Source organism: Dipodomys spectabilis, unplaced genomic scaffold (assembly GCF_019054845.1).
Source record: "Dipodomys spectabilis isolate Male_0828 unplaced genomic scaffold, ASM1905484v1 ptg000070l, whole genome shotgun sequence".
Classification (NCBI taxonomy): domain Eukaryota; kingdom Metazoa; phylum Chordata; class Mammalia; order Rodentia; family Heteromyidae; genus Dipodomys; species Dipodomys spectabilis.
The window spans coordinates 673,192-745,280 of record NW_024870747.1 but is presented as its reverse complement, the minus strand read 5'-3'; positions in this window follow the sequence as shown (position 1 = coordinate 745,280).

The following is a 72,089-nucleotide window of genomic DNA, read 5'->3' as shown; positions in this document are numbered from 1 at the left end:
CCAGTGATTTTATGCACCAGAGTGACTGCTTAGACTTTTACTATTTTCAAAGATGTTCTAACATTTGATACAGGATACGAACATTTTCAGATGCACCTGTGGGATCTCTGATTCATTCCTGCATGGATCCGATCCCTTTAATAATGATTATTGACTCTCTTACTATCTCTGATCCCTACCAATGTAATATTCTCAAACTTATTTGAAGGAAGTTCATTTGAGGACTTTCTAATATTAAAAATTATCACTTGATTCTAGTATTACTCAGGACATATATTTATTGTTTTCTAACTTTTCTACACATTCTGAGTTGTTTCATTTGTGTATTTGTGTGTGCACAGATAAGTGCCTCTGGGTGTATGTGTATGTTTGTATGTATACATGCAAAAGCCTCAAGCTCTTATTCAGCAATTTGCTCATGACTGGTATTCTATCACTTGAGCCATTCTTCCAATCCAGATTTTGACTGCTTAATTTTATATACTGTTGCAAAGAGTGTTCTGCCCAGGCTGGATGCAAATTGAACTTCCCAGACTCCTTTACATTCTTAAGTTTTATTTCTCCAGAAGTATCAACTTTTAAACTACAAACATTTTTGTGAGGGTAATGTCTAAGCTGTAGCCCAGATTTTTAACTCAGGAATTCTTTTTATTTGTTTTGGTGTGGGATCCGGTCATGGCGCTGAACTCTGGGCCTAGGCTCTGTCCCTCAGCTCTTCAGCTCAAGTCTAGCACTCTACCACTTGTGTCACAGCGCCAATTTCAGCATTTTTCTTTTTTGCTTAAGTGGTGCTGAGGAATCGAACCAAGGGCCTCATGCATGCGAGGCAAGCGCTCTACCACTGAGCCACCTCCCCAGCTAAAGAATTCTTATAAAGATATATGAACACACACATTACATATCTTGAGTGTACACTGTTAGGAATGTCATCGTAAACTGGGTCATGGTGAGATATGAGGATTGAGGTTCAAAGCCAGCCCAGGTAGGAAAGTCCCAGAGATCTTTTCTCGTATTAACTAAAAGAAAACTGGAAATGGCACTGTGGATCAAGTGGTAGAGCATTAGCATGAACTGAATAGCAGAGAGACAGCTCGCCGGCCCAGAGTTCAAGTGCCAAGACCACTGCCAACAAATATATATATGTGTGTGTGTGTGTGTGTGTGTGTGTGTGTGTGTGTGTGTGTGTGTGTGTCTGTGTGTGTGTGTGTCTGTGTGTGTCTGTGTGTTAGTGTGTCTGTGTGTGTAAAGAAAAAAAAAGAAATGTGATCTTAGCCACCAGTTCATTGCTAGCAAAATCCCTGCTCTCACAAGATGGACATTTTTCCAGTTAAATCCATGCTCTTATATCTGACTTGCATTGGAAACAGAATTATTCTTCCATTCTACTTTCTACAAAGTTGCATGATTAGCAAGCATGATTTAGAATGGGAGTGGCCTCATACTTCATGTTCCACGAAGGAGTCTTGCTTTCTGTATATCACTCCCATAAATCTACATACTGGACTTGGCTTTATTGTTTCAATGTTGCCTTATTTGTAGTCTTCTATATTGTATTGAACCTTCATACTTAAACACAGGACTTCTCTTTCTCCTATTATTGCTATTGTTTCCCTTACTGTTAGCTCATGTACACTTGGGAAATAATAAACAGCACGTACACTCACAAAAAGAATATTCTGAAAACCTTCTTCCCATTTAAAATTCGCCTTAATTTACAGAGAACTTACAAAGTTTGAACTCAATGTACTCATGTATAATGTATTTATCAACAATATAAATTTCATATTTTCTCTTTACTAAGTTGTCTTGAAACACGTGTTACCTCAGGTCCATAGATGTTCTAGTGTTATTGCAGTGAAGCCAGAAAACATTCATTACACCTCAAGCAGCACCATCGATTGTTACTGGAAGTAACTGTTACTGGATGTGGAAACTGACCCCAGGAGAGGAATGGAACATAGAGGAAAAACAAAGTTCAAGTTACCTTGTGCTTTCCTTTTTACTGTACAAGAAAAGCATCCCAAGGCTTGAAAGAAACTCTATCCCTGGCTTTTTCGAGTGTGTTCTTTACTCATATAAATTTTTTCTGTAAACTTCTAGTTCATAGTGTTACAAAAAGAAATAATATAGAATTTGAAGGCAAGCATAGAACAAAAGGAAATAATGTTGTTTTAAAAGTGTTCTCCTCCAAAGGAACAAAGACATGGAGGTTTTAAAGTGTTTTATGGATGGATATTTCACCCCTGAGATGATTCTCTTGATGCAGGAATCAGTTATCAATTCCTTTGGTCTGGTCCTGAGTTCTCCAGAGCAATAAGTATTCCAAAAAAGCAGTATCCAGTCAATATGATCAGCAAAAGAAGCCTCTTCTCTGACCAGTACACCTTTAAGGAGGGTCCCAAAGAAATATCTGAGATTTTTGTTTGCTTGTTTATTTAGTTTGTGCTGGTTCTGTGTCTTGAACCCAGAGGCTGGATCCTGTCCCTGAACAGTTGTCTTTCCTGCCCACCTGCCCCCAAAGCTAGTACTCTACTGCTTGAGCCAAAACTCCACTTCTGGTTTCTTGGTGTTCAATTTGCGATAAGAGTTTGACAGACTCTCGTGCCTGGTTTGGCTTTGAATTAAGATAGTAAGAAAGCTAAGTGACATCATTTGTATAGACTTCTCTTTTAAAACAAAAAATGTTAGATGAAATTTATTGTAAAGCCAATATTTGACAATTTATAAAGAAAGAGGATATGTCTAGAAAAGAAGCCATAACTTAAATAACTCAGCAAAAGTAGGTGCACTGAATCAATTTGAAATTATTTTTTCTGCTTGAGAAGATTATTGATCTTGTCCTTCCTTTTGGGGAAATTTAAGGTAATATTTTCACTTTTTGTTGGTTGTGGGGCTTGAACTCTGATCCTGGACGCACTCCCACAGCTCTTCAGCTCAATTTGAACACTCTACCGCTTAAGCTTCAGCACCACTTCCGGGTTTCTGGTGGTTAATTGAAGATAAGGGTCTCATGGACATTCCTGGCCAGGCTGGCTTTGAACCACAATCGTCTGGTCTCCTGAATAGCTAGGATTCCAGGCGTGATCCACCAGCACCCAGCTCATATTTGCGTTTGTGTGCACTGAATGACACTATGTAGACAAATAATGGAAATTTGAATCAAATGATGGCATTGCAGCTTTCCAGAAAATTTGAGGTAACAATACATATGTCCTCCTTTTCCACGTTAATGATTCATGAGGTATGGGACCCTTAATTAGCGTTCTCTGCCATCTGTGTAGGTGTATTTAGTATCAGGAAATGTTCAAAGAAAAATATAGAAAGACAGATTTTTTAGAAAGCAAAGAAGTTAAGGAAGAAAAAACAGCACAGAAGGAGATACATTTATTACACAGAGATTAAGAAGTAGCCTAAGAGATTTAGAATGCTAAAGGTAATGAGGAATAAGACTAATTGATAACTATTTGTTCAATAACCAACAATGGTTCTCTAAAAAAGTTTCTGGTATACCTTGATTACTATCATTTATTACTTAACTCTGGAGTTATTCCTTCTCTTCTGTCACAACTGTTAATTTCCCTCTGCCGTTTTGGTGCCATGAATAACCAAAGAGATTTCCAAATCTCACTTAGACTACCCTTCTCATTGTGATTAGCAGAGACCATTCAAAAACCTGGAATCTTTGAATTTCCAGAATTAATCTTCAACTGACATCTAAGCACATTCAAGACATTAATTGCTGTGACCTAATGAACAAAACTTTTTCAACACAATATCCTAATATAAGTAAAAGTACATGAATTAGGGACTATTGTCAGGTGTCAGTATTGCAGGAGCAATTATATATTCCAAGTATGGGTTCTTTATTTTGCATTTACTAACTAAATGTTTTTTGGTTTTGGGGTTTTTTTTGCTTTTTTGCTCAAGGCTGTCACTGTACCACTTGAGGCACAACACCATTTCCAATGTTTTTCTGTTTATGTGGTACTGAGGAATTGATTTCAGGGTTTCATGCATGCTAGGCAATCACCATATCATGAAGCCATATTCCCAGACCCCTAAATGACTTTCTTAAGTTGACTCTACATTTTCATTCAGTAACTATGTACCATAATATTGGCCAGGTGCTAGAAAATAATGTAGAAAAGAATACAATATAATAAATCCAGTTAGGCTAGATGGAAAATGAATAACCCTCACAGCCTTGCAAGGACATAGAGGGCTTATCTCATGGAGATGTATCAACACGCTGAATGAGACAGCTCCTGACCCACAGCCCACCTCCAGAATGAGTGGGCCATCTTGGGTTCCAACCACCTGGGGACGTTGGCCCACCTCCTACAGCACCCATTGTACCAGCTTCTGAGAGCAACAGTGAGAGAGAGAGAGAGAGAGAGAGAGAGAGAGAGAGAGAGAGAGAGAGAGAGAGAGAGAGAGAGAGAGAGAGAAAACCAGAATTACACTTAAATCGGGTGCCAGTGGCATAAAACTCTAATCCTAACTACACTGGAGGCTGAGATATGAGGATCATGGTTCATAGACAGCCCAGCCAGGAACAACTGAGAGAATCTTAACTCCAAAGTACCACCAGAAAACTGGAAGTCGCACTGTGGGCTCAAGTGATAAAGCGCTAGCCTTGAGCTGAGGAGCTCGGCAACAGTGAGCAATCCTAGAGTTCAAGAACCACGACTAAAAGAAGTGGACTTCCCACCACAAGAAGTGGACTGAATAGCACCCATTTTCCTAAGCATGGTAGAGAAGTCAGACTGAGCTTCCTGTGAAATTGAGGTCATAAGTAGGTCACCTGGCTTCTCTGTGCCTCGGTTTCCCTAGCTGCAAAAGTGAACAAAGTGAAGGATCCCCTTCCTCATCGGGATAGGGTAATAATGAAAGAGAGCCATGTTTCGGTTCATAATCCCACACCTGTTGTATGATTAATAACAGGCCCCACCTGAGCCCTTTCTGGTATCTTCCTGTCATATGCTCACGGAATTGCCAAAACCTTATCTGAAGGCCGCTCCCTCTCTTCCTAGCCATTTTCCAGAGATCGCTCTCTATAAATCCCTTGTTTCATCACAACTGTTCTGTGAGGAGAATGAGGTCCAATGGTTGAGGCCCTATCAAGAGCTTCACTTGTGGTCAAGAATCAGCTGCTATGGACTGAGATTGGGATAATCCATCTAAACCGATGACTTAGCATGACACCACATGTCTACCATCCCAACTACAGAGGACCAGGCTTGGTAGAGCATACCTTTGATAGGAAGACCACGATCCAGCCCAGCCTGAGCATATATTTAGTTTCTATCTCAGAAATCCTCAAGACAGAAAGGTGGCTCATACAAGCTGGGGTGAGGAAACAAGCAGGGGGGTCATGGTGCCCCCAGAGGGGTGTTTGACACAGGGTAGGTTGTTGTTGGGGCGGAAACTCACCTGTGCTGCTGGGAGAAGCTGTTGGCAGCTGCTCCAATTGGGGCAGCAGCGATGGCGGCAACATTGTGGACACATGGGCCCAGAGCAGAAGACTAGGTGCAGGGACCAGGTTGGGGATTTAGGCCAGCTGGCAGCACGACATTGCTTGAGGTTTGAAACCTGGCATTGCATGAAGGGAGGGGAGGGGCTGGGTGGGGGTGAGAGCATCAATTTTCTATTATACTCCAAAGTCACCTCGAGTCTCTTCCTCACCACTCAGCTACCTCTACCTTCCTCAACTGCTGGTAGTGGTGTAAACTAACAGGGGAAATCCCAGTGCTACCTGGCAGCATGGAATGTGGGCGTGGCCAGCATTCTTGTATCCCATTGGTCAGAAAGAAGCATGAAAGAATGGGGGTGTGGCCAGAATCCTGTGAAACAAGCAGCATAGGCAGAGTCAAGATGACAACAGTTCTCCCAGCCCTTTTCCCAGGGAATTCTGTCCAATTCAGTTGGATACAAGAGGGTGACCTGCTTTAACTGGATGGCTCCACGGATTGTTGTGTAGTTCTGTTTGTTGCCAGTCCCAGACTTTGAATTCAGGATCTGGGCACAGTTCATGAGCTGCTTTTGCTCAAGGCAGGTCCTCTACACTAGAGCCACAAGGCTTCTGAAGTTGGCACTAAAGTTGGACAAGGGTCTCAAGGATTTTCCTGCTTAGGGTGGCTTTGACCATGATCCTCCTATCACAGCCTTGTAAGTATCAAGGAGGACTGCTGAGAGCCACTGGTGCCTGCCTAATCATTGTTCTTGTTGACGTTCTTGGACAGACTGGTGACTTCCCTATCCTCGGGTTGAAGTGGTGGGAGCTGGAGCCTACAATTTGAATCCTGGTCGTGCCACCTTCAAATGGTAGGAGATCCTAAGAAACTCATTCCTATACATATGGTTACCAATGTAATATGATGTAAGTCATGATTGAATGAACAGTTCTTGAATGATTCTAGGATAAAATTAAACACAATTATATTACACGACACTGATTGATTTTAGTTAATATTTTATTAAGCACTTAAGCAATCACATTCATCAAATGGAGGCTTAATGAAATAACTAAGAATTGGGCCTCAAATACTATAAAGGTGACGATTTTTTCTACCAGGACAGGGATTGGAACTCATAGTCTCGTTAACTCTGTTGCACTGTGTGGCAAGAGGAAGCTTGCCTCCTTAAAGTCAAAAAATTCAAGTCTGTTCCTTAGGCCTGAAATCGATCACCAGCACTAGAAAACACCCTATTCATGTACAATTTACATATATGTTTTATATTTTTATACATATGTTGACTCCATATTGCGTTCAGTGTAGTTATTTTATTTTTTGTTTTATTCATGTATTGACCATTTATTGTATTGACTATTATAGCACATAGAACATTGACTACATAGCACATAGGTCTACATATGTATTCCACTTCATACCTGACACACAGAAGATTCACAGGAAAGGAAACCATGTGTCACCATCAGCTTCTTACTCCACGATTCATTGTTTGGGAGAGCTGACATCTGAACTCATGGCCTACAAGGCCAAATTCATGAATGGGTGAGTGCAAACATACCATCCTTGGGGAAATTGAGGTGACAGGTTGTTCCCAGGACCTGAGAATGAGCCCCAGGTGTAAACCAAAGAAGAACAGATTGACATGCAGATGGCAGTATGCTTATATATATATATATAGAGAGAGAGAGAGAGTGCCAGAGATGTCTATACATTATTCAGTTACATAGACTATATTCCTACCAATTCCTGGGTATTTATTTTGCGTCCATGTAATTAACGTTATTGTTTTCATCCTTAAAATATTAATGAAAGCACTCAGTGTCCTGAAATTATTGTGTTCCTGTAAGTAATAATATTCTTTTAATGCTTCATAAATATTAAATAAAATCAATCAGCCTTCTGAAATGATGCTGTTTAATTTTATAGGATCATCATTCACAATCAACTCATTCAACTGTGACATTGAAAAAATTCCAGTGTTATTCCTTTGGATGGGAACCAGTTTCTTAGTACCTCCTGCCATTGTTTGGTGTCAGTACCGGGATTCGAAATGAGGGCCTATGTTGCCACGTGGGCCTATGGCTTCCCTGATAGTCTGCCAGCCTTCAGCAATGCAAGGTGAAGTACCATTTGCAACAGTGTCATTCAGACCCAGAAGGGTCACTGTGCAAAGGAAGAAAACACAAAAGGCCACATTTTTTCTGTGCATGGTTTTCCCGCGACCCGTGGGGGTGTAGGATCCCAGAAGCACCTGTGTGTCTAGTGGCTGCACCCCATCCTAGGGTGATCGAAGCTGAGGCAGAGTTGTCACGACCTGAGTTCAAGCCCCATGCTGAGAAAAAAATTAGCTCCCTGGCATGCAATTCACACAGCTTATTCTTACAGGCTTTGAATTTGAACTCAGGATCCGGGTAAATCTGCAGCAATGTGGTTAAAGGGGAAGTTCACCATTCATGAAGATAAAAAAGTCAGGCATGTTCACTAGTCCTGAATTCAAGACCCAGCCCTGGAAAACATACTATTTCTATATATTGTAATGATAGGGTTTATACTTACCTATAGATGTTCAGTCCATACATGTTTGGTGTGGTTGTCCCTTGTATCTTTTGTTTTATTCATTTATTTACCCATTCTGTTTATTATATTGATGACAACCTATCACAGAACATCTAGATTTGTAGAAATGTTCTCTCTCATGCCTGACCCCTAGGATTCTCAGAGAAAAGGAAAAAAAATTTTCACACTCTCCTTACTCCACGATCCACTTGTTGGTAGTGCTGGGATCTGAACTCAAGGCAGAGCCAAACCAATTGGCCAATCAGTCAAGGTGATCATACGAACCTGTGAGGAACTAAGGAGTGTGGCCAATCCCAGAATCTGACATTGATTCCCTGGGTGGTCTACTATAGTCATAAATTCATAATTTAAACATAGGATATATATTGACATACATGTGTAGTCAGCATCTTGTGTTCAGTGCAATTATTCTCCTTATTTTGTCTCTAATTCATGGAAGTACTGTGTATTTTAATAAGTATGGTGACAGGTATAACAGTGCTGACATGGATGACAATCTGTTCAGAAGGATACAGTGTTGTCTATGCATTCTCCATCATATTTTTGACTCAGGACTTTCACAGAAGAGGATAAAAGGCACAATGACTGGCTTCTGACATCAGGATGAATCTTTTGTCAGTGCTGGGATTTTAGCTCAGGTCTGGGTAACTCTGTTGCACTGTGGGAGAAGGGGAAACTCACCATCTTTGAAGAGTAGAATGTCAGGCCTCGTGCAGGGCCTGATTTGAAGCCCCAGCACTGGACAAAATAACAAGCCCACCTTTTTAAAACAGGATTTCTCTATACTTACAGGTGTGGTATGCATCTTGCATTCAGTGTAGTTATTCATTCTATTTTGTGTCTTATTCATGGATGTATTGTGTATTTTATTGTGTATGGGGTGACAGATATAACTGTGCTGACATGGATGACAACCTATTCCCATGGCTAAGAGTTGCCTATATAGCATTCTCCAGCCTCAATGAGACCCAGGACATTCACAGGATAGGAAAACCTGTGCCACCAGAGGCTTCTTACATCAGAATGAATCTTCTGGTAGTGCAGGAATTTGAACTCAAAGCCTAGCAGGCCCAATTGGTGAATAGGTCATGGTGAGCACACCAGGCTTTGAGCCACTAAGGAACTAGGCCATTGCTGGGACCTGAGATGGAGCCCTGGTGGGGGCCAATATAGTCATAAATTCATAATTAAACAGTGGATATATATTTCCCAACATGGGTAGGAGGCATCTTACGTTTGGTGTAGTTATTCTCTTTGTTTTGTGTTTTATTCATGGATGTATTGTGTATTTCCTTGAGTATAGGATGAGTATAGTATTGGTGAACTGGATGACAACCTATTCCCATGAGTATAGAGTTGCGTATACATTCTCCTTCCTAGCTGAGCCCCAGAATGTGCACAGTACAGGAAAACAGTTGCATTAACTGGTTACTTTCCTCAGGGTGAATTTTTGGCAGTGCTGGGATGCAAACTTTGGGCCTAGGAGGCCCAACTGCCCAATGGGTCCAGGTGATCACATGAGACTGTGAGCCACTAAGGAGCTGGGCCATTCCCAGGAACTGAGATTGAGCCCCAGGGAGGCCAAAATAGTCCTCAATGATCATTGAAACATGAGATGTATGTTCAAATCCGTATGTGGACTGCATCGTGCATTGAGTGTTTATTTTGTATGCTATTCATGGGTGTATTGTGTATTTTCTTGAGTATATGATGACAGGTATAACTGGGTTGACATGGATAACAACTTATTCCCATGGCCACGGGGTGGCCCATACATTGTCCATCCTAACTGAGATCGAGGACTTGCACAGGAAAGAAAACAGGTTCAATGATTGACTTCTGACATCAAGATGAATAAAAGGGCGGGGAATCTGAACTCGGTGCCTAGCAGGACCAAGTGGGGAATGGGTCCACATGAGCACACCAGCCTTTGGAACCTGCGATTGAGCCCCCCCCTAAAGGGAGAGCGGGGAGCACAACAGTCATCCATTCATAAGCTGAAGGTAGTATGCAAATAAGTACACATTTGTATAGAGTAGGAGAGATGGTAACCTGTGGTGGAATCCAATCTGCATGACTACTGATTCTTGGATCTTTCCTGATGCCTCCATTTCATGACTGTGATGATTATTGTCATGCTTCATCAACTTCTTTACAAATAATCGATACCCCATGGGTCTTGCTTATCATTTCCTACTTGCATCATGCACAAACTACTCATTCAAGGATGAGATCGATCACATTCCATGACTCTTCCCAGGTCCAGGAATGAGTACCTCAGGATCTCCCGCCATTCCCTCTGCATAGGGGGACTGAATTCAAGCCTCAGGCCTGGAAAAGATACTCCTTATATAATTTTTGGGGGGTCCACTTGTGGGCCTAAACTCTGGGCCTGGGCGCTGTCCTTCAGCTCATCATCTCAAGGTTAGCGCTCTACCACTTGAGCCACAGCGCCACTGCCAGCTTTTTTTTCTGCTTATGTGGTGCTGAGGAATCAAGCCCAGGGCCACATGCATGCAAGGCAAGAGTTCTACCACTGAGCCACCTTCCCAGCCCTCCTTATATATATTTTAAAGATAGTATTCATACCTCCTTACAGATATTCAGTCCATATTGTGTTTGGTGTGGTTATTTATTTTATTTTTTGTGTCATTCATTTATTTAGAATTTATTTTATTGACTCTGATGACATCTATAACATTTATTACATTGTTTACATCCTGTCACATAACATCTAGATGTTAGATATGTTCTCCATCATGCTTGGCAGGCCAGGATATGAATTTAGTGCCTAGCAGGCCCAATTCATGATTGGGTGAGTTTGAGCATGGCAGTCTCTAGCCAATGAAGATGTCAGGTGGTTCCCAGGCTCTGAGATCGACGCCCAGGTTTGGCCAAAACAGTGATACATGGATAGGCAGACGGAGGTATACAAATAAATATATATATTTGTAAAGAGTTCCATAGCCGTCTATGTATAATAGAATGACACCCACTATTTTCCTACCAATTCTTAGGTATTTATTAAACCGCCATTGAAGGAATATTGTTCTTTTCATGATTAATAAACTATTAATTAAGCTCAATCAGCATTCTAGGATTACTGCATCCAACTTTAGAGTAGACCGATGTATAAACTACTCTTTCAATCAGTAGGCCCTTTGTGAGCTCATAATCTGTTTTCAATCTGATATTTCTGGTATGACAGGTGATATCAGAAATCCCCAGTGACATCAAACTGCCAGATGTCATGACCATTTTGTCACATTGTGACCTCACATTTCTAACAAAACATGCCTTTGGAGACATTACAATCCCTTTTTGAACTCATATATTCATTGCCAGTTAATGACAGTTGAGATCTCCCATGCCACTCTGACATCGTGAACCCATTGTGACATCACAAACTTATTGTGACCTCATCACGAGAATAACATCAACAACTAATTGTTGTATCAAATCATTATTTTGACATGATATTGTGGTATTGCTGTTGTGATATCACTCTCCCATTGTGTTTTTACAAACCTGTTATGGCCTCATCAGATCTTAGAAAATTCATGGACTTTGAGACTTCAAGCTCTTTCTGTGTACTCATGTACATATGACCTCTAAGGCAAGGAGACAATCCATCGAGTCACATTTAATATAATAAACCATTTTTCACTAGAAAGGGGACTGTGATTAACTTATCCAGGACTGGATACCCAGGTTCAAGAGCAGCCTTGACCACCAAACCTCAGACCTCCAATGGGCAGCTCCACCCTTTCTTAATTGTTCTGCAAACCACCAACCACAAAATTATGATCTCCAAAGCTCCGAAGCTCAATGGGCAAGGCTTTTCTCTTTTCCATTCTTCCCTCCTTCTCTACAGACCTGTCATTCCTTCCTCGTATTTCCCTTTTTCCCTTCCACCACTTCCTTCTTCTCTTCAGGCCTCTCCACTCTCCACAGGCCTGCCCTACTCTGCCCCAGTGACCAATTGCCAACCTTCTGCTCTCCCTCAGCTTTCCCCCTTCTCAGGTTTTTCCTTTCCTGCTGTCTCACAACTTTCTTCCATCCAGGTAACTCCCATTTTTATCTCCCCTTACAATGCCCTGAAAATGCAACTTATATATAGGTTGTACCCCTCCTCCCTCCAACGGATCTCAAGACTAACAGTTTTCAGCCATCACTTCCAAAACTGCCCAATGCTCAATCACTTCTTGACAGCTCACCGTGTGAGGCTTGACACCTCCACCTTTGGCAGCATTCCTCACACTCTCCGGTGGGCCAAGCCAAGAATTTACAATGAATATCGGCTCCCACAGGTAATTCTGGCCCCACTGGTTATTATAGTATCCTCATAGTGAATTAGAAGAAATTGAAATTGTCTATGTCACTGTTATATTTCAAACTTGATGAGACATCTTTAACTCTTTGTGACCTCATCACCTCGGAGACATCACAAACTCTTTGTGTTATCACATTGCCATTGTACAAACATGATCACATTGTGAAATCCCAAAACTATTATGACTTCAAAAGCTTCGAAAGAAAGCATGGCCTTTGTGACATGACAGGCCTTTTGCATACTCCTATCCTCATGTTGAGCTAATGACAATTGAGATCAGGCATGCCATTTAACATCACAAAACCTTTGTGACATAATCACCAGTGTAACATCACTTTGTCATTATGATAACATCAGCCCATCATGACATCATAAAACAACAATGACATCAAATCACATGTAATTGTGATGTCACAGATACATTGGAATGCCTATTCTGTGATTTCATTCTATTTCAAATATTGCTGGTGGGTTGATATCAGAAATACATTGTGACCACATAATCATCATAATATCACAATACCTTGATGACACCACATTGCCATTATTATATCACTAATGCACTGTGACATCACAAAACAGTCTTATCCTCATAAATTTTTTGACATGCTGCCAGTGTGATCTCTTTGGCCTCCCAAAGTTCATAAATTGTTTAACTCATAATACTTCAGGCATGACATGTGATATCAAAAATCCACTGTGACATCACACTGCCAGATTTCTTGACACTGAGTCACATGAGGACAACACAAACATGTTAAGACTCATTACACTTGTGCCAACATATGCCTTTGGATATATCATTATCCCTTGTGAACTTATATATTCATTGTCAATTAGATATCTGGCATGAGATTGTGACATCACCATCCCATTGTGAAATCACAAACCTATGTGTCCTCATCACCTGTATGGCATCACCATTTGTAACTTCAAAACAATACTATCTCATGTAATGGTAGCATCACATTGCCAATGGGATATCTCTGTCTCATTGCATTTTCACCAGCTTATTATGTCCTCATAATATTTTACAAAATTCATGGCCTTTCTGACTTCTACCTCCTTACATGAACTTGTATCTTCATTGTGATCTAGTAGAATGAAATTGGACATGTAATGGTGATATTACACATTCATTGTGACATCACTATCCAAGTGTGACCTTATCACCACTTGACATCACAAACCCATTGTGACATCATATTGCCACAGTGATATCATGATCACCGTGTGACATCCCAAAACTGTTATGACCCCTTATCACCTTTGAAAAAGCACATGGTGTTTGTGATATCATGGTCCCTTTGGGTAACCATGTTGTCATTATGAACAAAGACAACTGACATCAGACATGGCAGTGTACCATTACAAACACGTTGTGACATCATCTCCAGAGTGAGATCACATTGTTGTTATAATACCATCAGCCCATTGTTACATCCCAAAATGACAATGACATCTTGGCATTATGACATCACATTTTCATTGTGAGGTCCTAGAGACAATGCGATTGCCTAGTCTGTGTTTTCATTCTATCACAAATGTGGGATATAGGTTGATTTCAGAAACCTATTGTGACCACACCATAATTGTGACATTACATTCCCTTTGTGACCTCATATTGACATTGTGATATTATTAATGCAATGTAATATCACAAACCTGTCTTGTCCTCATAAATTTTGTAACAAGTAACTACCTTGGCCGGGCTGGATGCGGAGAGCTAAATTCAATCTCAACCTTGAACCCTCAGACCTCCAAAGAGCAGTTCAGCCATTTGTTAACTGGTCTGCAAACAACCAACCACCAAAATAATGATGTCCAAAGCTCCACACTTCAAGGGACAAGGCTTTTTCCTTTGTCTTCATTCTCTTTCTCTACAGGTCTCTCCTACCTTTCAGGTCTTTTCATTTTTTCCTTCCAACATTCCATTCTTCTCTTCAGGCTGCTCTGTTCTTGACAGGCCTGCCCTGCCTTGTCCAGGTGGCCAGGTGTCTTCCTTCACCTCATGCTCTCTCTCAATTTCCTCTCCTCCCAGGTCTTTGCCCTCCAGCAGTCTCATCACTTCTTTCCATCCAGGCCTTTAACCTTTTTCTCTCCCCTTCTCTTGCTCTGAAAATGAAGTTTATATATAGGCTGTACCCTTCCCCAACTGAAATAATTTCTTGCCTTCCAGTTTTCAATTATCACTTACCAAATGTCCATGCCCAATCACTTCTTGGCAGCTCACCATGTGGGTGGGGATTGACATCCTATCTCCTTCAGCAGCATGTCCTGCCTCCTCCAGTGGGATGCACCCTCCCTTTCAATTGGTCCAAACTAGGAGGCCATGATGACTATCTGTTCCCGTGGAGTATAGGGGCATTGCTGGTTATTACAGTGTCCTCATGGTCAAATAGTAGCAATTGAAATTGGAAAAATAATTGTGATATTACAAACTCATGACATAACTAACCCATTGTGACCTCATAAACCCATTGTGACTTCACATTGTTGTTTTTGATACCAAGATCACATTGTGACATTTCAAATCTATTATAACCTCTTATAACATTGAAAAATACATAGCTTTGTGATATCAGAGTCCATTTGTTTACCCAAAGCCCCACTGTGAAATATTGACAACTGAGAATCAGACATGACATTTTGACATCCAAAACAGTTTGTGAGATAATCATAATTGTGACATCACATTATCATTTTTATACCATCTACTCATTGTGAAATCACAAAACTAAAATGATATGATAGAATTATAACTTCACATTGTCATAGTGACATCATAGACACATTATGAATGCCTTTTCTGTGATTTCATTCTACTTCAAATGTGGCATGTAGGTGATATCATAAACAAAGCAGGAACTCATAATCATTGTGACATCACAATCCCTTTGTATATCATGTTGCCATTGTGATATTATTAACACGCCGTGATATCACAAACATATCCTCTCATGATAACTTTTGTGCCATGCTGCAATTCTGATACCTTAGGCCTTATTGTCCTCATAATCTGTTGTTGACCTAATTAGATTTCACATATGACATTTGATATCACAAATTCCCAATGACATCATGACCATGGTGGAATCATACTGCCAGATGTCATATCCATTGTGTCAAATTCTGACATCACAAGCCTTTTAGGATTTCAGTATATGTGTGACAACACATACTTTTGGAGAAACCACAGTACCTTTGGGAACTCATATATTCATTGTAAGTTAGGACAATTGAGAATCATCATGTCATTGTGACATGCCCAACACATCACCAATATTTTGTGACTTCACCACCAATGTGGAATCATCAACTAATTGTGACACCAAAACAATATTTTGACATGATGTAATGAGTTGACATTGTCATGGTGATATCACTGTCCCATTGTTCATTCACAAACATAAAATGACCTCCTAACATTTTCAAAAATTCATGTCCATTAGTACTTTCAGTTTATACTGTGAACTTGTATGCACATTGTGAAATAGTAACAATTGAAAATGGACTTGTGTTTGAGATATTACAAAATCATTATGACATCAAAAGCCCATTGTGACCTCATCACAACTGTGTATCATAAAGCTATCATGACCCCTAAGTACATTTGAAAACACACATGGCATATGTGACATCATAGTCCCTTTGTGTACCCAAATCCTCATTGTGAATACATGACAATTGAATTCATATATGCCATTTTAACATCACAAACCCTTTGTGACCCCATCACCAGTGGGACAACACATATTCATTATTACACAATTACCTCCTTGAAACATCACCAATTTACAATGACCTCATAGCATTATGACATTTATTGTCATTGTGATGTCATAGACACATTGTAAATGCCTATTCTCTTATTTCATTTTATTTCAAATGTGGCATGTGGGTTGATGTCAGAAATATATTGTGATCTCATAAATATATGGCATCACAATCACTTTGTGACATCACAGTGCCATAGTGATATCACTAACACACTGTGATATCACAAATTTGCCCTGTCCTCATGTCTTGTGATGTGGAGCAATTGTGATGTCTTAGGCCTTTTATGAAGTCGTAATCTGTTTTCAACCTGATAAGATTGCAGTTATGATATATGATATAAGAAATCCACTGTGACATCATGACCATTGTGACATCACACTGACAGACATAATAAACATTGTGTCACACTGTGACATCACAATCCTCCTAGGACTTCATAACATTTGTGAAAACACATGACTTTGGAGATACCACAGTCTGTTGTGAACTCATATTCTCTGTGATTTGATGACAAATGAGATCCGTTATGCCATTTGGATATCACTAATCAATTGTGACATCATAGACCCCTTACCGTTTGGCATCACCAATTAATTGTGACATCAAAACATTTTGTGATGTCACAATGTGACACGATGATCATGACATCTGTCAGTGTGATGTCACAATGGTCATGATGTCACAGTTTATTTCTGTTATCTCAAGTCATACATGAAATATGAGGTTGAAAACAAATTATGAGGGCAAAAAGGTCTAAGATATCACAATGTCAGCATGTCACAAAAGTTATGAGGACAGGAGAGCTTTGTGATGTCACATTGTGTTAGTGATATCACAATGGTACTGTGATGTCACAAAGTGATTATGATGTCAAAATGGTTTGTAGGCACAAAATTGCGTTGTTGATATCAACTCTCATGCCACATTTGAAATACAATGAAATCACAGAATAGGCATTCACAATGTGTCTATGATGTCACAACAAGAATTGTTGTCATAATGCGATTCTGTCATTGAGTTTGGTGATGTCACAATGAGCTGATGCTCTCATAATGAAAATGTGATGTCACACTGTTGAGGATGTCACAAACACTTTGTGATGTTATAATGGCATGTCTGATCTCAATTGTCATTACTTAACTACGAGGATATGTATACACAAAGGGACTGTGATGTTGAAAAGGGCATGTGATTTTCAAAGGAGCTAAGAGGTCATAATAGATTTGAGATGGCACAATGGAATCATGATGTAACAATGACAATGTGTCACAATGGCTTTGTGATGTTGTGGTGGTGATGATGTCAAAATGGGTTTGTGATGTCACAACGAGTTTGTAATACCACAATCAAATTTCCAATTTCAATTGCTACTAGTTCACAAGGAGGATACTGTAATAATCAGCAGGGCCCGATAATCTACAGGGTCTGATAATCAGCATGGGCCCATCTCCTGGCCAGCTGGAGAGGACAAAGAATGCCACCAAAGAAGGTGAGGCATCTTGTGGGAGGGACTGGTGCATTAATCATCATGTGTTGAGCTGTTAAGAAGTGATTGGGCTGTGGGCAGCTTGGGATGTGATAGTTGAAAACAGGCAGTTGGAGTGGAGAAAGGGTACAGACTTTATATAGGCTGCTTGTTCAGAGCAATAGAAGTTGAGGGAAAAAGGAAAAAGTCCTGGAAGGAAGGAAGTGGTGTGATAGCATAAGGTGAAAGACCAGGGTGGAGAGGAAGTTGAGGGAGGGCAGAAGGTGAAGGATAGCAACTGACGAGCCTTGCAAAGCAGTTCAGGTCTGTGGAGAGTGGAGAGTCCTAAAGAGAAGAAGGAACTGGGAGAAGGGAAAAAGGAAAAGACCTCGAAAGAAGTATAGGTCTGTAGCGAAGGAGAGATAAAGAGAAGAGGAAAAGAGGCTTTCCCTTTGATATTTGGAACTTTGGATATCATAATTTTGGGGGTTGGTGTTTTGGAGAACATTTATTATATAAAATGTGTCTCGATGGATTTTCTTGAACTATAGAGGTCCTTATTTTTGAAGACTCCATCGAGATAATCCATTTGGATTGCATCAGGCCTTGGCCCCAGGGAAAAATCCCCATAGGTGAGAGTTCAGCCTTCAGGGTTGAGAGTCTACCTGGAGTGCTTGTTTCCGGAGGTCCAACATGGACAAAAGTCATTTATGTACCTCTAGAGGTGCATCTTGGAAAGCTTGCCAGCTTGTGTTGGACCCCTCTGGAAGCTATTTGTGGCTTCCTTGGGACACCATCTGGAACCTACTTGAGAGATAATGTAGGGCTTCCATGGGAAGCCGTCTGGAACTTCATCAAGAGTACATCTGCAACTTCCTTGAGAAGCCATCTGAGACCTACGCTGGAGGTAATCTGCGGCCTTCTCCAGGGGCCAACTTGGACTTTCTCCAGAGGTCATCTGGGGCTTCCTCAGGAGGCCACCTGAGACCTCTTCAAAAGTAGTTATTGGGGCTTTCTTAAGAGGCAATCTAGGACTACCTCCTGAGGTCATCTGGAGCTTCTCTGGGAGGTCATCTCAGGTTACCATGATGAGAAATCTATGACCATCATTGGACATCATCTGGGACTTCGTTGAGAAGCTATATAGGACCTTCTCTGGAGGTCATCTGTTGCTTTCCAAAGAGGGTTATCTGAAACTTCCTCTGGAGTTCATATGTGGCCTCCTTAGTGGCCATCTGGGAGGTAATATCAGCCTCATTGAAAAGACATCTGGAAACTCCTTTGGAGATCACTGACATTTCCTTGGGAATCCATTTGGAACTTCCATAAGAGGTCATCTAGGGCCTCCTAGGGAGGACATATGTGACATCCTCCAGAGGTCATCTGTGGCCTCCTCAAGAGGCAATCTGGGACGTTCTCTCTATCATCTGGGACCTCCTGTGGAGGTCAACATTGAGAGGTATGGGACATGTGGGTTAAGTATCTGTGGCTCTTGGTCTTTGTATGTATGCTGATAGTTCTATCTGTGTCCTGTATGCACCTGTTTACTCCTTTTCTCAGGATGGGAGAACAAGGCCTTAGGTTGTCATATCCAAAAAGTATTCTCCCCCAGGTTTACAGAATCCCTCAGAGGAAGATACACTGATGTACTCTCGCTCCTATTCTTTTGTCATCAGCCACTCTAATAAGTCCTCCAATACCAAAAGTGGTTACTTGTACCAGACTGACGTGGTACAATGTGGTATGTTACCCTTATTACCCTTGAGAGAGGAACATGGAGGAGATGGTGGGCAGGACCCCATTCTAATATATGTTCCCTTTACAAGTAGTGACCTGTATAACTGGAAAAAGAAAAATCCATCCTTTTCAGAAAAAAAACAGGGGCTCATTACATTAGAGACAGTAATTTTCACACACAAGCACATCTGGGATGACTGTCAGCAAATTTTACAGGTGCTTTTCACCTGGTAGAAAAGGGAGTGATTACTGTCGGTGATTTGACGGTGGTGCTTGGACCAGACAGTCGCCCCACAATTGAACCAGACTATTTGGAGCAAGTCTTTCCCAGACTTACCCAAGCTGAGACAAACAGCAGTCAAGGTATGGAGGTGCTTAACAAGTATTTCCAGGTTCAGCTAGCAGGGATACCGCAGTGCCTAGAAAGCTAAGTCTTCAATCTAAGGTGAGTGAGATGGTACTGTTCCCCAGTGAGTACCTTAATGCTTTTTCTGGAACATCTCCCAGAAACCTATAGGACCTATAGGCTATAGATCTTTAAGTCCTGGAGAATCAAAGAGCCCTAAATATGGCCTTTGTTACCCAGTCAGCCATGGATATTAGAAGAAAGCTTGAAAAGTTAGAAAGTTTTGAGGTAAAGTGGTTGCCCAGTTGGTGTTTGATAACAGAGACCCTGAAAAAAAAACAAGTCTAAGAAGCGAGTTTGAGTTTTGGTAGGAGCACCAGAATAGGGATCAAGAAACCTTTGGCAAAGACAGTACAATTCATTTGAAAATGGCAGCAGGGAACCTCTAGGACTAGATAAGTGAGCTTAATGCAAGCAAAATGGACATTAGGAAAAGGAATGCCCAAGGAGGAGAAAGATAGAAAATGACAAGTTAAGTAAGCACATTAACCACCTGGAAAATGTAAATGACAGGTTAAGTAATCACATTAACCACATTGAAAATGTGTTCATAGCTCTGGAGAAACATGCAAAGGACCTCTGAATTCCATTAAGAAATTATGGCTATGACAAAGGAGCTGGGGGGCTGGGAAGGTGACTCAGTGGTAGAGTGCTTGCCCTGCATGCATGAAGCCCTGGGTTTGATTCCTCAACACCACATAAGAAAAAACAAAAAAGCCAGAAGTGGCAATTTGGCTCAAGTGGTAGAGCACTAGCCTTGAGCTGAAGAGCTGAGGGACAGTGTCCAGGCCAGAGTTCAGGCCCCACGACCGGACCCAAAAGTAACAAGAAAAAAAAAAGGAAAAGGAGCTGGATCTGATATAAGAATATATTGGGTTGAAATACATGTCAATTATAAGCTTTGAAAAGTGTCACCAGAAATTCAAAGCAACAGAGAAAGAAGGAAAGAGTAGTTAGCAGAGAAGACGGGGAAGTGCTGTGTCATAGAAGATGAAGCCAAGAAAAGAGAACAAGAAAATATCAGGCTCAAGAAAGAGATTGTTTCTCTTCAGAAAGAGTTAAAGGACCACTTGCTTTGATAGAGAATGCCATGGAAAGGGAAAGAACATTAGGAATTAAAACAGAAGAGCTAAACAAACAGTTAAAGATCTGTCACAAAAATACACAGAAGTGGAAAACTAGAAAGAGAAACTATTAGAGTAAAAGCCCCAAAAGACTGCTGAGATCTTCACCATAAATGTAATGCAGAAGCATCGTGTCCCAGTGGAACAGGTGGAGGTGCCTAAAAATACCTCTCAAGAGCACCTTTGTGAACTTAAGGGAGGAGCTGAAGAGCAAGCAAAGGTGTTGTGAGAAGGAGCAGCAGTTGGCCAGTCAAGGGAACTCTCCTGTGACCCTGCCAAATCATTTGCTGGTTAAGGAGCACATTGAGAAGGAGAGTGGGATCATGAAAGCAAGTTTGAGATAAAAGGAGGAGAATAAAATGGAAGAAGTCTCCAAGGTTCAGAGTACTCTTCAGGAGTTAACGGAAGTAGAGACCTAAGATACAGGGAGACATCTGAGCTGATCAGGTAGCTTGGGAGACCAATCTAAAACAAGTTGGTTTTCTAGAGCTACTAGTCATCAATATTAAAGGAAGAAGCAAAAACAGTGGTAATAAGTGTGCAAATGTTGACACTGAACTTGTGAAAAATGCATACAGGCTCACCCTTTCTGTCAGTTTACATGTAGATATTTGCAACCTGGTAAATTGCCGGAGGACACTGTCTAAAACTGTTCTGAAAACCGGTGGGGCCTCAGCCTGACAATACTTTGTAATGTGTGTAGTTAATTTCCAACAGGTAAATGCTGAAATTCTGGAACACATGGAAAGAATTCATATGTGAGGATCTTCAGATGGTGAATTTAGGAAAGTGGATTCCACAGAGGTAAAGCCTGGAAAGTATGGCTATTGGTATCTGTTAGTAATAGTGGACATTTTTTTCAGGCTGAGCAGAGGCATGTAATAATACCATGATTTGGCTTACCCTTAGCTGTGGGGTCCAAAGATGGTGCTGAATTCAAGGCCCAAGTTCTCAATTATTAACTAATGCCCTAGGAATAAATTGGAAGTTACAATCCATTTATAAGCCTCAGAGTTCAAGCATTAGAAAGAATGAATATGACCTTAAAGGAAACTTTAATTAAATTAAATACAGAGACTGGCCATGGCTAGGTAAGCCTCCTCCACTTCACTCTCCTTTGAGCAAGATGTAGCCCTTATGTTAAAGGATTCAAGCCCTTGAAATACTTTAGTGTAGAACACCCCCTTAAGTTCCTAAAATTAGGAAGGCTATATTAGCAAAAATGTCTTAACTACAATCTGCAGGCTTTACAACACATGCTTTTATGCGCCTATCCTTTGGTAACCAAGGGCCAACGGCCGGATAAGAAAAACTCCACTGAAGGGGAGGGACCAAGAAGGTGATGGAACAGCAGGGAAACACCACAGCTCTCTCCATCCAAATACAGAGTTTGGATTTCAATGCTCTGTTTCTCCAAGTGACCCACAAATAAAGGCAATTACTCAGAGAGATAAAGGAAGTGCAAAAAGAAAATGGAAAAACCTACAGAGACAGTAAAGTGAGAAGACACTTCCTCCACCCTTTGTTGGTGATGGGGCTCCACGTTGCGCAGCTTAAGTGATGGGGTTTTGTGCCAAGCTGCTTAAGTGCCCCGGGTCTGGACCCTCTGAGGACCACACACCCACAAGCATCCCAAATCTCCCAGGGGACTCTCAAGAGCTGGGCCAACCCAGAATATACAAACAGAAATCTCAGAAGGCAGAGCTGGAACAAAGACTCCCCTCACCCTCCCTGGAACAGCGCCTTTGCCTGGCTGGTAAAAGTAGCCCAGCCCAGTCAGAAGCAGTAGCAATTGTCAACAGTGGCAAACGACCCTAGTCTCAATGGGTGGCACCTCTGTCCTGCTGGTGTAAATAGCCTAGCCTAACCTGGAACAGCAGCAGCAGCCGGCAGTGGTGGCAAAACACCCAGAATTGGGGCACAATGCCTCTTGGCACTTGCCCAAACCAGCCCGGGGGAGCAGTGGTGGCTGAGGTGGGGACAGCTGCAGTGAACAAGTCCAGATGCATGATAGTGTGCCTCTCCATACTGGCCTGCATAAGTGGCCCAGCCTAACCTGAGACAGCAGCAGTGGTTAACACCTGACTTGTGGTGGGGTGCCTGGCTTGCATAAGTGGCCCAGCTGATCCTGGGGCAGTGGCAGCAGCTGGGGCAGTGGCAGCAGCTGTAGCAGCAGCAGTGGCATCAACAGTGGCAGCAAACAACTCTGGACCCGTAGTGGGTGTGGCGCCTCTCCATACTGGTTTACATAAGCAGCCCATGGTGGCAAAGGTGGTTGAGGCAGGGCGTGGTGCTGAGCAACCCTTGAAAAGACTCCCTGGGCTGGCTTTGAACCTGAATACACAGATCTGAGCCTCCTGAGTAGCTAAATTAAAGGTATTCACACCAGTAGGGTCTTCCTCTTGCAACCCCCCTAACTTTTTCTAAAATAGATAATTTCTTAGTTCATACATGGAATTTAAGCAAATACAAGAGGATCGACATAATACTCTGTATTCTATATGAGCATAGTGGAATCTAACTAATTCTCAATAACAAGGCATAAAGTAGAAAAAAACATGGAAATTAAACAGCACTCTGTTGAACAATACATGGATCACAGAAGAAATTAAAGAAGAAATGAAAAAGTTCCTACAATTCAGTGAAAATGAAGATACATCACTAAGAAACCAATGGGATACAGCGAAAGCAGTCCTGAGGGGCAGATTCATTGCTCTCAGTGCACACATCAAGAAAACATAGAACAACTAAAGGATCTTATGATGCAACTAAAACTGCTAGAAAAACAAGAAAAAATTGAACCTAAAGTTGATAGATAGAGAACCGAAATAAGAGCTGAAATTAAAGAGGCAAGACTATGAAAATTATAAATAAAATTAATTTTTAAAAGCTGTTTAAAAAAGTCACTAAAACTGAGGGACCACTGGCAAGAGTAGCTAACAAAATAAGAGAGGAGACCCAAATCAATAATATCAGAGATACCACAGGAAAGATTACAACAAACATCCAAGACATCAAAACAATCATAAAGAAATAATTCCAGACTCTACTCACAAAGGAAGGGAAACCTAGCAGAGAGGGATGAATTTCTACAGTAATACAAATTGCTATCCCCCCTTTCCTTTTCAGCCATTCTTCTCTACCATGTGTGGTGGGGGCAGCAGTTCGGTAAATAAACTTCTTTTCATGCCTGAATAGTGTGTGCTGTTCTCTTCATGGGCTACTTAATGAAACCTACCTATTTAATATACCTTACAAATGGTGCCATGACTGGGATGAGGTTTTTGAATTGGAAATGCTAGAATTTCCTAACCACCCCTTTTCTGCAAACCAAACGGCCTTGAGATACCACGTGAGACTTTTCACCAATACCATTGCTGGCCTTCACATCCACGTCCACACCACTTCTCTACTCTGGTGAATGAAACTACTTTCCATGGCTCTCTGTTGCTCAATCTCTGCTCAGATGTGGCGCCATTCCAGAGAGCTCCTACGGCCTTTAGCAGAAAGGATGGTCATCTCTGAAGCGGAGAATGACTGGTTTGGGGGGTTTAGCCATTTCTCTCTATAGGGGTCTGGGGCAAGCCAGAACACCACTTGTTCCTGGTCAGCTCTCCTTCACTCACCAAACTGACTCTCTAACACATTTAATGGGGTCCTGTGAGTCATGTCCAAGCCGTGAAACCCTGCTGACATGCCTCCTGTGCTCCCTGGATAGTCAGATGACCTAATATTTTTTGCTGTTCTCAGATTTAGACAATTTATGCCTCTGCAATGGTACATGGTCAGAAGTCTCTTTACTATCAGGCTGCCTTTGCTCTCTGCTATTCATGTCCAACTTTCAATATCTCTACAACTTTTTGGATTGTGCCCTGAAGAGTGCAACATGGGCTGGTTCCCAGGGAACCTTTCTAGGTTCCCTCAAAAAGGCTAGCCAAACTAGGCTTGATTTTTAGTTCAGGCTTTCTTTGCATTTTTTCAGAAATTCTCCATCTTGAGTTCATCATCTTGGCCACATGGTGGGTTAAAGGTTTGGCCCCATCCAACCCGTACACTTCCACGAAGCTTGTTACTCCTCCATCCATCTATTCTAATATGCATTGCTAAAAAGTTGCTCTTTTCACAGACCCTGGTAACTGAGGCCCAACCATCTGATGTGCTTTGTTAGCAAAGATGATTAACTTTGTTGTCAAAAATTTTAAGTTTTGAGTTTTGCCTTTTTTGTGTTGTGTAATCTAGTACTGACTATGTGATTCTAACATATTGGGCATATCTGTGCTAAGATTCCCACATCTAACGAGTTTTGTCATTGCAGAATATTTGGTCAATTCTTGATAAGGACCAGGTAAGCTCTACTTATTATATTTGATCTCTTTGTTGCTTTAATTGGAAATAACAAAGAACTTTCGTGGAAAAGATTGCAGTGCAAGCCAGTCTGGGCTGAAAAATCCCTCAAACTCCATCTCCCAACTAACCTGCAAAGAGCCAGGCTGGAAACATGGCTCGAGCCTCTATCTATATCCAGCAAACACTACAAAGTGGTAGAGTGCTAGCCTTGAGCAAAAGTGCTCAGGGACAGTGCTCAGGCCTTGAATTCAAGCATCCTGAATACAAACTGGGACTAAACAACCCAGCAACGAGCACCTAGACTCAACCAGTCTGGGGAACAAAGGAACATGGAGAGGAATAAGAGGAGATGATATCACATCATCCACTTTTTGCCTGTCTTATCAAAATTAACCAGAGCAGGGAGGTCAATAGAAGTAAGAACATTGCCCATCTAATGTCCATACCTGACTACCTTTCAACTGGACAGGAATTCATATTCTTGCCCTTGTTAATTGACTTCTTCTCTATCTAGTCTCCAGGTGTCAGAAGAAAGTAGGGACATTTCTATCAACATTTTCAGCCCCAAGTCCTTCCTCTTGCCATTTATTTGCTCTCTAGTATTTTTTTTTCAGTTCTTCAATGCGTCATGAGACTTCTCCAGACTTCTCCCAAGAGACTTGCTTCCTCCAGACTTTATCTAAGGACTCAATGCCCAAGTGACAGCTGTTGCCTTCTGCCTTATCCCAGATGGGACCGCATATCAGCCTTTTACCTTACTGTCAATGCCGCTTGCAAACAGGAAGTAGCCAGAGAGAATCTTCACCTTTTTTCATAATTATCAAATGGCTGGAATGTAAGTTCTGAACAGGGACACCTCCCTCCCTCTTGGCTAAGTTTCCACCCAATATCTGTTACATAGGTACCTGGCAGACCTGGAAGCAATCACCTTCTCCTGCTAGGTCACATCCTAGCCCACCTCTGGTCACATGCCTCCCATCTGACCTTCGGAAGGTTCCAGACCCTGAGGTCACATCCGGATCCAGTGTGGCCAAAATTTTCCAGCGACTGGCCACACCTCTTCCTTTCCCTGGCCTAGATATGTCCTGGATCAGAGGTGGGTTGTCGACCTTTTCAGCCATGCTTCTCCACCATGCATGGTGGGGGCAGCCTTTTGGTAAATGAACTTCTTTTCCTGCCTGAAAAAAAAGAGAAATACAAATTGCCCAAACAGAACCAAGAAGAAATAAATCAATTACAAATGTCAATAACCTACAATGAGATAGAAGAAGTAATAATAATTCTTCCAACAGGAAAAGCCCAGGACCTGATGGATTCACTACAGAATTCTATAAGGCCTTTAAAGAGGAACTAATATCCATACTCCTCAAGCTCTTCAGAGAAATAGAAACAGAGGAAGTAATCTCAAACTCATTCTATGAAGCCAATATCACATTCATCCCCAAACCAGGCAAAGACCCAACAAAAAAAGATCTCTTTTATTAAGACAAATGCAAAGCTCCTCAATAAAATTGCAGCCAACAGAATCCAGAAACATATAAAACAAATCATACATTATGACCAAGTAGGCTTCATCCCAGAGATGCAGGGATGGTTTAACATATGTAAGTCAATAAATGTAATCCATCACATCAACAGATCCAAGGTCAAGAACCACATGATTATCTCCATTGATTTGGAAAAGGATTTTGATAAAATTCAGCACTCATTCATGTTAAAAACTCTGGAACAAATAGGAATAGAAGGAACATTTCATAAGACAATAAAAGCCTTACATGGAAAATCAAAAGCCAATATTATGCTTAATAGGGAAAAACTACAACCAATTCCGGAATTAAAAACCGGAACAAGGCAAGGATGCCCACTCTCTCCATTCCTTGTCAATATAGTTCTGGAATTTTTAGCCAAAGCAATAAGGCAAGAAAAATACATTGAAGGGATCCACATGGGAGATGAAGAATATAAACTCTCTCTTTTTGCAGATGGCATTATTTTATAAATTAACAGTCCCTAAAGCTCCATCCCCATATACTTAGAGCTTATAAACCAATTTGGCAAATATCAGGATACAAAATTAACCCACAAAAATCAGTCGGCTTTCTGTAAACCAGCAAAGTACAAATAGAAATGGACATCAAGGAAACAACCTCATTCACAATAACCTCAAAAAAAAAAAGGATTTAGGAAGTAACCTAACCAAAGATGTAAAGGATCAATTTCTTGACAACTATAAAAACCTTAAAAAAGGAATCTTAGAGGATACCAGGAAATGGAAAGGCTTCTCATGTTTCTGGATAGGCAGAATTAATACGCTGAAAATGGCCATACTGCCAAAATTAATAAACACATTCAATGCAATTCCCATTAAAATTCCAATGACTTAGTTTACTGAAATAGAGAAAATATTCCAAAAGTTCATATGAAACAACAAAAGACCTAGCATAGCCAAAACAATTATAGGCAAAAGAAAGGATGCAGGAGGGATCATGATACAGGACTTTAAGCTCTATTATAGAGCCATAATAACAAAGACAGCTTGGTACTGGCACAAAAAGAGACCCAAAAATCAGTGAGACAGGTTAGAGGACCCAGAAATATAGCCGCATATGTACATTTAGTTGATATTTGACAAAGGAGCCAAAGACATAAGGTGGAAGAATCATAACCTCTTCAACTACTGGTGCTGGGAAAACTGGCCACCTGCAAAAAACTAAAAGTGGACCCTAGCCTATCACCATACACTAACATCAACTCAAAATGGATTAAAGACCTTAACATCAAGCCTGAAACTCTGAAACTATTGCAGGACAGAGTATGAGATAGACTTGGACTTATAAGCAAAGGCAGGAACTTCCAGAACAGATTCCCAGGGTCACAACAAATTGGAGAATGACTCGATAAATGGGACTACCTTAAAATAAAGTTTCTGCACAGATAAAAGTAGCAACCAATCCAGAAAGAAAGCCAAATAATTGGGAAAAATATTTACCAGCAATATATCAGACAAGGGTCTAATATCAATTATATATGGTAAACTCAAGAAACTAACCCTTTACAAACCTAACAAACCAATTTTGAAATGGTCAAGGGAGCTAAAGAGAGACTTCTCAGAAGAAGAGGTAAAAACGGCAAAGAAACACATGAGGAAATGTTCAACATCCCTGGCTGTAAAGGAAATGCAAATAAAAACCACTCTGCGATACCACCTTACCCCAGTCAGAATGGCCCACATCCTAAATTCAGCCAATGACAAATGCTGGAAGGGATGCAAAGAAAGAGAAGCATTATTGCATTGCTGGTGGGAATGTATACTAATACAACCACTTGGAAAGAAGTCTGGAGGTACATCAGAAAGCTAAATATCGACCTCTCCTATGAACTGGACATACCACTCCTAGGCATCTACTCAGAACAACAGGAACCAGTATACAAAGACACACACACCTTTATGATTATTGCAGCACTGTTCACAATAGCCAAGATTTGGAAACAACCCAGATGAGCCACTACTAATAAGTGGATCCAAAAATTGTGGTACCAATATACAATGGAATACTATGCAGCCATTAGACAGGAAAAAATGATGGCATTTGTAGGGAAATGAATGGAACTAAACCAAATTATTTGAGTGAGGTAAGCCAAGAACAAAGAGACAAATGGCACAGGGTCTACCTGATATGTGGATTCCAAAGCCAAAATGCAAGAAGGTATGACAAAGTAAACAGGACTCGAGAAACAAAGGACAGCCACTCTTTTTGTTGTATCACCATTAATGACTCCATGTTCTTGACTATGTAGATGGTAGAAATATGCACGCAATGGAGGGAAGCCAGGAGGAGGAATAGAAAAAGTGGGAAATGGAACAACATACAACAAAGGGGTCCATCAGCTGCACCCGACATAGAAAAAAAATAACTAAGTAACCCAAACACACTGACGGGAAGGGAGGAATGAGAGGGAAAGAGGGAATAGCGTACACTAAGCAAAAGGGAAAAAATGTAAACATCACCTGAGGTAGGAAAAATAATTCTGGTTGTCAAAGCTCATAGAATTAACAAACTTTAGACCAGGATAACGATAATTTGCCTTGTCAAGGTTAAAATGTGTTTGTGACTTTAAACAATTATCATAATTCCACAATATTGTGAAATATGTGAAATATATGTAATCACCTATCTCAATTTTGACAAAAAGGTGTGAGAAGGGAAGGGTTATGAGGGATGGGTGTCAATGTTGTCAGACACCTTGTATTCATGTACTGTTTTGTAGAATGTGAACTTCTCTCTACAACTACTTAAAAATAATAACAATACGAAGTATTTCAAAATAAATAAACAGGATGGCAACAGATAAGTTCAAATATAAAATAAGAAATTAAATCCAATTGGAAGACAAATTTCTTTGGGGAGAATAATGTAGTTTATTCTATAGCAAGTCTCCTTCAGCAATAAATCCAAAAGCTAGACCTCAAGTAAGTGAAGTAAACTAAGAAATGGAGATACAAAAAAAAAAACTTCACCCACTCTTTCTTACCTGGACAGCTGGTGTGGCTAAAAATTTATCATGCTCCTGAGTTAGAACCAAAGTGGCAAGGACCATACTTGGTGTTGCTAGGACCAATATACAGAGAAGGCTGCAAGATGAACTGTTCTCTCCACCCAATGAACAGGCTTAAAATGTAAATTCAATAGAAAACAAGTAAATTATAGAAACACACTAGTTAGCAGTAATTAACACTTAGTAAGTCTTATCCTTAAGGGATCATCTGAGGGACAGTAGGAAGGAAAGTATGCCAATTGGCCACCAGGCCAGAGAAGTGTAGGCCTGTGGATAGTGCAGAGGCCTAAAGAGAAAAAGAAAGTGATGCAAGGGAAAAAAAGAAATGAAGGAATGTCTATAAAGAAGGTGGGAGTAAGGGAAAAGGACATAGCCTTACCTATTGAAGTTTGCAGGTTTGGAGATGATAATTTGGGGAGTTGGTGCTTTGCAGACCAATTAACTATGTGTGACTGCCCATTGGAGGTCTGAGATTTGGTGTTTGGGGCTGGCTTGTCACTGAGTGTACAGCCCAGGACAAGGTAAATGAAGGCCCATTTCGAGTGTAAATAAAGTTATTTTCAATGTGCCTCATTGGATTGTCTTGTGTTTTATGCATCATAAGTATACTAGTTCACGTTAGTAGTCTCAAAGGCCATGAAATTTGTAAAATGTTATGAGGTCATAATTGGTTTACAAATCCGAATGCGACAGTGATGGCAATATGATGTCACAATATCAAGTCATAACAATATTATGATGTAATAATTAGTTGGTGATTCCATAATGGTGATGAGGTCACAATGGGTTTATGATGTCACAATTGGGTTGTTGATGTCACAATGGCATGCTGGACTTGAATTTTCATTAACTCCCAATGAGAATATGAATTCAGAATGAGATTGTGAGATCTACAAAGTCATGCATTGGCCCAAATGTGATGAACTCCCAATAGGTATGTGATATCACAATGTAACACAATGCTCATTATATCTGACAGTGATGACACAATTTTCATGATAGAGTGCATTTCTAATATCACACATCATACATGAAATATGAAGTCAAAAACATTATGAGATCACAAAGGCCTATGTATCACAAGGGCATCGTGTCAAAGTTATGAGGAAAGACTGGTTAATGATGTCACACTGGTGATCCTGCCTCCAAGGGTTTGTAGTATTACAATGGTATAACTGATCTTAATTGTTAGACCAGAATGATTATATGGGTAAACAACTGAACTTTGATGTCACAAAGGCCATATGCTTTTTCAAAGGTGCTAAGAGGTCATAACCGATTGAAATATCACAATGTGATTGTGATGTCACAATGGCAATGTGATACTGCAATAGGTTTGTGATATCACTTTGGTAATGAGGTCACCCATGGAATAGTGATGTCACTACTTGTTTGTAATATTACAATCACATGTCTGATTTCAATTGCTACTAGTTTACAATGAGGACAAGAGTTCAAGGAAGGAGCTAGAAGTCCTAAAACCCATGACTTTTCTAACATGTGATGTCATAATAGGTTTGTGAAAACAGAATGGCACAGTGATATCACAATGTCAATGTGATGTCACAATGTGTTAAGGGAGTTCAGAAGAAGATTGCTGAGAAGAGGTTGGATTCGAAACGAGTGCTGGCATAGAAAGCAGTTTTAGTGTTCCTGTGAACAGTCCTAGGCTAGAGAATCACACCCAAGTGTGCCATTACCGTACAAAGAGTATGGCCAGAGAGGGAAAATCCAGGCAAGGAAAGAGATCTGAGCACTTGCCAGTAGCCACGACTGCAAGGGCTGGGGTGGCAGTGGCGGCGGCCATAGAAACCATACCTACAACAGAGAGTCCAGGACAAAGGAGCCAGACACAGTAGACTAGCAGATTCTACTCAACACCAGCAAGAACTGAGAAGGAGCATATATCTTTGCCCTGAAGATTTCAGACCAGAGAGAGTCCAGGAACCAAGAATCTGGCGTGAGTAGAACCCTGACTTCCTCACTCCTTCTCAGGGAGCAGATGTGGGAAGGCCGCCCCTCCCCTCACCACCACCGGAGGTGTCCATCTTTTATACTGACAAAGGCCTGGTTGAGCAGATAGCTCCAACTCAGGCCTTGGAAAAAAACAAAAGAATCATTTTGCAGGTCACAGGAACTAGAAGTAACCTGTCAGGCTCAGTTCCACCAGGGGAAAGTCACTCTGCCCAAGCAGAGTAAAATTTGCCCTCGGAGAAGAGACTTTCTTCACTGGGTAAACAGAGCCAGAGGCTGCCCCACCCTACAGAAGCCTAGACAACAATTGGAATTAAGTAAACATAAACCCTGAGAATGGCTCCAAGCTGGCTCAGTGAGTGTCTCAGAAGCTAGCCCCTCCGGGAAAAGCTACTGTTTGCTGAAAGGCTTCAACCCTACCCAGAAACTAGCCTCATCACAGCATCTCCAAACTAGAGGAAACAGCCATCTCCCTCTGTAGTGATACTCACAGATCTCCCTCTCACTGAACTAGCCTGGGAGGAGGATCACAAAATGCTGCTTAACACAGGGCATTTTCTGCCTGACCAAACTGACTAAAGAAACCAATCAAGCCATAGGAAAACCAAACACCACAAGCAGACCAGAGACTCCACCAAGACACTGGTTACAGATACAGGGGAGTACAGGCTCTTCCCATTCCCCCTCCAAAAAAAACCCCCAAAACAAAGAACTCTTTTTTGAACATTTTTTTTAATTTTTATTTTTTAAGTGTTTTCTGTTGATCTTTATTTTCTCATAATTTTTATTTTTGGTGTGTGTGTGTGTGTGTGTGTGTGTGTGAGTGTGTGTGTGTGTGTGTGTGTGTGTTTTTCACCTCTTTGACCTTTTGGTCCTTTTTTATTGTTTTCATTTTTTCTCTCTTTCTTTATTTTTTGCATGACTTACTTGCTGTTCTGCTCAACTCCAGATACATACCTGTCATCAATTGTTAGACCTTCTCCCCCTTATGTACATACTTAAGCCAGAAATTTATTACTCAGTTCACAACCTCTTAGGCTTAACTTCTTTAATAGCAGTATTATCTCTTTATACCTACATAATTTTAAAGTAACTAATATTAAAAATTGTATTTTATAGTTTTCACGTTTCCTTTCTATCCCTCCCCTCCTCTCCTTCTATCCTGTTCTTCTCTCAATATCATTTCTTTAAACTTACATAATTTTTAAGTGTTTCATTTCTTAAATTTAAATTTTAGTTTTTCCATTTTTTCTTTTTCTTTTTTTAAATTTCTGTCCTATGATTCTGTCCAATCCATTTCCCTCTCAGAGATTAGGAATTGGTTACATTTACTCTCATTTTACATCTCCACATCTGTCTAGTCCTATTTTTCCCCAAATTTCTCCCTGAAGCTAATAATTTCGGTTTGCCAAATCCTTCTTCGTTGTTCTTAACCCATTAATCCATGGTTTTTTGATTTAGAATAGATTGTATCTGTTGAAGTAGATTGTATCTGCAGCCATTTTGGTTGTGCAACTAAAGGACTCTGGTTGATGCTTACCTTAAAATAGTGTTCTAGCACAAAATTGCTGTTACTTTCATACCAAATGGGCAGAACAAGGCGGAAAAACACAAGAATAATGGCAAGTCCAGGTATCTGAACTCCCATTAATGATAATCAGGTGACAAAATAGTTCATGATAATAAGAAGAAGAATAGTTAATGAAAATAATAATAATTAATAGTTCCCCCAAAAGCTCTGCAAACACTACTGGTAAACATGGTGAATGAAATAATTGAAAATTTGCGAAGGTCTCAGTGTGAGCTTGATAGTGACCAAGAGGAGGCAATCCAAATAGTAGTACAGGAATCTTGTGAGCATTAGGAAGCTACTTAAAGATTGATACAGGAATTGCATAAGCAGGCTGAGAACAGTCATAGAGAATTACAGGAATTGCTTTAATGTGAGGAAACTAATTAAAGAGTAAAACAGGAATTGCGACAGGGTGATCAGAATAGACAAAGATAAATACAGGCATTCCAAAATCCATAAAGAGACAGCTGAAACAATTCAGGGAGACCACAAAGGGAATGCAGAATAGAGCCTGCCCGAAGGAATGGGAGACAAGGAAACCATAACCAATCAGCTAAGTGATCTGAGACTAAACACTGAACACCAAATAAAGGAAGTAAAGCTCATACAAGATCTAAACCAAAGCTCCAACAAAGATTTTGAAGCCATCAAAGCCGACCAAGTAGAAGGAAAATAAATTAAAAACAAATAGGAAGTCTTGACAGTAGGTTAGACTATGAAGAAGATCAAATCTCGGGCATTGAAGACAGCCTAGATAGTATAGAGAAATAACATACAAATATCCAAGATAAATCCAAGAAATATGATAGATCTATTCTATATTTGGAAGACACCATCAGAAGGACTAATCTGAGGATAATGAATATAGAGGAGCACCTAGAGACAGAAGTTAATTGTCTAGGAAATGTATTTAACAGAATCCTAGCAGAGAACTTCCCAAACATTCAAAAAGTTAAGCCTATGGCTTATTCAGATAAAAGAAGTTTTCAGAACCCCAAATAGACCAGAACAGAACAGGACATGTCACTGTCACATTATAATCCACACAGGATCAATTCAGACCAAGGAAAGGATCCTTAAAGCTGTCAAGGAGAAAAGATCAATCACCTATACAGGGAAAATAATTAGAATAACCTCAGATTTCTCAGCAGAGATGATTAAAGCAAGAAGAGCCTGGAATGATGTATGTCATGCCCTAAAGAAAAACCACAACAAAGAATAGTGTACCCAGCTAAACTCTCCTTCATAACTGAAGGTCAATTAAAAATTGTCCATAGCAAAGAAAAATTGAAACAATATATCTCCACAAAACCAGACCTACAAAGGTACTTAAAGATATCCTACACATAGAAAACTAACAAGACAACGGCAAAGAAACGGCATCTAAGGGAATAAAATTAGAACTCAACATGAAACCAAAAAGACCACAATAAAGGCAAAGAAACGGCACCCAAACTGAGAATCCGAAAACCATAGGAAGAACCAAGTTGCCGCAGTCCCCAAGAAGGTGGATAAAATGGCAGAAACTACCAAACACTTCTCAGTCCTTTCTCTCAACATTAACGGACATAACTCTCCAATTAAGCGACATACACTGTCTAGTTGGATTAAAAAGCAACATCCTTCTATCTGCTGCCTTCAGAAATCACACCTTGCTCATAAAAACACACACTTTGAACATGAAAGTCTGCAACAAAATCTACCAAGCAAATGGCCCCCATAAAGAGACAGGAATTGCAATCATAATATCAGATAAAATAGACTTCAAATTAAAATTACTGAGAAGAAATAAAGAAGGTCACTACATATGAATTAAGGGACCTTTCTTTCAGGAGGATATTACAATTATAAATACTATTCGCTAAACAATGGATCACCGAAATTTATCCAACAAATACTACTTTCCCCCAAATCTCAAACTGATCCAAAGACAAGAGTTGTTGGGAACTTTAACAGACGACTATCCACACTAGATAGATCAACTCGAAAAAACTCAACAGAGAAACTGCAGATCTAAAGAACTGCCTAGATCAGCTAGGTTTAACAGACAACTACTAAATATTTCACCCAGCAGCATCAGAATACACTTTTTTCTCACCACTACATGGAACATTTTCCAAAATAGACCACTTATTTTATTGTGAAAATACTGTACAGAGGAGTTACAATTACATGGGCAAGACAATGAGTACATTGCTCATAAAGCATTGTAGCTTCCTCCTTTGTTTCCCCTTCCCATCCCATTCTCCACCCTTCCCATCACCCAACCCTCATCCCCCCCGACCAAAGTTGTAAAGTTCGTTTTTGACATAATGACTTGTACATCTCATTGCAGTGGGTCCACCAGTATGCCTATTTAAACAATTTGTTTTTTCCCTTCCCCTCCACAAATGATAACAACATCAAATACAGTGAAAGCAGGGGTTATACAGTGGGGGAGGCACATACAAAGCAACAAAGCAATAATCTTATAAATGTGTTAGAAACAATTGCATGAAAAACATTTGAATAAATATCTTAGGGTTAATTTCCCTAGCATCAACTTATCTGACCTTTTCTGCTTGACTCAGACTTATACTAGTTATTACAAATAGGGGAAGCTATGGGACCTATGTATCTTTGGCCCTTGGCTTACTTCACTTAATACAATTATTCCCACGTCTTTCCATTTCCTAACAAATGGGCAATGTCATTCTTTCTGATGGAGGCATAGAATTCCATTGTGTATATGTACCACATTTTCTTGATCCATTCATCTACTGAGAGGCATCTGGGTTGGTTCCATATCTTAGCTATGGTAAATAAGGCTGCAATAAACATAGTTGTGCTGGTAACTTTCTTGTAGTTTTGTTTGTGAACATTTGGTTAAATGCCTCAAAGTGGGATTGCTGGGTCATAGGGGAGCTCTATGTGGAGTCTTTTGAGGAAACTCCATACTAATTTCCAAAGTTGTTGTACAAGTTTATACTCCCACCAACAATGCATTAAGTTTCCCTTCTGTCCACATGCCCTACAACATCTGTTGTTATTAGATTTCTTGAATTATGCTATTCTAACTGGGGTGAGGTGGTATCCCAATGTTGTTTTGATTTGCATTTCTTATATGGCTAGGGAGGTTGAGCATTTCTTCATGTATCCATTGGCCATACTTCTTTCCTCTTCAGAGAAGTTTCTCTTTAAGTCTTTAGCACACTTATTTATTGGGCAGGTTTTTTTGAAGGTTTGCTGTTGGGGGGTTTATTTTTTGAGTTGCAGGTATATTTTAGATATAAGACTCTTGTCTGTTGTATAGCTAGTGATCACCTTCTCCCAATCCGTTGGCTTTCTATTGATCTTGCTAGCTATGTCCTTTGCCATGCAGAAGCTATGCAATTTATGCAATCCCATTTGTTCAACTCTTCTTAGATTTGTTGTGCTTCTGGGTCTGTATTAAAAAAATTTCGGCCTGTGTCTTTGGATCTATGTGGGATTTGAGGGAAAGTAGATTTAGAGTTCCAGTAAACAGTCCTAAGCCAGAGAATCACACCAAGTGTGCCATCACAGGACAGAGAGTGAGGCCAGAGAAGGAAAATCCAGAGAAGGAGACAGATCTGATCTCTTGCCAGCAGCCGCCGCTGCTGTGGCAGCAGCAGTGGCAGCAGTGGCCGAACCTGCCATACCTGAATCACAGAGATTCAGGGACGAAGGAGACAGACACAGTGGGCGAGCGGATTCTACTCAACACCAGCAATAACCGACAAGGAGCAGACATCTTTACCCTGCAGTTCGCAGACCAGAGACAACCCAGGAACCAAGACTTGGCGTGAGTAGAAGCCTGATATCCTCACTTCTTCTCAGGGAGCAGAGGAGGGAAGGCCACCCCCCCACCCCAGTACTGGAGATCTCCATCTTGGATACTGACAAAGCTCAGTAGAGCTGCTAGCTCCAACTGAGGCCTTGGAAGAAAACTAGAGTCATTTAGCAGGTGACAAGAACCTAACCTGACCTGCCAGACTCAGCTCCACACAGGGAAAAGTCACCAAGCTCTGGCGCCAGTCCTAGGAGTGGCTTTCTTCACTGGGTAATCAGAGCCAGAGGCTGCTCCTCCTTTTAGCAGCCTTGACAATCAATTGAAATTCAGTAAACATAAACCCTGAGAATAGATCCAGGCTGGGCTCTGTATGTTTCTCACAAACAAGCCCCGGGGAAAAGTTACTGTTTGCTGAAAGGTCTCAACTCTACCCAGAATGTAGCCTCATCACAGCTTTTCCAAATTTGAGGAAAAAGCCATCTCCCTCTTTTGTGATACTCAAAGCAGATCTCCCTCCCATTGAACTAACCTGGGAGGAAGATCGCAAAATCCTGGGTAAAGCAGAGCATTTTTCTGCCTGTTCAAACAAACTGACTAAAGAAACCAACCAAGCCACAGGACCACAAGCAGACCAGAGACTCCAACAAGAGGCTGGTTACGGACACAAGGATGATACAGGATTTTTCCCAACCCTCACAAAAAAAATCAAAGAATTTTTTTTTCCTCTTCTTCTTTTTTTTGTACCTATAATAATTTTTTTTCTTTTCTAAAACTTTTGTTTTTAATTTTTATGTTTTTTGAAAAAATTTGTTTTCTAGTAACTCTTTTTTTCCTCTAATAATTTTTATTTTAGGAGTACATGTGTGTGTGCGTTTTTCTTTCTTTTTTTTAAAAAAAATTGTTTTTTTGTTTAGCTCTACTGAACTTCTGTTCTTTTTTCTTTCTCTCTCATCCTTTTCACCTTTCTTCTCTTTCATTCTTCTTTATGTGACTTAATTGTTGTTCTGCACATCCTCAGATAATCCCGTAGTTGACTATTAAACCCTATCCCACATTGTGTATACACTTAATCCACAAATTTATTACTCAAAACCTCTGAGACTTAAATTGCTTAATAGCAGTACTGCCTCTTTATACCTATATAATATTTTAAGTATTTTTATTTCTAAGATTTTCACATCTCCTTTTTATACCTCCCCTTCTCTCATTATATTCACTTTCTTCTCTGAATAGTTTGTTTTCGTTTCTGCATAATATTTTTAATTTTTACTTTTCTATTTTTTCTGGTCTCTTTTCTTTTCCCTTTTCTCTTTCTTCTTTTTTTCTCTGACTCTACTTTCATTCTATCCAACCTATTTCCTGCTTTGAGATTAAGACTTAGTTAACTCTCCCTGTACCTTCCCACATCACTCTATTCCTATTTTTTACCCACATTTCTCATTAACCCTAAAAATTTCTGGTTTTCCGAATTCTTCTTTGCGGTTCGTAGCCCATTAATATATAGTTGTTTGATGTTAAGTAGATGTATCTGTTCAACTAGATTGTATCTGTAGACTATGGACTGTGCAAACACAGACTTTGCTTGATGATTGCCTTAAGATAGTGTTCTAGCACAAAACTGGTGTTATTTTCATCCCAAATGGGCAGAGTAAGCCAGAAAAACACAACAAAAATAGCAAGTCCATGTATCTCAACTCCAACTCATGATAATCAGGGAACAGAACAGATAATGAATAATCCAGAGGAGACTTCCCAAGAATCTCTACAAACACTGCTGGCAAACATGATAAATGAAAAGACTGAAAACCTACAAAGAACTCTGTATGAGCGTGATAGGGAAAGAGAGGAGGCATTCCAAAAGTTTATACAGGAAAAGATTGAAAACCTACAAAGGACTCTGTATGAGGATGATAGGGAGAGAGAGGAGGCAATCCCCAGGTTTATACAGGAATATCATGAGCATGAGGAAGCTACTCAAAAACTGATACAGGATTTGCGTGAGCAGCTTGAGAATACTCAAAGAGAAAGGCAGGAATGGCGTGAACGGGCTGAGAACACTCAAAGAGAACTACAGGAATGGCATGAACGGAAGGAAGCTAATCAAAGAGTAATACAGGAATTGAGAGAGCAGAATGAGAATACACAAAGACCACTAAAGCATTCATGGGATCCATTAACAAAGAGCTGAAGGAAGTCAGGGAGACTACAAAGGGAATGGTGAATGGAACCCAACAGAAGGAATGGAAGTCCAAGGAAATAATAACCAATCGGTTAAGTGATTTGAGAACAAACACTGAACACCAAATTAAGGAAGTAAAGAAGTTCATACAAGATCTAAAACAAAGCTTCAACAAAGAATTTGAAGCCATCAAAGCTGACCAATTAGAAGGAAAAGAAATACAAAACAAAGAAGAAAGTCTTGACAGCAGGTTAGACCATGTAGATGATCGAATCTTGGGGATTGAAGACAGCCTAGATATTATAGAGAAAGTACATACAAATATCCAAGACAAGTCCAAGAAATATGAGAGATCTATCCAACACTTGGAAGACACCATCAGAAGGCCTAATCTAAGGATAATGGGTGTAGAGGAGCATCTAGAAACAGAAGTTAATGGTCTAGGAAATTTTCTTAACAGGATCCTAGCAGAGAAATTCTCAAACATGTAAAAAGATAGGCCTATTCAGATACAAGAAGCTTTTAGAACCCCAAATAGACCAGACCAGAATAGGACATCCCACTGTCACATTATAATCCATACAGAATTATTCAGACCAGGGAAAACATCCTTAATGCTGTCAAGGAGAAAAGATTAATCACCTATAAATGGCAACCAATTAGAATCACCTCAGATTTCTCAGCAGATTCACTCAAAGCAAGAAGAGCCTGGAATGATGTATGCCATGCTCTAAAAACAAACAACTATCAACCAAGAATACTATACCCAGCTAAACTCTCCTTCATAACTGAAGGCCAAATAAAAACCTTCCCCAGCAAAGAAAAATTGAAACAATACATCTCCACCAAACCAGCCCTACAAAAGATTCTTAAAGATGCCCTACACATAGAAAATGAACAAGGCCACAATAGAGGACAAGAAACTTCACACAAACTGAGAATCCAAGAATCATAGGATGAATCCAGTTTTTGCAGCCCCCAAGAAAATGGATAAAATGGCAGGAACTTCCAAATACCTCTCTGTCCTATTTCTTAACATTAACAGACCTAACTCTCCAATTAAGCGACAAAACTATCTAGCTGGATTAAAAAGCAGGATCCTTCTTTCTGCTGCCTTCAGGTATTTTGCCCATAAAAACAAACGCATTTTCAATGTGAAAGGTTAGAACAAAATCTACCAAGCAAATGGCCTCCATATATTAGCTGGAGTTGCAATCCTAATATCAGATAAAATTAGTTAGAAGAGATAAAGAAGGTCACTACATATTTATTAACGGATCTCTCCTTCAGGAGGTTATTACAATTCTAAATATCTATTTGACAAACAACAGAGCACCCAAATTTATCCAAGAAGCACTACTTTCCCTCAGATCCCACATTGATCCAAAGACATTAATTGTAGGAGATTTTAACACACAACTCTCCCCAATAGATAGATCAACTCGGTAAAAACTCAACAGAGAAACCGCAGATCTAAACAGCTACATAGATCAAATAGATTTAACAGACATCTATCGAATATTTCACCCAGCAGCATTAGAATACATGTTTTTATCAGTAATACATGGAACAGTTTCTAAAATACCCACAATTTAGGCCACAAAGCAAACTTGTCCAAATTCAGAAACACTGAAGTTATACCTTGCATTCTCTCTGACTACAAGGGAATAAAATTAGAACATAACACCAAATGCCACCAAAGAAATCCGGTAACACATGGAACAACACTCTGCTGAATCATGAGTGGGTCATGGAAGAGATTAGAAAGGAAATTCAAATATTTATGCTATTCAACAAAAATGAGCATACAAATTACCAGCACCTATGGGACACAGCAAAGGCAATACTCGGAGGCAAGTTTATAGCTCTGAGTTCCTACATCAACATATTGGAGAGATCTGAAACCAACAATTTAATGAGACATCTGAACCTCCTTGAAAAAGAGCAGCAAGGTAAACCCCAATCCAATAGACAGAAAGAAATAATTAAAATTAAATCAGAATTAAATGAATTAGAATCCAAAAAAACTATAGAAAGAATCAACAAAACAAAGAGTTGGTTCTCAGAAAAAATTAACAAAATTGACAAACCCTTAGCATATCTTATCAGAAAAAGAAGAGAACACACCCAAACAAACTCAGAGATGAGAATGGAAACATCACCATGGAAACAACCAAGATTCAGAACATTATAAGGGAATAATTCTCAACACTTTATGCTAATAAGTTTGAGAGCTTGTCAGAAATGGACCTTTTCCTAGCAAATATTGACATGTCAAAAACAAACCAAGATGAGTTAAACCATCTTAACAAACCCATATCAAGCATTGAAATACAAACAGCAATAAGAGACCTCTCAGCAAAGAAAAGACCAGGACCAGATGGTTTTACAGAGGAATTCTACAAGGCCTTCAAAGCACAGCTCACACCAATACTCCTCCAAATCTTCAATGAAATTGAAAGAGAAAGTTCACTACCGAACACATTCTGTGAAGCCATCATAACACTCATCCCAAAACCAGGAAGGGACTCATCAAAGAAAGAGAACTATAGACCAATTTTTTGATGAACATTGATGCAAAAATTCTCAAAAAAAATTTTGGTCAATCATGGTCAACAATTCATACAAAAAATCATACACCATGATCAAACAGGATTCATTTCAGGGATGCAAACTGGTTCAATGTACGCAAATCAATTAATAATATTCATCACATCAACAGGAGCAAGAATAAGAACCACATGGTTATCTCAATAGATGCAGAAAAAGCACTCGACAAGATCCAACACCCCTACATGATGAAGTTTTTGGAAAAATTAGGAATCCATGGAACATTCCTCAATACAATAAAGGCTGTATATGACAAACCTACAGCCAGCATTATACTCAATGGTGAAAAACTAAAGCCATTTCCTCTTAACTCAGGAACAAGACAAGGATGCCCACTTTCTCCACTTCTCTTCAATCTAGTATTAGAATGCCTAGCTACAGCAATAGACAAGATGCAGGCATAAAGGGGATCCAAATAGGGAAAGAAGAAATAAAACTCTCCCGCTTTGCAGATGACATGATCTTGTATTTAAAGAATCTCATAGACTACACTCCCAAATTACTCAAGCTGATTCAAAACTTTGGCAAAGTAGCAGGGTATAAAATTAACCCCCCAAAATCAATGTCTTTTCTGTATGCAAACAATGAGAAAAGTGTGGCTGAAATTAGGAAAGCAACCCCATTTGTGATAGCCCCACAAAAAATAAAATACCTAGGAATTAACTTAACTAAAGAAGTGAAGGACTTCTATGATGAAAATTTTAAAATCTTGAAAAAGGAAATCAACACAGAACTAAAAAAATCGCAAAGCCTCCCATGCTCCTGGATTGGAAAGATTAACATCGTAAAAATGGCAATACTTCCCAAGGCTATCTACAAATTCAACGCAATACCTATCAAAATTCCAACCTCATTCTTCAAGGAAATAGAAGAAGCAATCCAAAAATTCATATGGAACAATAAAAGACCCAGAATAGCAAAAACGCTCCTCAACGGAAAGAACACTGCTGGAGGAATAGCAATACCAAATTTCAAACTCTACTATAAAGCCATAGTAATCAAAACAGCTTGATATTGGCATAACAACAGACCTCAGGACCAATGGAATACAATTGAAAACCCAGAAATGAACCTACACACCTATAGCCATCTAATCTTCAATAAGGGAGCTAAATCAATAGAATGGAAGAAAGACAGCCTCTTCACTAAATGGTGCTGGCAAAATTGGTTAACTACATGTAGAAAACTAAAGCTAGATCCTTACATATCACCCTGCACCAGAATCAACTCCAAATGGATCAAAGACCTTGAAGTCAAAGCAGACACTCTGAAATCATTACAGGATGGAATAGGAGAAACCCTAGGTCTCCTTGGCTCAGGCCGAAAATTTTTGAATAGAGACCCGGAAACACAACAAATCAGAGAAAGGTGGGACAAATGGGATTGCATAAAGTTGCAGAGCTTCTGCAGGGCAAATGACATAGCTAGCAAGATCAATAGAAAGCCCACGGATTGGGAGAAGATCTTTACTAACCATACAACGGACAAGGGTCTCATATCTAAAATATACTTGGAACTCAAAAAATTAAACCCCCCAACAACAAATCCTCAAAGAAACAACTGCCCAATAAATAAGTGGGCAAAAGACTTAAAGATAAACTTCTCTGAAGAAGAAAGAAGGATGGCCAATAGATACATGAAGAAATGTTCAACATCCCTACCCATAAAAGTAATGCAAATCAAAACAAATTTGAGATACCACCTCACCCCAGCTAGAATGGCAAAATTCAAGAACTCTAATAACAACAGATGCTGGAGGGGATGTGGACAGAAGGGAACCTTACTTCATTGTTGGTGGGAGTGTAAACTTGTTCAACCACTTTGGAAAGTAGTATGGAGGTTCCTCAAAAGACTCCACATAGAGCTCCCCTATGACCCAGCAATCCCACTTTTGGGCATTTACCCAAATGTTTACAAACAAGACCACACTAAAGCTACCAGCACAACTATGTTTATTGCAGCATTATTTACAATAGCTAAGTTATGGAACCAACCCAGATGCCCCTCAGTAGATGAATGGATCAAGAAAATGTGGTATATATACACAATGGGATTCTATGCCTCCATCAGAAAGAATGACACTTCCCCATTTGTTAGGAAATGGAAAGGCTTGGAAAAAATCATATTAAGTGAAGTAAGCCAAGCCCAAAGAAACAAAGATCCCATGGTTTCCCTTATTTGCAATATCTACTATATTTATGAGTCAAGCAGGAAAGGTCAGATAATGTGATGTTAGGAAAATGAACCCTTAGATAAGTATTTAAGTGTTTTTTTCTTTCATGCATTTGTTTCTAACTCATTTATAAGATAATTTCTTTGTAGCTTTGTATGTCCCTCCCCCACAATAGAACCCCTGCTTTCACTTTATTTGATGTCGGTATAATTTGTGGAGGAGATGGGGAAAAACAAGTCATTTAAGGATACAGGTGGACCCGATGCAACTATGATAAGTACAAGTCGTCATGGCAAAAACGAACTTTACAACTTTGGTGCGGGGGGTGGGGAGGATGGTGGCGAGGGGAGGCTGGGCAGGGATGTGAAGGGTAAACAAAGGAGGAGGCTGCAATGCTTGATAAGAAATGTACTCATTATCTTGCCCATGTAATTGTAACCCTTCTGTACTGTATGTTCACAAAAAATAAAAATTAAAATTAAAAAAAAAATAAAAAAATATAGTTGAACCTCAAAAAATTAAATTCCCCAACAACAAATCCTCAAAGAAACAATAAATAAGTGGGCTAATGACTTAAACAGAAACTTCTCTGAAGAAGAAAGAAGGATGGCCAATAGACACATGAAGAAGTGCTCAACCTCCCTAGCCATAAAAGTAATGCAAATCAAAACAAATTTGAGATACCACCTCACCCTAGCTAGAATGGCAAAATTCAAGAAGTCTAATAACAACAGATGCTGGAGGGGATGTGGACAGAAGGGAACCTTACTTCATTGTTGGTGGGAGTGTAAACTTGTTCAACCACTTTGGAAAGTAGTATGGAGGTTCCTCAAAAGACTCCACATAGAGCTCCCCTATGACTCAGCAATCCCACTTTTGGGCATTTACCCAAATGTTTACAAACAAGACCACACTAAAGCTACCAGCACAACTATGTTTGTTGCAGCATTATTTACCATGGCTAAGATATTGAACCAACCCATATGCCCCTCAGTAGATGAATGGATCAAGAAAATGTGGTATATATACACAATGGAATTCTATGCCTCCATCAGAAAGAATGACAGTGCCACATTTGTTAGGAAATTGAAAAACTTAGAAAAAAATATGTTAATTGAAGTAAGCGAAGCACAAAAAAAACAATGGTCCCATGGTTTCCCTTATTTGAAATATCTAGTACATGTATGAGTCAGGCAGAAAAGGTCAGATAAGTTGAAGTTAGGAAAATGAACCCTAAGCTATGTATTTAAATGTTTTTTTTTCTTTCATGCATTTGTTTCTAACACATTTATGAAATTATTTCTTTGTTGCTTTGTATGTCCCTCCCTCACAATATAACCCCTGCTTTCACTCTATTTGATATCGGTATAATTTGTGGATGGGAAGGGGAAAAATGAGTCATTTAAATAAGGACACAGGTGGACCCGTTGCAGCAATGAGAAGTACAAGTTGTCATGTCGAAAATGAACTTTACAACTTTGGTGGGGGAAGGGAGAGGATTGTGTGGGAAGGCGTGGGGAGGCTGGGAAGGGATGTGAAGGGTAAACAAAGGAGGAGGACCAATAAAATTTTCAAAGAAGGGAAGATGAAGAGAGGCTGAAATCTGAGGATCATGGTTCAAAGCTAGCCCATGCAAGAAAGTCCATGAGGCTTTCTCTGTGTGTGCATCAGTGTGCTGTCCTATGGCTTGAACTTGTGCTGTTTTGTTCAAGAATAGAGCTCCACCAATCCCAGCTTTTCATTGATTAATGGGAGCTCAGATTCTCATGGACTTTCCTGCCTTGGTTGGCTTTGAACCTGATCCTCAGATTTCAGAAAACTGATCCATGCTGGGCTTTGCATAAGACTCTTATCTCCTCTTAGCTACCAAGAATTAAAAAAAAAACTGGAGTTCAGCTGTGACTCAAGTGGCAAACTGGGCAATCACTTTTTAGGACAGCACTCAGGGTCTTATTTCAAGCACCAAGACAAAACAAGTATAGCCACAAGTTATATTTTGGCTCATGTGGTAAGCGACTAGTCTTGAAGAAAAAGCTCTGGTATTGTATCCAGGCCCTGATTTGTAGCCTCAGGACTAGCACATAAACAAAAATAACAAACAAGGAAAATTTTTAAAAGAAAAATTGGAAAAAATAACATATTAACGTTTTTAAAAGAACAATCGGTTTGTGGTTCATGTGTATAATCAGAGCACTTCAGGAAGCTGAAATCTGAGGATCATGGTTTGAAGCCAGACTATCCAGAAAAGTACATTAAAATCTTATTTTCAATAAGCCAGCAAAAAGCTAGGAGTGGAGCTATGTTTGAATTGTAAAATATAATCCTTGTGTCAAAAAACTAATAAACAAAAGGGTGCTGAGACTCTAGCCTGTAATCCTAGATATTCAGGGGTTTGAGATATGAAAATCATGGTTCAAAACCAACTTGCGATGGAAAGTTAGTGAGAACTTATCTCCAATTAACCACCAGAAAACCTGAAGTGAATCTGTGGCTGAAATGGTAGAGCACTCACCTTAAGCTGAAGAGCTCAAAGACAGCACTCAGGCCAAGGGTTCAACTCCACCCTCTTTAAAAATAGGTAAGAAACAGCAATGAGGCCCAGAAATCAGGTCTACTGACCGCAATTAAAAAGCATTGAGGTTGAAGTCAAGAAAGAGATGAGTAAAAATATTAAAATATCAGAGGCTGGCTGCTCATGCCTGTAGATTCTAGCTACCCAGGCCGCAGTTCAAAGCCAGCACTAGCAAGACAGTCCATGAGATTTGTGTATGTAATTACCAGTACTAGGGGTTGAACTTGCTCTGTTTTACTCAAGTCTAGAGTACTACAACCCCCAGCTTTTTGGTGATTAATTGAAGATAAGAATCTCAGACTTCATCTGGGAAGTTGGCTCAGTGATAGGGTGCTAGCCTTGCATGCATGAGGACCTGGATTTGATTCCTCAGAACCACATAAGCAGGAAAAGCCGAAAATTTTTCTGCAGCTCAGATGATAGAGCACTAACTTTAAGCTGGAATGCTGATGGACAGCGCCAAAGCCTAGTTTTCAAGCCCATAACCAATGGCAAAATAATAATAAAAAAAACCTCAGACTTTGCTGCTCAGACTGGTTTCAAACCAATATCCTCAGATTTCAGCCTCCTTAGTAGTGCTGGGGTTCGCATGAGACTCTTCGAAAAGAAAGAAGCTGGAAGTTGAGCTGTGGCTCAATTGGCAGAACTGAACAAAATCTCTGAGACAGTGGCCAGTCCCTAGATGGAGAAAAAAAAAAACAAAAAATTTCAAAAACAAATAATTTAATACAGAAAATACAGAAACAAATTTTAATACAGAAAAAATCATGTTTAATATGATACAAAGGAAAACTGTTGTTTTTTTTTTAAGTGCAGCAAACAAAAAACGTACTACAAAGTTTCAAAATGACATACTGAGAGTAAGGGGAAAAGGAAAATTTTTTAAATTCATGTAAATATTAAATCCAAACTGACATGACCAAAACCTAATATGATCAGAAACTTATCTCTCACTTGTAATTGCTTAAAAACAATTGTCCCTCCAGTTTCAGCACTAGCATGGGGATTTAGGAAGGACCTCTCTATACAGCCTTGACTGAATAGGCATCTCCCTGCTTTAGCCTCTTGAGTTAGAAATACAGGCTTTGCCCTTATTTTAATGCATAAATTACACTTTAAAACTCAACATCAATATTCAAATAATGGATTATGTGTAAAAGCATGAATAAACATCCACCAGAGAAGCTCTGAGCAATACAGTCATAACAATAGAAGAGCACATACCACTTAAGGTAGGTAACAGAAGGAAGATTTAGCATTTTTTTGGAAGTGCAGGGGTTTGAACACAGGGCATCATGCTTGCTAGGTATAAAATTCAGTGACATTAATTATATCCACACTACTTTTTAACCATTACCTCTGCTTATGAACTTTCTTTTCAATACTGATGGAATCCACACAATGACCTGCACCCTTTTGTTTTGTTTTGTTTTTGGTCGGTCATGGGGCTTGATCTCTGGGTTGGGCACTGTCTCTGTGCTCTTCAGCTCAAGGCGAGTTCTCTACCGCTTGAGCTACAGCACCACTTCCGGTTTTCTAGTGTTTTATTGGAGATAATGGTCTCACATACTTTCCTGCCTGGGCTGGCTTTCAACTGTGATCCTCAGATCTCAGTCTCCTGAGTAGTTAGGATTACACGTGTGAGCCACTGTCTCCCAGGCCCAGAAACTTTTAGTCTTCCCTTTTTCCCTTATGAAATTGTTTAGTCAATATATTTCACATAAATAGATTATTTTGTGTCCATCCATGACAGACATCTATTAATTGCAGCCTTTTGTGGATGAGTCATAACTTATGCACACCTCACATTTTATAAACCAATTCATCTGGGCCCACATTCAGCAGCTTGTTCTGAGAAGAATGGTAGCTATTCTGCTAGCCACCTCTATCCTCTGCCGTTCCTACTCAAATTAGATTTAGTATCAGTTTGAGTCTGCTCAGAGGGTAGAGCCATATGGGCTGGCTTTGAACCATGATCCTCAGATCTTGGTCCCCTGAATAGCTAGGATTACAGGTGTGAGACACCTGCACCAGGCCATCATTTCTTCCAAGAACATTTCAGGGGGATGGAATAGCACTGTACCACAAACATTCATTAGCAACTGCCCCAGGGTGAGCCAGATGCTCAGACCAAATCTACTGACCTTGATACTGTCTTTGGTGTCCAAAAGGATATTGTTGGGCTTAAGGTATTCCTGTATGATTTTGTTTGGTGTAAGTAGTGAACAGCACTTACAACATGTGTGACAAGCCTCCTGGCTTCATATTCATATAGGCGGCAGAATTTTCAGATCCACCCCAGGAGGTATCCCCTAGTGGCCAGTTCCATGATGAAATACACATACTCTTCCTTCTCCATTACCTGGTACAACCTGATGATGTGTTTGTGCCATACCTTCTTAAAAATATCCACCTCATTCTTTATCCAATGATGACTCTCACTTCCAGAGTATTTTAAATGCCACGCCCTTGTTTGTGAGGAGGGAATGGGCCAGCTTCACTTTTCCATAGGTACCTGTGTCGAAGAGCTCTTTCTTCTGGTATTGTTTGATGATCTCCTCCTTCAAGGAGCTTGAGATTGATTCTTTCTGTACTTCCATCCTTCTGCTACAATGGCAGGTAGCAAGTCTACTTAAATAAATTAAATAAAATAAAGGAAAACCCATAAAGAGTAAAAAGAAATACCAAAATCCAAATAACAGCCCGTCCCCACTAGCAAAAAAATCATTTAACTTTGATTCAGTCAAGCAGGTCATCAAGCAAGAGCTCCAAGCTCTGTTAACTGACAGGTTGGAGCACAGTGGTTTCCTATATATCCTTCATGATCTCACACAATGAAGCAATCACAACCAGGCATAGTGATGTCATAGAAGAAATGGACCAATCAGAGTCTGGGCCAGTGAAGTCAGAGAAATAGAGGACCAATCACAGCCTGCCAGTATTGACACTCTAGCTCTTAGACCTCAAAGACTGTTGCTAAGGAATCCATGTGGCTTGAGGTTGCTCTGGTCATTTTCGTGGCATTTCTGAAACCACTAGGACAGTGGTCAAAATCCTCTGATTTTCTAGAGGACTACTGAATCTTATAAATTGCTTCTCTGCAGACACTAGCTAATAGCCTCCATTCTTGATGGCCACCTTATCCAATGTCTTTTTCCAGCAATAGCACTGCACAAAGGCCTCCGTCCTTCTCAAGGACAGCTGTATCCTACAACTTCTTCCTGAGGGGACAAGTTCCAGGGTGGCTTTGAGCCACCACCCTCACAATTCACCTTCCTGAGTAGTTAGGATTATAGGCCTGAGCCATCGGTAGGTACTTAGCTCATCTCTTACATTTGGAGGAAGTATATTTGTTAGAAAGGTGGGTTTTAGATATGTCCTTTTAGCACTTTAAATTTGTTTTCCTGGTGTCTAATAGTGAATCTGGTTTCTGATGAGAAATTTGTCTTAATATCATTGAAGATTATTTGTGTGTGATGAGTTGTGTCTTTGTGCTTTGGGAAGTTTTCTGTTTTTGTTTAATTAGAATGTGTCTTAATGTGGACCTGTGTAATTATTTTAATTGACTTTTTTGAGCTGATAGATTCCTGCATGGAAGGGTTCATGCTTTCAATCAAAATTGGGAAGGTATTGGTTTTTATTCCTTCAAATACTATGTATTTCTATTTTCCCCTCTGTATACATATATATATATATTATACATTATATATTCACATTGTATATGTGAATATACATATATATGCCTACATGTTTATATTATATATACATTTATATACATATATGGTTTCACATAGCTTCAACTTTTGTGATTGTTTATGGTAGAAAGTTTAGATTGATCCCAGGTACTCCATCAGAGTTAGAGTTTAAAGTTTTCCTCTTTATTTCTTGATAAAAATATGCATTACTCGCCAAGGATATTGAAATAGGTATTAAGCACATATAGCCTCTCTCTCTCTCTCTCTCTCTCTCTCTCTCTCTCTCTCTCATTTCCTGTCTTGGTTAGGTCTCTGAGCACAGGGCCATTGCTTGTGGGGTTCTTCTAGTGTGTTGTGAAATTTTGCAGTGTAATATTCTGCTTCAAAGGCCACCAGGCAGGCCTGCACTTGGAAGAGGAGCTTCTCAAAGGCAGCCTGTATGGGTGCACGTGCCTGCCTCTGTCTTGATGTCAGAGCCCCACAGGTACTTGGGGTGGCCTTAGCAGATGCCCCTTTGCCTGGACTGCTGACTGTTGACTGTGCCAGCACAAGTACAGCCTCTTTTTATTACAAATCAGAGGTCTGCGGTGGAACCTGGGGTTGTTCCCTTGTTGGTGGCTATGCTTGGAGCAAGGGTGAGGGCTGCAGAAGCCTCAATTTGTGGCCTGATTTCTGGGGCACAACAAATGCTAAGGGTTTCTCTGGGCTCTTTACAGAATACATGGGCAGGTTCAGGAGCAGAAGCTGAGCTCAGGGGGCCCCTAAACACAGGGTGGGCTTTAGAGCTGGGCATCACAGATGGATCTTTTTGAAGGGCTGCAGACACCATCTGGAAGCTGTTGGACCTTTAGGAGGTCTGAGTACATCATGAGATTAGGTGGGGGCCTCTGAGCTTTATCCATTTTTTGCAATAGGGCTGAGCCCTCCCTCCGTATGGCCCTGGTGCACTATGAGTGTGTGCTGGTTTCTGGCAGTGAGAAAAGTTTAATGTGTCTTATTCCCTGAGCCTCACTAGGAAGTTCTATTGTTGGCTGGGATGATTCTGTCATTGGGAGGTCTGTGTGTTCTCTGAGTAAGGGAATCTACAGACCTCAGAGCACATCTTGGCTTTCTCTCTGAAAGGCCTAAGTTTTTAAGGCTTCAGATGCTTTATAGGTTTCCAGACATATCCAGGGCTTGTTCTTTTTGATCTTTCAATGACAGCTCTAATTTCCTCTCTTAGTCATGGTCTATTGGCCCCTTTGACTCTGGCATAAATGAGGGAAGACCGGCAGGGCTGTTGTGTTGCTAAGGAAAGCAGACAGGGCTGCCTTGTTGCTGAGAAAAAGCAGTCAGGCCTGTCTTGTTACATAGTTTCATTTTATTCCCCGATGTTGGTAAATAAAACCTTCAGGTTGGACTTCAGGAGCTGCCCATGATCATTGTTCCATTCCTTTTCCCTGCTCCTACCATACTGCCTTTCTATTTAAATTCATTTTTGCTTTTAATTTTTGTCAGAAACAAAGAGGCAATTAAAAAATCTATATGTAATATTAATTTTAATTCTTGATTTACTAAAATACATGAAGAACATGTCAATTAAAGCAGCATAAAATGGCAGATGGCGTGAGCTTGATCACTGTCCTTCTACTCTGCCTCTCTTGCTCAACCCTGGGGTGACCACTGCGACTAGATAGTTATGTATCCCTGCATCAAAACCAAATGTGCTCAAAGAACAGGGTATTAAAAAGAGACTTGCCCACAGCTATCCAATTCCCTCAAACTGCTATCTTAGTAGGAGGCCAAATTTCCATTCACACTATGGATATTCAAACGTCTTTGATCCATTTGGGTTTGATTCTGGTGCAGAATGATATATAAGAATCTAGCTTTCATTTTCACAAGTAGTTAACCAATTTTGCCAGCACCATTTACTGAAGAGGCTGTCTTTCTTCCATTCTATTTTTTGAGCTCTGTTATCGAAGATTAGTTGGCTATAGGTCTGTGTGTTCACTTCTGGGTTTTCAATTCTGTTCCATTGGTCCTGAGGTCTGTTCTTATGCAGCTACAATGCCGTTTTGATTACTATGGCTTTGTAGTAGAGATTGAAGTTTGGTATTGATATTTTTCCAGCCCTGTGATTTCTGTTGAGGATTGTTTTTGCTATTCGTGGTCTTTTACTGTACCATAGGTATTTTTGGATTGCCTCTTCTAATTCCTTGAAGAATGAGGTTGGAATATTGATAGGTATTTCATTGAATTGGAGATAGCCTTTGGAAGTATGGCCATTTTCCCTATCTTGATCTTTCAAATCCAGGAGCATGGGAAGTTTTGCCACTTTCTAAGTTCTGTTTTGATTTCCTTTTTCATGTTGTCAAAGTTTTCTTCATAGATGTCCTTCACTTTTTTGGTTAAGTTAATTGCTCGGTATTTTATTTTTTGTGGGGCTATTACGCATGCAGTTGCTTTCCTAATTTCAGCCTCACTTAATTCATTGTTGGCATACAGAAAAGCCATTGATTTTTGAGGGTTAATTTTATACCCTGCTACTTTGCCAATTTTTCAATCAGCTTGAGTAATTTGGCAGTGGGGTCTGTGGGATTCTTTAAACACAAGATCATGTCATCTGCAAAGAGGGAGAGTTCTATTTCTTCTTTCCTTATTTGGATCCCCTTTATGTTTGCATCTAGTCTTATTTGTAGCTAGGCATTCTAATACTAGATTGAAGAGAAGTGGAGAGAGTGGACGTCCTTGTCTCGTTCCTGAGTTAAGAGGAAATAGCTTTAGTTTTTCACCATTAACTGTAATGCTGGCTGTAGGTTTGTCATATACAGCCTTTATTGTATTGAGGAATGTTCCATGAATTCCTAATTTTTCCAGAACCTTCATCATAAAGGGGTGGTGAATCTTGTCAAATGCTTTTTCTGCATCTATTGATATATCCATATGGTTCTTATCCTTGCTCCTGTTGATGTGATGAATTATACTAATTGATTTGCATATATTGAAGCAGCTTTGCATCCCTGAAATGAATCCTGTTTGATCTTGGTGTATGATTTTTTGGATGAATTGTTGAAGTCGATTGGCCAAAATTTTGTTGAGAAGTTTTTCATGAATGTTCATCCAAGAAATGGGTCTATGTTTCTCTTTCTTTGATAAGACCCTGCCAGGTTTTGTGATGCGGGTTATGATGGCTTCATAGAATGAGTTCAGTAGTGAACTTTCTCTTTCAATTTCATTGAAGAGTTGGAGGGGTATTAATGTGAGCTCTGCTTTGAAGACCTTGTAGAATTCCGCTGTGAAACCATCTGGACCTGGGCTTTTCTTAGATAAGAGATCTCTTATTACTGTTTATATTTCAGTGCTTGATATGGGCCTTTTAAGGCGATTTAACTCATCTTGGTTTAGTTTTGGCATGTCAGTATTTGTTAGGAAAAGGTCCATTTCTGCCAAGTTCTCAATCTTATTAGCATCAAGTTTTGAGAAGTATTTCCTTATAATGTTCTGAATCTTGGTTGTTTCTCTGGTGATGTTTTCATTCTCATCTCTGAGTTCATTTATTTGGGTATGTTCTTTTCTTTTTCTGATAAGATTTACTAAGGGTCTGTCAATTTTGTTAAGTTTTTCCTAGAACCAACTCTTTGTTTTGTTGATTCTTTATATGGCTTTTTTGGGATCGAATTCATTTAATTCTGATTTAACTTTAATTATTTCTATCTGTCCATTGGGTTGGGGTTTATCCTGCTGCTCTTTTCAAGGAGGCTCAGATGACTCATTAAATTGTTGGTTTCAGATCTCTCCAATATGTTGATATAGGAACTCAGAGCTATAAACTTGCCTCTGAGTACTACCTTTGCTGTGTCCCAGAGGAGTTGGTAATTTGTGTACTCATTTATGTTGAATATCATGGACATTTGAATTTCATTTCTAATATCTTCCATGATGCACTCGTGATTCAGCAGTTTGTTGTTCAGCCTCCATGTATTACAGGACTTCCTTTAGTGGCTTTTGGTGTGGAGTCCTACTTTTAATCCCTTATGGTCTGAGAGAATGCAAGGTATAACTTCAATATTTCTGAATTTGGACAAGTTTGCTTTGTGGCCTAAAATGTGGTCTATTTTGGAAAATGTTCCATACGCTGCTGAGAAAAATGTGTATTCTGTTGCTGCTGGGTGAAATCTTCAGTAGATGTTGGTTAAATCTAGTTGATGTTTGCAGTTGTTTAGATATGCAGGTTCTTTGTTGAGTTTTTGCCAAGTTGATCTATCTAGTGGGGATAGTCGTGTGTTAAAGTCCCCAACAATTAATGTCTTTGGATCTATGTGGGATTTGAGGGAAAGTTGGGTTTCTTGGATAAATTTGGGTGCTCTGTTTGGTGTATAGATATTAAGAATTGTAATATACTCCTGAAGGAGAGATACATTAATTAGTATGTAGCAACCTTCTTTAACTCTTCTCACTTATTCTAAATTGAATTCTATTTTATCTGATATTAGGTTTGCAACTCATGCCTGTTTATGGGGGCCGTTTGCTTGGTAGATTTTGTTCCAGCCTTTAACATTGAAAATGTGTTTGTTTTTATGGGCAAGATATGACTCCTGAAGGCAGCAGATAGAAGGTTCTTGCTTTTTAATCCAACTAGACAGTCTGTCTCTGAATTGGAGAGTTAAGTCCGTTAATGTTGAGAGATAGAACTGAGAAGTATTTGGGAGTTTCTGCCATTTTATGCACCTTCTAGTGGGCTGCAGGACCTGGGTTCTTTCTATGGTTCTTGGATTCTAGTTTAGCTGCGGTTTCTTGGCCTTTTTGTGGTCTCGTTGGTTTTCTATGTGTAGGACATCTTTAAGAATCTTTTGTAGGGCTGGTTTGGTGGAGATATATTGTTTCATTTTTTCTTTGCTATGGAAGGTTTTTATTTGATCTTCGTTTATGAAGGAGAGTTTAGCTGAGTACAGTTTTCTTGGTTGATTGTTGTTTGTCTTTACGGCATGGCATACATCATTCCAGGCTCTTCTTGCTTTGCTTGTCACTGCTGAGAAATCTGAGGTGATCCTAACTGGTTTCCCTTTATAGGTGATTGATCTTTTCTCCTTGACAGCTTTAAGGTTCTTTTCCTTGGTCTGAATTGATCCTTTGAAGATAATAATGTGATGCTGGGTTGTCCTGTTCTGGTCCAGTCTATTTGGAGTTCTAAATGCTTCTTGTATCTGAATAGGCCTGCCTTTTTGCATGTTTGGGAAGTTCTCTGCTAGGATCCTGTTAAACAAATTTCCTAATCCATTAACTTCTGTTTCTAGGTGCTCCTCTACACCTATTATCCTCAGATTAGGCCTTCTGATGATGTCTTCCAAATGTTGAATAGATCTATCACATTTCTTGGACTTTTCTTGGATGGTTGTATGTTCTTTCTCCATAATATCTAGGCTGTCTAAATGCCTAAGACTTCGTAGGAACATAGTAGATATCATTGAATACTAGATACACAGTTCTGGCACTCTCTACTAATACGCATTTTTTGGCATATTACCACCTGCTTATCCATGTATGGCTATTTTGGCCACCTCTAGGGCTTGATCTCAGTGCCTGCCAAGAATTTCATCCTCGAGTAAGAAGCCAAGTTTGACACCTGTTTTGCTTTTCTGGGAGAGTGCTGGGTGTCAGGCATGATGGAGAACAAGGCTACAAATCTAGATGCAATTTGATAGATGTAAACAATGTCATATATGTTTAAGTGTCCTCACAGTTGGGAAAATAAACGGTAAATAAATGAATAAAACAACAAATACAATGTATAACCACACCAAACATGATATAGACTGAACACGTATATGGAAGTTCAATCCTATCTTTAAAATATATATAAGGAGTATGACTGGGGCATGAATTCAGGCCTATGGAACAGGCCTGAATTTCTGCTCTTCAAGCATAGTGAGCTTCCCCTTCCCCCACAGTGCAACATAGTTAGCCAGTCCCTAAGTTCAAATCCCAGGCCTTGCAGATAAAAAATTCACACATTCCAAGCCAAGGAGTTTCATTAGCATTTTTAATATTTTTTAAAGTTCACTTTGACTTTATTTGAAACATTTTGATTTTATAACATGAGAGTTTTTCAAAAAAGGGGTTTAATCTTGTACATTTCAGCATAGCACATTGGTGTTTTTGACCATCTGCCATGAAGTGTGAGAATGAAAATGAGGATATCATTTCTCCCTAGAACTTTGGGACAGTTGATGTTATTTCTTATTTTTTCTATTTTTTTTATTTGTCGGTCGTGGGGCTTGAACTCTGGGCTTGGGTGCTGTCCCTGTGCTCAAGGCAAACGCTCAAGCACTTGAGCTACAGCACCACTTCCAGTTTTCTAGAGGTTAGAAAACTGGCTGGCCTTGAGTCACCTTCCTCAAATCTCAGCCTCCTGAGTAGCTAGGATCATAGGCATAAGCCACCCATGCCCGGCAGTTGATGTTATTTCTATTTAGAGTTATTTTTATAATTATAAAATGTCTGCAATTATGTCCTGTGAGTTTTCCTCAGTGCCTACCACGAAATAAACTAGGGGAGTCCTCATACCACCAAAGGTTGAGTTTCTGAATAAACACTCACTTCTGTGAGGACAGTAGGTACTTGTAAGCATTTTGGGAATAAACTAGATTCTAAAATGAAAAACAAAATCATTGGTACTAAGATGTAGCTCAGTAGTGGAATATTTGCCTAAAGAGCATAAGACATTGGAAGAAAAGTTTCCTAAGGCTCAGAATGTTAGAATTTTGTATGAACAAACTTCTTTCCTTTTTTTTTTGTCGGTGGTGGAGCTTGAACTCTGGGATTGGGCATTATCCCTGTGCTCTTCAGCTCTTTGCGAGCACTCTACAGCTTGAGACACATCGCCACTTCCAGTTTTCTAGTGGTTTATTGGAGGTAAGAGTCACCCGGGGCTTGCGTTGAACTGCCATCCTCAGCTCTCAGCCTCCTGAGTAACTAGGATTATAGGTGTGAGCCACTGACGCCTGGTACATGAACAAATATTTTAAGATTGATTCTAAAGAAAGAAACTTCGAACATACTTTTTGTGCAAATAATTTATAATGCCATGGTTAAGGCACTAATTCAGAAGTATTTTTTCATTGGCTGGTTTCTTAGTTTATTTATATATATACATTATTAATTCATATATACACATATTATTAAAAACATAGCTTTGAAGTGTACCTAAGAACATATGGGCTCATGTAAAATTATACAAATGCACAAGCTTGATTTTTTTTCAGTTTGTTGGTACCATAAATTAGGTGGGATTTGTGTACTGTTTTTTTGTTCTCTTTTTGGAGGATTTCTCTCCCCTTTATACCCCTAACCCCCTCTCATCGCACTTGAACTCAGCTTGCTCTTTCTTGGCTTGGTTGTTTGTAGCTGATTTTCTACCACTTCAGCCATACCTGTAGAATGGGTTTTTGTAAGTTGATTGGAGATGATATCTCTCAGGCTTTGCTGCCTGGATTGGCTTTGAAACTTCATCTTCCAGTTCTCACCTCCTGATTAGCTGGGATTACAGATGTGAGCCACTGAGGTGCCTAGGGATAAATTAATTTGGTTGATGTATTTTTTCTGTTTTTCTAAGCATGGGATGATCTACTATAGAATTTTAATGACTGTCCTGGGTATGAAGTAAGAAATATAATACATATGCAAATCTGTATATTTCTCATAAGATGTAATCAATTTAATACATGTTATAAGTGTAATAATAATAAAATAATGAATGAATAATACAAAAAATAAAATGAATACACTCAAAGCAAATTGCAATAAACATAAGTATGTAGATATTAATCATTATTTCAAATGTGGATGAATATTATATTAACAGGGCTGGGTATTGAATTCAGGCCTAGGGAACAGGCCTGAATTGCTTGTCTTCCAAGAGGGTGAGTTTCCCCATCCCCCTAGTGAATTAGAGTTACCCAGACTCTGAGTTCAATTCCCAGGCCTGACAGAAAAAAAGGCCATGAATTCCAAGCCAGGGAGCTTCATTAGTATTGTATGTATGTATATATGTATGTATGTATGTATGTATGTATGTATGTATGTATGTATGTGTGTGTGTATATTATATGTAATGGGACTTGAACTCTAGCCTTGGGAGCTATCCTTGTGCTCTTTAGCTCAAGGCAAGTGCTATAATGTTTGAGCCACCTCACCACTTCTGGTTTTCTAGTGGTTTATTGGAGATAAGTGTCTCACAGATTTTCCTGCCCTGGCTGGATTTGAACCATGATGTTCAGATCTCAGCGTCCTGAGCAGCTAAGATTAAAGGCGTGAACCATAGCCAGGGCCAGGTTATTTTTAATATTTTTAATTTATTTATTTATTTATTTATTTTTATTTTTTGCCCAGCATGGGGCTTGAACTCATATCGTGGCAACTCTGCCTCAGCTAACATCAACCTAGGCTGGGATGGTGCAGCCTCTGGACCCACAGCCCATCCTGGGATACTAGGCCTTGGGGGCTGACAGGAAAACAAAATGTAAACAGCACCAAAAAAAAAAAAACCAGGAACCACCTACGCATGGAAGTTTCTTGGTTTTCCTTCCTTGCATGGTGACCATCCCGGGTCCAAATAACACTGCTGCAACCTGTAGGTCACCTGGCATTGCTGAAGGCTGACAGGCTGTCAGCGAAGCCATAGGCCAACCTGGACACCTAGGCCTGAGTTTGAATCCCAGTCATGCTACTTAAAAAGGGCTGGAGAGCCTGAGAAACTATTGCTTATCCATAGGAATGCCAGAAAATATGATCAATGTCATTGTTGGATGAGTAGTTCATCAATCAGTCTAGTATAAACTTAGACCCAATAATCACAGAACACAGATTGATTTTAATTCATAGTTTATTATGCATTAAAAGAATACTATTCATTAAATGGAGTCCTCACTAAAGACCTGAGAATCTGTACGAATGTAGTATATGTCATTTAATTCCACATAGACATCACTGTCAGTATCAAAATATCTAAATATATATTTATCTGTATACTATATATATATATATACATATATATATGTATGCATATATATATATATATATATATATATATATATATATATATATATATGGTATATATACCAGATATAAAGGTACTGCTATTTTGGCCAAACCTGTGGTTCCATCCTAGGTCCTGGGATCCATTTGGCAGCTGAATGGGCTAGAGGCTGCCATGCTGGCACTCACCCTTTCATGAATTGGGACTTCTAGGCCCTCAGTTTAGGTACCAGCATTACCAAAATTTTCATCTTGGAGTAAAATTCCAAGTGAGACACCTGTTTTCCATATCTGTGCAAGTGCTGAGTGCAGGTATGATGTACATGTGTGCAAAGCTACATGCTACGGTATAGATTAGAATAAATGTAATAAAAGATATAGGTGCACGTACAGTCCATAAAATAAATGTTAATTCAATCAATCAATAATAATATATAATGAATCACTCCAACAAACACGATACAGACTGAATATATAGATGTAAATATAAATCACATATTTAAGATGTCTATAAATGTTACATTTTTCAGGCTGGTGCTTGAATTCAGGCCTAGGGAAGAGTTGAGAAGTTCATGCATGATTCACATAGGAAATGATAGGCAAGACCTCTGGCACAACAATTATTTTTAATTAAGACTTCACGAAATGTGACAATAATAATTACATTCAGGAAATCGAGGCATTGGGAAATATCCAAGAATTGGTAGTCACATGGTAGATAGGATTCCAACACAGCTTGCCACATCTTCTCTATACAAATAGGTATTTATTAGCATACTAGCTTCAGCTTATGAATGGATGAATACTGTGCACAAACCCCATCCCGGAGCTCAATCTCAGGTCCTGGGTAGAGCCTAGATCCTTAGTTACTCAACAGCTGTTGTGCTCATATGGACCCATTAGAAAGTTGGGCCTGCTAGGCCCAGAGTTCAACTCCCAGCAATGCCAGAAGTTTCATCCTGATGTGAGAAACCAATCCTTACAGCTGTTTTCCTGTCGTGTGTAAGTCCTGGGCCTAATGGAGGATGGAGAATGCTATATAGGCAACTCTATAGCCATGGGAATAGGTTGTCATCCATGGCAACACAGATATACCTGACACCATACTCAATAAAATACACAATACCTCCATGAATAAGACTCAAAATTAAAAAATAACTGCTTTGAAAGCAAGATGCATACCACACCTGTATGTAAATAGAGATCCTATGTTTAAAAAAGGTAAGCTTGTTATTTTGTCCACTGCTGGGACTTCAAATCAGGCCCTGGACCAGGCCTGACATTCTAATCTTCAGGGATGATGAGCTACCCTTTCCCCCACAGTGCAACGGGGTTACCCAGACCTGAGTTCAAATCCCAGGCCTGACAAAAGATTCATCCAGACGTTAGAAGCCAGTCTTTACACCTGTCTTCCTCTCCTATGGAAGTCCTGGGTCTCAGCTAGGATGGAGAATGAATGCATAGGCAACCTTATAACAATGGGAATAGGTCATCATCCATGTCAGCAGAGTTATACCTGTCACCATACTCAGTAAAATACACAATACCTCCATGTATTAGACACAAAATAAGGAAAAGGAGTGCACCGAACACAAGATGCTATCCACACATATGTCAATACATATCCTATGTTTCAATTATGAATTTATACCTATCCTGGCCTTCACTGGGGCACAACTTCAGGTCCTGAGAATGACTTAGCTCCTTAGTTGCTCACAGGCCCGTGTCCTCACCTTGACTCTTTTGCCAATTGGCCCTGCTAGGCTCTCAGTTCAAATCCCAACATTGCCAAAACATGAATCCTGATGTGAAGCCCATTGATCCACCTGTTTTTCTGTCCTGAGAATGCCCTGAGTCTCAGCTACGATGGAGAAGGAGTAGAAAACTCTATAGAAGTGGGCATAGGTTGCCATCCAAGTCAGCACAGTTATAGCTGTCATCATATGCAATAAAATACAAAATGCATCCCTGACTAAGACACACAATGAAAAGAACAACTACACTGAAAACATGATGCATTTCACTTATGTATGTAAATAGAGATCCTATGTGTAACATAGGTGGGCATATGATTTTTGCCTAACCTGGGGCTTCAATTCAGGCCCTGGGACCAGGCCTGACCTTGTAGTCTTCAACGATAGTGAGCTTCTCCTTTCCCCACAGTGCAAAAGAGTTACCTAGACCTGTTTTCACATCCCAGCTCTGGCAGTAAAATGGCGTGAATTCTGAGCTAGGGTGCTTCATTCATAATTTTTAATTTTTTTAATATTTTTTGCCAGACCTGAGGCTTGAACTCAAGTTGTGGCAACTCTGCCTCAGGTCCGATCATCCTAGGCTGCAGCCTCTGGACCCACAGCCCATCCTCGGATCCTAGGACCCCAGGGTTTGAAGGAAAAAATAAAAAGCTGGAGGAGAAAAAGTGGCGGGAAGTTCCAACTGGCGCCGCTTTTAGGTTTATTTTCATGTGAATGTTGACCGAATGTTGAGACCGAACCCGGTGGACTGCAGATTGAAGGTGACCTGGTGTGGCTGAAGGCCTGCTGGCTGTCGGGGGAGCCACAGGATGACCGGGCAATGGAGGTCCCGAGTTTGAATCCTGGTCAGCCTCCTACATTGAGGGAATGACAGGAGTTCCTGAGATACTCAATTCCGGACCTAAGAAGAGCCGTGAAATATGATCAATCTCTTCCTTGAATAAGTAGTTCCCGAGGATTCGAGTAGGAAATGATAGTCAAGACTCATGGGGTATCGATTATTTTTAGTCAAGAGTTGATGAAGTGTGACCATAATCATCACAGTCATTAAATGGAGGCATTGGGGGAAGATCCAAGAATCAGTAGTCACAGGGTAGATTGGATTCAATCACAGGTCTCCATCTCTCCTACTCTATACAGATATGTACTTATTTGCTTACTACCTTCAGCTGTTGAATGGATGACTATTGTGCTCCCCCTGCCTTACCCCTAGGACTCGATCTCAGGTCCTGGGAATGGCCTAGCTCCTTAGTAGCTCACAGGCTGGTGTGCTTATGTGGACCCATTCGCCTATTAGGCCTGCTAGGTGCTGAGTTCAGATCCCAGCATTGCCAAATATTCATCCTGTCAGAAGCCAGACGTTGCACCTGATTTCCTGTGTGAGTCCTGGGTTTCAGCTAGGATGGAGAATGCATGGGCCACCCTGTGGCCATGAGAAAAGGTTGTCATCCATGTCAGCCCAATTACACCTGTCATATATACTCAAGAACATACATAATACATCCATGAATAGCATACAAAATAGAGAGGATAACTAAGCCCAATGCATAAAGCAGTCCACACACGGATGTGAATATACATCCCATGATGTATTGAGGACTCTTGTGGCCTCCCTGGGGCTTGATCACAGCTCCTGGGAACAGACCAGCTCCTTAGTGGCTCACAGGCAGGTTTGCTCATGTGGACCCACTGGGCAGTTGGGCCTCCTAGGCCCCGAGTTCGAATCATAGCACTTCGAAAAATTCACCCTGATGTGAGAAACCACTCGTTGCACCTGTTCTTCTGTTCTGTGCAAGTTCTTGGTCGCAGCTAGGATGGAAAATGCATAGGCAACTCTATACTCATGGGAATAGCTTGTCATCCAGGTCACCACAGTTATATCTGTCATCCTATGCTCAAGAAAATACACAATACATCAATGAGTAAGACACCAGACAAAGACAATAACTACACTGAACCCAAGATGCCGCACACCCATGTATGGAAATAGAGATCCTCTGTTTAAATTCTGAATTTATGACTACTATAGCGCCCACCGGGGCTTGATCTCAGGTTCCAGGAAAGACCTAGATGCTTAGTGGCTCACGCGCTGGTGTGCTCACCATGACTCATCCACCTGCTAGGCCTTGAGTTCAAATCCCAGCACTACCAAAATATTCATCCTGATATGAGAAGCCAATGGTTGCACGAGTTTTCCTATGCTGTGAAAGTCCTGGGTCTCAGCTAGAATGGAATATGCAATATAGGCAACTCTATACTCGTGGGAATTGGTTGCCAGCAATGTCAGCATAGGTATAACTGTTATCACAGTCAGTAAAATACATACTGCATCCATGAATAAGACACGAAATCAAGAGAATGAGTATACTGAATGCAAGATGCCACCCACCCACTTATGGAAATATAGCTCCTGTCATTAAATTATGATTTCATGAGTATATTGACCCTCATGGGGCACGAGCTCAGTTCTGTGAATGGCCTAGCACCTTAGTGGCTCACAGGCTGGTGTGTTCACCTTGACCCATTCCCCAATTCTGCTGCTTAGCTCTGAGTTCAAACTCCAGCACAGCCAAAAGATTCATCCTGATGTGAGAAACCAATGGATCCACATGATTTCCTGTCCTGTGAAGGTCCTGGGACTCATTGAGGATGGAGAATGCTATATAGGCAACTCTATAGCCATGGGAATAGGTTGTCATTCAAGGCAGCACAGATATACCTGACACCATACTCAATAAAATACACAATACCTCCATGAATAAGACTCAAATTTAAAAAAAAATAACTACATTGAAAGCAAGATGAATACCACACCTGTATGTAAATAGAGATCCTATATTTAAAAAAGGTAAGCTTGTTATTTAGTCCACTGCTGGGTCTTCAAATCAGGCCGTGGACCAGGCCTGACATTCTAATCTTCAGGGATGATGAGCTTCCCCTTCCCTCACAGTGCAACAGGGTTACCCAGACCTGAGTTCAAATCCCAGGCCTGACAAAAGATTCATCCCTATGTCAGAAGCCAGTCATTACGCCTGATTTCCTCTAACGTGGAAGTCCTGGGTCTCAGCTAGGATGGAGAATGAATGCATAGGCAACCTTATAACCGTGAGAACAGGTCGTCATCCATGTCAGTACAGTTATATCTGTCACCATACTCAGTAAAGTTCACAATACCATCATGAATTAGACATAAATTAAGGAGAAGTAATGCACCGAATGCAAGATGTTCCCACACATATATGTCAATACAGATCCTATGTTTCAAGTATGAACTTATGCCTATCCTGGCCTCCCTGGGGCTCATTGTTAGGTCCTGGGAACAACTGAGGGGCTAGGCCCTTGACTCTTTCACCAATTGGGCCTGCTAAGCTCTCAGTTCAAATCCCAACATTGCCAAAAGCAGAATCCTGATGTGAGAACCCATAGGTCGACCTGTTTTCCTGTCCTGTGAATGTCCTTGGTCTCAGCTAGAATGGAGAAGACATAGGCAACTCCATGGACATGGGTATAGGTTGTCATCCATGTCAGCACAGTTATATCTGTCATCACACTCAATAAAATACAAAATGCATCCCTGGCTAAGACACACAATAAAAAGAATAACTACACTGAAAGCATGATGCATTCCACCTATGTATGTAAATAGAGACCCTATGTGTAAAATAGTTGGGCATATGAATTTTGGCAGTGCTGGGGCTTCAATTCAGGCCCTGGGACCAGTCCTGACTTTGTAGTCTTCAAAGATGGTTAGCTTACCCTTCCCCAATAGTGCAACAGAGTTACCCAGACCTGAGCTCAAATCTCAGCTCTGGCAGTAAAATGGCACGAATTCTGTGCTAGGGTGTTTCCTTCCTTCATATATATATATATATATATATATATATATATATATATATATATTTTACCAGACCCGGTGCTCAAACTCAAGTAGTGGCAACTCTGCCTCAGCTGTGATCATCCTATGCTGTGGCCTCTGGACCTACAGCCCATCCTTGAATCCTAGGACCCTAGGGCTTGCAGGAAAAAAGAAAGCTGCGAGGGGAAAAAAAGCTGTGGGAAGTTCGACCTGGTGCTTTTATGTTCATTTTCCTTTGTACCGTGACCATGGTGGGTCTGAACCAGGTGACCTACAGAGTGAAGGTTACCTGGAGTGGCTGAAGTCCTGCAGCTGTTGGGGAAGCCCCAGACCATCCAGGCAAAGAGGCCCAGAGGTCGAATCCCAGTCAGCCCCCTACATTGAGGGATTGGCGTGAGATCCTGAGATACTTGTTTCCGGACCTAGGAAGAGTCATGGAATGTGATCAATCTCATCCTTGAGTGAGTAGTTCCTGCAGGATGTGAGTAGGAAATGATAGGCAAGATTCCTGGGGTATCGATTATTTTTAATGAAGAATTGATGAAGCGTGACCATAATCATCACAGTCATGAAATGGAGGCATCGGGAAAGGTCCAAGAATTAGTAGTCACAAGGTAGATTGGATTCCATCACAGGTCGTCATCTCTCCTACTCTAAACAAATATGTATACTATCTTCAGCTTATGAATGGATGACTATTGTGCTCTCCACCTGCCCTATCCCCAGGGCTCAATCTCAGGTCCTGGGAACCGCCTAGTTCCTTAGATGCTCACATCATGGTGTCCTCACCTTGACCCTTTCTCCAATTGGGCCTGCTAGGCTCTGAGTTCAAATCCCAACACTGCCAAAAGAGGAATGCAGGTGTGAGAATCCAATCAGTCCACCTCTTTCCTGTCCTGTGAATGTTCTGGGTCTCAACTAGGATGGAGAAGGCTTAAACAACTCTATAGACATGGGAATAGATTGTCATCCATGCTAGCACAGTTATATCTGTCATCATTCTCAATAAACAAAATGCATCCATGACTAAGACACACAATAAAAAGAATAATTGTACTGAACGAATGTATGTGAATAGAGATCCTATGTTTAAAATAGATGGGCATATGATTTTTGCCAGTGCTGGGGCTTCAATTTAGGCCCTAGGAGCAGGCCTGACCTTGTAGTCTTCAAGGATGGTAAGCTTCCCCTTCCCCCACAGTGCTATAGTGTTACCTAGACCTGAGTTGGAATCTGGTGTGAATTCTGAACTAGAGTGCTTTATTAGTTTTTAGGGTGTTTTTTTTTTTTGCTAACCAAAGGATTTGAACTCACTTCATGGCAACCCTGCCTCAGGTTCGATCACTTTAGGCAGGTAGGCTGCCATAGGCTCATAGTCGACCCTGTGATCCTAGGCCCTAAAGCCTTGCAGGAGTAAAAAAAAAAACCCACACAGAAAAATAGCCACCGGATGGATTTTTTTACATTTTATTCCTTTGCATGGTGACCAACCTGGGTCCAAATTACACGGCTACAAAGGGTACTTCACTTTGCATTGGCCGTGGCTAGCAGACTATCAGGTAAGCCACAGGCCCATATGTCATTATAGGCCCTGATTTTGAATCCTGGTCCTGATACCTACCAATGGGGGGACTTCCCACCAGACTCGTTCCTATGCATGGGAATAACGATGGAATGTGAGCAAACTCATGAATACATGAGAAGTTTCTGGGGGGCATCATTCTAGTCTAAAATTATATACAATGATCCTAAGATGTTGATTGATCTTAATGAATGGCTTACTAAGCGTGAAAACAATACTATTCCTTCAATGGAGGCATAATAAATACCTAAGAGTTCGTAGGAATGTAGTTGATGTCATTGAATCATAGGTTGATGTCTCTGGAATTCTATACAAATATATATTTATTGATATATACCACATGCCTATCCATGTATGGCTACTTTGTCCACCCCTGGAGCTCAATCTCAGGGTCTGGGAACTGACTGGCAGCTTCCTTGGCTAGAGGTGGCTGTGTTGACACACGCATTCATGAATTGGGTCTGCTAGGCCGTGAGTTCATATCCCAGCACTGCAAACGTTTGGATCATGGAATAAGAAGCAGAGTGTGACACCTGTTTTCCTTTTCTCTGAGAGTTCTGGGTGTCAGACATGATGGAGAAAACGTCTACAAATTTAGATACTATGTGATGGGATGTCATCAATATAATAAATGGAATGCGTGTCATCACAGTCAATAAACAGTAAATAAATGAATAAAACAAAAATACAATCAATAACCACAATATGGACTGAACATCTATAGGTAAGTACAAATCCTATCTTTATAATGTATATAAACAGTATGTTTTCTAGGGCTGGGGATTGAATTCAGGCCTAGGGACGAGGCCCGAATTTCTTGTCTTCAAGCCTGGTGAGCTTCCCTTCGTCCACAGTGCTGCAGAGTTTCTTAGACCCTGAGTTCAAATCCAAAGTAAAAAAATGGCGAGAATTGCAAGCCAGTGAGCTAAATTTTTTTGTGTGTGCGGGGGGTGGGGGGAGGGTTTTTTTGTTGTTTTGTTTTGTTTTGCCAAGCAAGGTCTTGAACTCAGTGATGGCGCTCTGCCTCAGCTTCTATCACACTAGGCTGCTGTGCAGCCGCTGGAGCCACTGCCCATCCTGGGATCTTAGACCTCCAGCCCTTGTGCTGGGAAAAAAATATGTACAGAAAATAGTGGCAAAGCCAGGCACCGGTGGCTCACACCTGTAATCTTAGCTACTCAGGAGGCTGAGATCTGAGTATCTCGGTTCAAAGTGAGGAAAGTCCGTGATACACTTATCTCCAAGAAACCACTAGAAAACTGTAAGTGGCGCTGTGACTCAAGCAGTAGAGTGCTTGCCTTTAGCTGAAGACCCCAGGCAGAGTGCCCAGGCCCAGAGTTCAAGCCTTATGACCAAACCCTCCCCCCAAAAAAGTGGCATGATTGCATTTTTACAGTTTATTCCTTTGCACTGTGACCATTTGGTCTGAATGACATGGCTCCAAAGGGTACTTCACCTTGCATTGCTGAAGGATGGCGGGCTATTGGGGAAGCCATAGTCTCGCAAGGCAATGTAGGCCTAGTGTTGAATCCCACTAATGTCACGTCCAGAGGGCAGAGATCCTAAGAGACTCATTCCCATCCACAGTAATAGTGATGGAATGTTATCAATGGCACAGTTGAATGAGCTGATCATGAATACTACTCGTATAAAATTAGAAATCATGATTTCAGTAGACTGATTTTATTTAATATGAAGCATTAAAAGAATACTATTTCTTACAGAGACACAATAATTTCAGGACACTGATTTACTTAATAGTTTATTAAGGATGAAAACAATAACATTAATTACATGGAGGCATAATAAATACAAAAGAATTGGTAGGAATGTAGTCTACATAACTGAATAATGTGTAGACATGTCTGACACTCTATAAAGATATATATTTATTAGCATACTACCATCTGCGTGTCAGTCTGTTCTTATTTTGTAAAACCCTGGGGCTCGATCTAAGGTCCTTGGAACTGCCTGTCATCTCAGTTTGCCCAGGATGGAGTGTTGACACTCACGCATTCATGAATTGGGCCTTGTAGGCCGTAGTTCAGATGCCAGCATTCCCAAAAAATGAATCGTGGAGTAAGAAGCTGATTGTGACAAACGTTTTCCTTTTGTGTTAAAGTCCTAGGAGTCCGGTATGCAGCGGAACATATATGCAGACCTATATCCTAGGGAATCAATGTTCTATGTGCCATAATAGTCAATAAAATAAATGGCCTATACATGAATAAAACAAAAAATAAAAATGAATACACTGAAAGCTATACAGAGTCAACCTATGTATATAAATATAAATCATATATTTAAAATGTACATGAATAGGATGTTTTCTAGTGCTGGGGATCGATTTCAGGTCTAAGGAACAGACTTGAATTTCATGATTTCAAGGAGGCGAGCTTCCCCTTTCCACACAGTGCAAAAGAGTTACCCAGACCATGAGTTCCGATCCCAGTCCTGACAGAAAAAATGGCAGCTGTATACTATGTGATGTCCAATTCTTAGGTATTTGATTCTGCCTCCATTTAATGAATGTGATTATTTAAATGCTTCATAAAGTATTAATTAAAATTGATCAGTGTCATATAATATAATTGTGTATAATTTTATCTTAGAATCATTCAAGAACTGCCCATTCAATCACATATATCACATGCCATTGGTATTTATATGGATAGGATTGAGTTTTTTAGGATCACCTGCCATTTGGAGGTGGCAGGACCAGGATGTGGGCTCCAGTTCTCACCACTTAAACCCGAGGATAAGGAAATCACTGGTCTGTCCAAGAACATCAGCAACATCGATGATTAGGCAGGCACCAATGGCTCTCAGCAATCCTTGATACTTACAAGGCTGTGATAGGAGGATCATGGTCAAAGTCACCCTAGGCAGGAAAGTCCTTGAGACCCCTGTCCAACTTCAGTGCCAACAAAGCCAGAAGTACAGCCATGTGGCTTCACTAGTTGGGGGCTAGCCTTGAGCAAAAGCAGCTTAAGGACTGTGCCCTGATCCTGAGTTCAAGGTCAGGGACTGGCAACAAACAGTCATACACAACAATCTGTGCAGCCATCCAGCTAAAGCAGGTCACCCTCATGACCTCAACTGGACTGGACAGAGTTTCATGTGAAAGTGGTGCTGTCATCTTGACTCTGCCCTTTCTGCCTGCATCACAGGATTCCATCCACACTCCCATTCTTTCATGTTTCTTTCTGACCAATGGGAAACAAGAATGGTGGACACGCCCACATTCCATGCTGCCTGGTAGCACCTAGATTCCCTCAGTTGGTTGACACCACTACTAGCAGTTGAGGAAGGTAGAGGTGGCTGAGTGGTGAGCAAGATACTCGAGGCCACATTGGAGTAAAGTAGGAAATTGAGGTCCTAGACAGTGAGTGGGTGAATAGAGGATTTCCCAGACATTGGAAAAGTGGCCAGCCCATCTTTCCCAGTGCTCAGATGTCTGAAACAACAGGACTCCATGAGAGTGCTGTGGGCACAAAATTGCCACAAAAACACTGGCAGAAGAATCCTCCCAACAGATCTGCAACATTCAAGAAAACTAAGAACATGAAAAAGTGAAGGATCCCAAAGACAAACACCACTGGGGAGTGTGATTCAAAGTAGAGTCCAGCCAAATGTGATGCTGACCATGGGCCTCCCCTGCCTTTGGACATAGCCACAGCCACCAGGGTCCAAAGTGTCAATGGTCTCGATAACACCAAGGATCTGCAGAGGTGTACTGACATGTAGTGTCCACCCTGGATCCCAGCAAAAGAAGAAAAGCTCTCTGTGCCAAGATCCAACCACTGAAGTAGGAAAAGACAAACCTGCAAGATGAACGGGAGTAAGAGAGGAGAAGATAGCCCAACTGCACGCAGCAATGAAAAGGGAGCTAGAGATCTACAAGGCACCCATACAGAGGTTGGTTTGGGAAGAAAGTGATTTACAATGTTCACCAGCCCACGTGCAGCAGGCGACCGATGACAGAGAAAGGGAGCATGAAGCTCTCACGAGCTGCCTGTAGACCGCAGAGCAGCACATGGCAGGGGTAGAGATGGTGGATTCTGTGGTCACTGCTCACAGAATGAAACTGAAGTGTTCTTTGAACAGCTGAATGATATGACCCTTCAGCTCGAGGAAAAGATCAGAAGCTTCAATGACTTGGAGCAAGTGAACTCTGAGTTACAGGAGAAGCTGGAAGCAATATGGACACAGTGGAGCAACATGAAGAGCAGAATCTACAAGTTCCAAGAAGCGCTGGCAGGGCGTGAGGTACTAACGAGACTACTGGACAACCTGAGCTGGATGGTGACTGCAGCGAATCTAGAGAGAGACACCTTCAAAGAAGACCTGAGCATTGAGAGGTCCGTGCAGAAGGAGGAGGCCCAGCGGCTGACCTAGTGGGTGAACCAACTGACAGAGGAGAAGAATCGAAGGTCAAGGCAGGTGTTTGACCTAGAGAAGGAGCTGGGGGAACTGAGAAGGAAGCTGGCAGAGCATGGCCCCCTTCGGGACCACCTCCAGTCAAGCGGCAGGTGCAAGCCCAGGCCTATTGCAAGCAGATGGAGTTGAAAAACCTGGAGGAACAACTTCACATCCAGGTCCAGGAAAACCAAAGGCTCTGTTTCCAGAACACGGAGCAGCAGAAGCAACTGTGGAGTCTGTAGGAGAAGGCCAAGGATCAGCAGAAGAGCTGCAAGATCCCACGATGCGCATGTGTGCAACGGACAGATGGAAGAACAGCTGGCCCTGCTGTGGGACACTCTCCACATGATGAGCAGTGAGAAGGAGAAGCTAGCCAGCATCTTGGACTCAGAGCAGCAGGTAAAGAAACATTTGTGAGAACAGCTGGACCACACAGTGGAGAAGATACAGGAATGGAAAGAGGTGGCTGAGAGAGAAAGCCAAGCAGCTTGGGAGCTGCAGGAGTGGCAGGAGCAGTCCCTGGCCCAGCTGCAGGAGCTCAGAGCCACCTGTGAGCTGCACATCACCTCCAATAAGCAGCTGAGCTCTGAGAAGGAGGCCCTGCAGCAGCACCTAGAGAGGCAGACCCAGCTGCTGGAGCAGCTGAAGCAAGTGCAGGCCCCACAAAATGTCGGGACCAGGTGGTGCCCCCAAAGTGGCAGGACACCCTCAAGTGCCTGAAAGTGACCAGACCACAGGAGGAGAGACTGCAGGCCCAGCTGAGCTTCCTGGCTTTCCCTGTGGAAGGGAAAATTGAGAGCCCTGGAGAAGCAAAAGGTGATGAGGCAACTCCCCCAGACGTGACCATCGCAGAGGATGGAGACATCCCCCAAACCGAGAGGGATGTGGATCTGGGGGCGCTCTCCATGGCTGAAATCCACAGGGGGAAACTCCTGCACCAAGAGTGGCAGCCCCCCTGCAGGTGCCCAGTCCACCTGGCAGCTCAGTGCCAGAGAAAGCTAGAGCCACTGACCCCCCACCCTGCGACCTGGCACCACAGCATACACGAGGATGGGAAGCAGGACACGTGGGCATCCGAGAAGAAAATCTGCTTT